This window comes from Panthera uncia (genome assembly GCF_023721935.1).
Source record: "Panthera uncia isolate 11264 chromosome C1 unlocalized genomic scaffold, Puncia_PCG_1.0 HiC_scaffold_4, whole genome shotgun sequence".
In the NCBI taxonomy this organism is placed as follows: domain Eukaryota; kingdom Metazoa; phylum Chordata; class Mammalia; order Carnivora; family Felidae; genus Panthera; species Panthera uncia.
This window is the reverse complement of record NW_026057585.1, coordinates 30,347,581-30,419,669: the sequence shown is the minus strand read 5'-3', so window position 1 is coordinate 30,419,669 and position 72,089 is coordinate 30,347,581. Positions and strand designations below refer to the sequence as shown.

The following is a 72,089-nucleotide window of genomic DNA, read 5'->3' as shown; positions in this document are numbered from 1 at the left end:
CAGATTTGCATGGGGTTCCTGAAAACATAGACATTAAGCAGTTTCAGATCAGGAATATGTTTAATGAAGTTCTTCAGCTAGGCAAATCTGAGGATAAAGGGAAAAAATATTTTTTAGAGTCAAGATTTATAGGCTTTAGAATTCATAAACGGGGAAAAGACAGTATCTTCTCTGACATAAAGCTGAAAACAATAGAATGAATGTTTTGGGTATTGCTGGCATGAATAACTATAGAAAAAAGGAACAGGAATTGATACTGTGAGTTACTGAAAGTCCGCTCTCAGTTTAGCAGTTATTATGCCTACGCCCTGGGGATCAGAATGGAAACAAGTTTAGGAGGACTTAATATTTTTAAGATCTACACTTGAAGGATACTGGATGCTAGCATTTTGTATTTACTAACTTAATAAAAGACAAGAGGGTCTCTCCCTGAGAAGCCTTGATGCTCCCTCTATTTTATGTCCTTTATTACAGGTTCAGCCAGTTGTGCCTTATACCTCCTTCTACCCCTAACTAAACATATTTGTTTTAGGCCACATCATTGATGGTTATCATAGGTATCTAAGGTATAGCCCAGACTCTTGCCCTCACCTTACCCTAACCCCATTCCCCAAAGAACCACATCATTGATGGTGATCATAGGTATCTAAGGTATAGCTCAGACTCTTGTCCTCACCTTGCCCTAACCCCATTCCCCAAAGAACAGATTTGGTGCCTTGCAAGTGAGACCAATTGGAATGAGCATCTTCACTCTTGATCCCGAGATCCAGTCTGTGAAATCAAAATAGTTTGCTAGTGGGGCACCTGGGTGGCTCAGTCAGTTGAGTGTCTGACTTCAGCTCCGGGCATGATCTCGCAGTTCGTGAGTTCGAGCCCTGCATCGGCCTCTGTGCTGACGGCTCAGAGCCTGGAACCTGCTTCAGATTCTGTGTCTCCCTCTCTCTCTGCCCCTCCCTGACACAAGCTCTGTCTTTCTCTGTCTTCAAAAATGAATAAATGTTAAAAAAAAATTTTTTTTAATCGTTTGCTAGTTTAGTTTCCTTCCAGTATGTATAATCTCATTGGTGGTGGTAAATATATATGTTAGTAGATTGTTGTTAATCTACACTGCTGGAAATGCCCCTTAATACATGTGTTTAAAACTTTTCAAGGATAGTTCATTTTAGGTGAAAGAATTGTTATAGATTGCTGGGAAGATGGTGGAGTAGGACCCTAAGCTCACTTCCTCTCATGGATAGAGCTAGATGAGATGGATACTCACATCAGTGTAAATAACCCAGAAAACAACCCAAAGGCTACCAGAACAAACTCCACAACGAAATATGGAGAAAAGGCCACATTGAAGATGGTAGGAAGGGTGGAAATGCTGTGGGGAGGTAAATGAATCTGCAGTACTGTCACAAACACAGAGAAGGGAGAGAAATAGACCTTCACACTGGGTAGCTGGCATGCTGAAGATGAATCCCCACAACATTTGCTTTGAAAACCAGAGGGTCCAAATTTTGTGGGTTCTTGCAACCAACAGAATTTTAAAAATCAGTGAACTCAGCTCTGTGAGAGTCAGGAGGGGGAGAGGAAACTGAATCCCCACCCTTAAAGAGACAGCACAATGAACAGCCCACAGAGATATAGCATACAACCAGCAGTTTGAAAAACACCTGGGGCACACAGGAAGGAGACTTATTTACTAATATCAGAGGATGTGTGGGACAGAGATCTGTGGGAGACTTCTCTGAGAAGAAAAGAGTTGACCAGCACCATTTCCCTCTCCCACCCCATAGCATAAACACATGGCCACCTGCATGAACCAGCGTGGCACCAACACTCACTACCTAACTGGCTAATACCATCACCCAGTCCATATTTATGTGATCTGCCTACTTCAGCCAGGCCTGCCTCAGTCCCAGCACTGCAGGTCCCCACCCCAAGGACCAAGGAAGCTTTGATAATTCCACATTTCCCTACCTACACGCATTGCTGATCCATGATTTCTAGCCTGCCGTCTTGGTCCTGGCATCAGTGGCATATCTCTCAGAGAACCAGCATGCAAACTTTGCTAAAATTACACATCATCCCCCCTTAAATCTTGTGGATCTGCCTCCTCCAATATTCTCTTGGCCAGAGCCCATCCAAACTGGGGCTACAAGCCTGGTGGTTTGCAAGCAGTTGCAACAGAGGCCAGCATTGCCCTGCAGGACTCCTAACCCAAGAAAAGAGAAAGATAATCACACACACACATCAATCAGACTGTAGCCCCAGCAGTGGGCTGGGGGAAGACAGCTGATCTGACTGCAGACTCTACCTACCACAGGAAGCTTCTCAGTGGACAACACAGGGAAAGCTCCTTGCAGTTTGGTACAACTGCATCACTGGCAAACTCCTGGTCTGACTCAACTCAAGCCCAAGGGAGCCTAAGATTGGTCCATTAACACCACAAGGACAAAAAACTGCCCCCAACAGGCAAAGAGAGTCACTGGAGACAACGGGACTGAAGGAAACAGTGGCTCAGCCACGATAGTAGGGCACCCAAAACACACATAGGAGATATCCCTGAAGTGCTAAATTCCAATAAATGAGGGACCTTGCATGGCATGGCACTACAGGACCTCCTCCTCATAAGGGCACTACTTTCAAGAACAGGAGACATAGCCAACTTCCTTAATACACAGAAACACACATAAAGAGTTACATAAAACGAGGAGACAGACTAATGTGTCCCAAATGAAAGAATAGGACAAAATCAGAGCAAGAGACCTAAGTCAAATGGAGATAAACAATATGCCTGATAGGAAATTTAAAGTAATCATCATAAAGATACCCACTGGACTTGAGAAAGTAGTGGAGGACATCAATGAGACCCTTAAAAAAGAGATTAAAAAGAATCAGAGATGAAGAACACAATGAATGAAATTAAAAATATGTTAGATGGAATAAATAACAGACTAGAGGAAGCAGAATAACAAATCAGCAACCTGGAGGACAAAGTAATGGAAAGTAGGCAAGCTGAGTAGGTGAGAGAAAAAAACTATGCAAAATGAGAACAGATTTAGGGAACTCAGCAACACTATTAGCCTAATAACATTTGCATTATAGGGATCCCAGAGGGAGAAGAGTGAGTAAAGGGACAGAATCTTTATTTGAAGAAATAGTAGCTGAAAACTTCCTGCATCTGGGGAAGGAAACAGATATCCATATCCAGAAGGCACAGAGACCCCTCAACAAAATTAACGAAAGGAAGTCCACACCAAACACAGAGTAATTAAAATGGTAAAAAGTAGTGATAAAGAATTTTAAAAGCAGCAAGAAAAGAAGAAAACAGTTACATACAAGGGACCTTGTAAGGCTATCAGCAGATTTTTCAGTAGAAACTTTTCAGGTAAGGGATGTCATGACATAGTCAAAGTGTTGACAAGAAAAAAATTCTGCATCCAAGAATACTCTATCTAGTAGGGTATCATTTCAGAATAGAAGGAGAAATAGATTTTTCCAGACCAAAAAAAGTCAAAGGAATTCATGACCACTAAACCAGCCCTACAAGAAATGTTAAAGGGACTCTTTGAGTGGAAAGGAAAGATCATAAGTAAGAGTAAGAAAAGTAGGAAGCACAAGAGCAGAAAAAATAAGTATATCTGTAAAAAATAAGTAAATCTGTAAAAAGGGACTCATAAAATAAAAGGATGTAAAGTTTGACACCATATACCTATAACATAGGTGGGGAGGGGAGAGAAGTAGCAAATGGGTCCAAGCTTAAGCAATTATCAACTTAATATAGAGCCTATGTGCAGAAGATGTTATATACAAACCTAATGGTAACCAAAAATGAAAAACCAGTAAAAGATGTGCAAAAATAAAGGGAAAGGAATCCAAATATCTCATTAAAGATAGCCAATCTATGAGAAAAGAAAGCAAGAAAAGAAAGGAACAGAGAAGAACTACAAAAACAACCATAAGACAAGTAACAACATGGCAATAATTATGTACCTATCAACAATTATTTTGACTATAAATGGTCTCAGCTCTCCAATCAAAAGATATAGGATGACAGAATGGATAAAAAAACAAGACCCATCTAAATACTGCCAACAAGAGACTCATTTCAGACCTAAAAACACATGCAGATTGAAAGGGAGGGGTTGGAGAAACATTTTTCATGCAAATGAATATAGGAAGAAAGCCAGGGTAGCAACACTGATAGACAAAATAGACTTTAAAATGAAGACTGTAACAAGAGACAGAGAAGGACACTATATAATCATAAAGGGGATACTCCAGTAAGAAGATATAGCAATTATAAGTATTTATGCACCCCAAATGGAAACACCCAAATACATAAAGCAGTTAATAACAAACATAAAAGAACTAATTAATAGTAATATAATAATAGTAGGGGACTTTAACACCCCACTTATATCAATGGACAGATCATCCAAACAGAAAATCAACAAGGAAATGGTAGCTTTGTATAATACATTGGATCAGGTGGGTTTAACAGGTATATTCAGAACATTCCATCCTAAAACAGCAGAATACATATTCTTTTCAAGTGCACATGGAACTTTCTCCAGAATAGATCACATATTAGTCCATAAAATAAATCTCAAAAAATTCAAAAAGATTGAAATCATATGATGCATCTTTTCTGACCACAAAACTAAGAAACTAGAAATTAACCACAAGAAAAAAAAATCTACAAAGAGCACAACTACATGGAGGTTAAATAACAAGCTACTTAACGATGACTGGGTCACCTACAACATACATGAAAGGGGAAATAAAAAATACATGGACAGAAGTGAAAGTGAAAACACAGTCCAAAATCTTTGGGATGCAGCAAAAGTGGTTCTAAAAGAGAAATTTACAGCAATACAGGCCTACCTCAAGAAGCAAGAAAAATCTCAAATAAACAACCTAATCTTATACCTAACAGAACTAGAAGAAGAATAAACAAAACCCAAAACCAATAGAAGGAAGGAAATAATAAAGATTAGAGCAGAGATAAAGAAAATAGAAACAAAGCAAAACAAAAAACAAACAAAAAAACCCAATAGAACTTATCAATGAAACTAGGAACTGGTGCTTGAAAAGATCAGCAAAATTGATAAGCCTATAGCCAAAATCATCAAAAAACAAAAGAGGACTCAAACAAAATCAGGAATGAAAGATCAGAAATAATAAATGACACCACAGAAATACAAAGGATTATGAGAAAATATTATGAAAAACTATATGCCAACAAATTGGACAACCTAGACAAAATGGCTACATTTCTGGAAACATGTAACATCCCACAACTAAATCTGAAAAAAATAGAAAATTTGAACAGACCAGTTATCTGCAATGAAATTGAATCCGTAATCAAAAAACTCCTGACAAAGTTTAGGACCACGTGGCTTCACAAGTGAATTCTACCAAACATTCAAAGAAGAGGTAATACCTATTCTTCTCAAACTATTCCAAAAAATAGAAAAGGAAGGAAAAACTTCCAAATTCATTCTATGAGGCCAGCATTATCCTGATACCAAATATATATATATACATATACACACACATACACATACACGTACATACACACACATATGGAAAGGTAAAGGGGAAAGGAAAGGAAAGGAAAGGAAAGGAAAGGAAAAGAAAAGAAAGGAAAAACTGTTGCCTCCTTTATGTCACAGTTAACAAATATAATTTGAACACTTTTGTGGTAAATATGAATGACTTAATGGCTCATCTAAAATTCAGATTCTTGAGATGATTAGGAAGATGGTGGCGCAGAAGGATGCTGGGCTCACCGCGTCCTACTGATCACTTAGATTCCACCTACACCTGCCTAAATAACCCAGAAAAATGCGAGAAGACAAGCAGAACGGAGTCTCCTGAGCCAAGCGCAGATGAGAGGCCCACAGAAGAGGGTAGGAAGGGTGGCGAGGCGGTGTGCACTCCACAGGACTGGCAGGAGGGAGCCGGGGCGGAGGGGGGGCCTGCCAGCCAAGCAGAGCCCCCGAGTCTGGCTGGCAAAAGCAGAGGGGCTGGACGGAGTGTGTTCTGACAGCAAGCGGGACTTGACATCTGGAAGGTTATAAGCTAACAGCTCTGCTCGGAGAATGGGAGGGCTGGAGGACAACGGGAGGGAGAGTTGTTGAGCCCCGGATGACAGGGCACAGCTTGGCGGGGAACAAAGGTGCTTGCCAGTGCCATCTCCCTCGCCCATCCCCCAGCCAAAATCCCAAAGGGAACCAGTTCCTGCCAGGGAACTTGCTTGCACCGTGCAAACACCCAACGCTGTGCTTCTGCGGATCCATCCCTCCTGCGGGTCTGACTCCCTCCCAGTGCCACAGGGCCCCTCCTGAAGCGGATCTCCGAAGGAAAAGCGAGCTGAGCCTGCCCCTCCCGCCCCCGTGTACCTTGCCGATCCACCCCAGATAATACGCCAGATCCCCAGCACCACAAGTCTGGCAGTGTGCAAGTAGCCCAGATGGGCCACGCCACACCACAGTGATTCCCGCCCCTAGGAGAGGGGAAGAGAAGGCGCACACCAGTCTGCCTGTGGCCCCAGCGGTGGGCTGGGGGCAGGCATCAGGTCTGACTGCGGCCCTGCCCACCAACGCAAGTTATTCAAGACAGCACAGGGGAAGTGCCCCGCAGTTCTGCACCACTCCAGGGACTATCCAAAATGACAAAACGGAAGAATTCCCCTCAAAAAAACGTCCAGGAAATAACGACAGCTAACGAACTGATCAAAAACGATTTAAACAATATAACAGAAAGTGAATTTAGAATAATAGTCATAAAATTAATCGCTGGGCTTGAAAACAGTATAAAGGACAGTAGAGAATCTGTTGCTACAGAGATCAAGGGACTAAGGAACAGCCAGGAGGAGCTAAAAAATACCATTAATGAGCTGCAAAATAAAATGGAGATGACCACGGCTCGGATTGAAGAGGCAGAGGAGAGAATAGGTGAACTGCAAGATAAAATTATGGAAAAAGAAGAAGCTGAGAAAAAGAGAGATAAAAAAATCCAGGAGTATGAGGGGAAAATTAGAGAACTAAGTGATGCACTAAAGAGAAATAATCTATGCATAATTCGTATTCCAGAGGAGGAAGAGAGAGGGAAAGGTGCTGAAGGTGTACTTGAAGAAATAATAGCTGAGAACTTCCCTGATCTGGGGAAGGAAAAAGGTATTGAAATCCAAGAGGCACAGAGAACTCCCTTCAGACATAACTTGAATCGATCTTCTGCACGACATATCATAGTGAAACTGGCAAAATACAAGGATAAAGAGAAAATTCTGAAAGCAGCGAGGGATAAATGTGCTCTAACATATAAAGGGAGACCTATAAGACTCATGACCGATCTCTCTACTGAAACTTGGCAGGCCAGAAAGGAATGGCAGGAGATCTTCAATGTGATGAACAGAAAAAAAAAAATATGCAGTCGAGAATCCTTTATCCAGCAAGTCTGTCATTTAGAATAGAAGGAGAGATAAAGGTCTTCCCAAACAAACAAAAACTGAAGGAATTTGTCACCACTAAACCAGCCCTACACGAGATCCTAAGGGGGATCCTGTGATATAAACTACCAGAGACATCACTACAAGCATGAAATCTACGGACATCACAATGACTCTAAACGCATATCTTTCTATAATAACACTGAATGTAAATGGACTAAATGTGCCAACCAAAAGACATAGGGTATCAGAATGGATAAAAAAACAAGACCCATCTATTTGCTGTCTACAAGAGACTCATTTTAGACCTGAGGACACCTTCAGATTGAGAGTGAGGGGATGGAGAACTATTTATCATGACTGGAAGTCAAAAGAAAGCTGGAGTAGCCATACTTATATCAGACAAACTAGACTTTAAATTAAAGGCTGTAACAAGAGATGAAGAAGGGCATTATATAATAATCACAGGGTCTATCCATCAGGAAGCGCTAACAATTATAAATGTCTATGTGCCAAATACAAGAGCCCCCAGATATATAAAACAATTACTCACAAACATAAGCAACCTTATTGATAAGAATGTGGTAATTGCAGGGGACTTTAACACTCCACTTACAGAAATGGATAGATCATCTAGGCACATAGTCAATAAAGAAACAAGGGCCCTGAATGATACATTGGATCAGATGGACTTGACAGATATCTTTAGAACTCTGCATCCCAAAGCAACAGAATATACTTTCTTCTCGAGTGCACATGGAACATTCTCCAAGATAGATCACATACTGGGTCACAAAACAGCCCTTCATAAGTATACAAGAATTGAAATCATACCATGCATACTTTCAGACCACAATGCTATGAAGCTTGAAATCAACCACAGGAAAACATCTAGAAAACCTCCAAAAGCATGGAGGTTAAAGAACACCCTACTAACGAATGAGTGGGTCAACCAGGCAATTAGAGAAGAAATTAAAAAATATATGGAAACAAACGAAAATGAAAATACAACAATCCAAATGCTTTGGGATGCAGCAAAGGCAGTCCTGAGAGGAAAATACATTGCAATCCAGGCCTATCTCAAGAAACAAGAAAAATCCCAGATACAAAATCTAACAGCACACCCAAAGGAAATAGAAGCAGAACAGCAAAGGCAGCCTAAACCCAGCAGAAGAAGAGAAATAATAAAGATCAGAGCAAAAATAAACAATATAGAATCTAAAAAAACTGTAGAGCAAATCAACGAAACCAAGAGTTGGTTTTTTGAAAAAATAAACAAAATTGACAAACCTCTAGCCAGGCTTCTCAAAAAGAAAAGGGAGATGACCCAAATAGATAAAATCATGAATGAAAATGGAATTATTACAACCAATCCCTCAGAGATACAAACAATTATCAGGGAATACTATGAAAAATTATATGCCAACAAACTGGACAACCTGGAAGTAATGGACAAATTCCTAAACACCCACACTCTTCCAAAACTCAATCAGGAGGAAATAGAAAACTTGAACAGACCCATAACCAGCGAAGAAATTGAATCGGTTATCAAAAATCTCCCAACAAATAAGAGTCCAGGACCAGATGGCTTCCTAGGGGAGTTCTACCAGACATTTAAAGCAGAGATAATACCTATCCTTCTCAAGCTATTCCAAAAAATAGAAAGGGAAGGAAAACTTCCAGACTCATTCTATGAAGCCAGTATTACTTTGATTCCTAAACCAGACAGAGACCCAGTAAAAAAAGAGAACTACAGGCCAATATCCCTGATGAATATGGATGCAAAAATTCTCAATAAGATACTAGCAAATCGAATTCAACAGCATATAAAAAGAATTATTCACCATGGTCAAGTGGGATTCATTTCTGGGATGCAGGGCTGGTTCAACATTCGCAAATCAATCAACGTGATACATCACATTAATAAAAGAAAAGATAAGAACCATATGATCCTGTCAATCGATGCAGAAAAGGCCTTTGACAAAATCCAGCACCCTTTCTTAATAAAAACCCTTGAGAAAGTCGGGATAGAAGGAACATACTTAAAGATCATAAAAGCCATTTATGAAAAGCCCACAGCTAACATCATCCTCAATGGGGAAAAACTGAGAGCTTTTTCCCTGAGATCAGGAACACGACAGGGATGTCCACTCTCACCACTGTTGTTTAACATAGTGTTGGAAGTTCTAGCATCAGCAATCAGACAACAAAAGGAAATCAAAGGCATCAAAATTGGCAAAGATGAAGTTAAGCTTTCACTTTATGCAGATGACATGATATTATACATGGAAAATCTGATAGACTCCACCAAAAGTCTGCTAGAACTGATACATGAATTCAGCAAAGTTGCAGGATACAAAATCAATGTACAGAAATCAGTTGCATTGTTATACACTAATAATGAAGCAACAGAAAGACAAATAAAGACACTGATCCCATTCACAATTGCACCAAGAAGTATAAAATACCTAGGGATAAATCTAACCAAAGATGTAAAAGATCTGTATGCTGAAAACTATAGAAAGTTTATGAAGGAAATTGAAGAAGATATAAAGAAATGGAAAAACATTCCGTGCTCATGGATTGGAAGAATAAATATTGTCAAAATGTCAATACTACCCAAAGCTATCTACACATTCGATGCAATCCCAATCAAAATTGCACGAGCATTCTTCTTGAAACTAGAAGAAGCAATGCTAAAATTCATATGGAACCACAAAAGGCCCCGAATAGCCAAAGTAATTTTGAAGAAGAAGACCAAAGCAGGAGGCATCACAATCCCAGACTTTAGGCTCTACTACAAAGCTGTCATCATCAAGACAGCATGGTATTGGCACAAAACAGACACATAGACCAATGGAATAGAATAGAAACCCCAGACCTAGACCCACAAACGTATGGCCAACTCATCTTTGACAAAGCAGGAAAGAACATCCAATGGAAAAAAGACAGTCTCTTTAACAAATGGTGCTGGGAGAACTGGACAGCAACATGCAGAAGATTGAAACTAGACCACTTTCTCACACCATTCACAAAAATAAACTCAAAATGGATAAAGGACCTGAATGTGAGACAGGAAACCATCAAAACCTTAGAGGAGAAAGCAGGAAAAGACCTCTCTGACCTCAGCCGTAGCAATCTCTTACTCGGCACATCCCCAAAGGCAAGGGAATTAAAAGCAAAAATGAACTACTGGGACCTTATGAAGATAAAAAGCTTCTACACAGCAAAGGAAACAACCAACAAAACTAAAAGGCAACCAACGGAATGGGAAAAGATATTTGCAAATGACATATCGGACAAAGGGCTAGTATCCAAAATCTATAAAGAGCTCACCAAACTCCACACCCGAAAAACAGATAACCCAGTGAAGAAATGGGCAGAAAACATGAATAGACACTTCTCTAAAGAAGACATCCAGATGGCCAACAGGCACATGAAAAGATGCTCAACGTGGCTCCTCACCAGGGAAATACAAATCAAAACCACACTCAGATATCACCCCACGCCAGTCAGAGTTGCCAAAATGAACAAATCAGGAGACTATAGATGCTGGAGAGGATGTGGAGAAACGGGAACCCTCTTGCACTGTTGGTGGGAATGCAAATTGGTGCAGCCACTCTGGAAAACAGTGTGGAGGTTCCTCAAAAAATTAAAAATAGACCTACCCTATGACCCAGCAATAGCACTGCTAGGAATTTACCCAAGGGATACAGGATTACTGATGCATAGGGGCACTTGTACCCCAATGTTTATAGCAGCACTCTCAACAATAGCCAAATTATGGAAAGAGCCTAAATGTCCATCAACTGATGAATGGATAAAGAAATTGTGGTTTATATACACAATGGAGTACTACGTGGCAATGAGAAAGAATGAAATATGACCCTTTGTAGCAACGTGGATGGAAATGGACAGTGTTATGCTAAGTGAAATAAGCCATACAGAGAGGGACAGATACCATATGTTTTCACTCTTATGTGAATCCTGAGAAACTTGGCGGAAACCCATGAGGGAGGGGAAGGAAAAAAAAAAGGAGGTTAGAGTGGAAGAGAGCCAAAGCATAAGAGACTGTTAAAAACTGAGAACAAACTGAGGGTTGATGGGGGGTGGGAGGGAGAGGAGGGTTGGTGATGGGTATTGAGGAGGGCACCTTTTCGGATGAGCACTTGGTGTTGTATGGAAACCAATTTGACAATAAATTTGATATATTGAAAAAAAATTCAGATTCTTATCCAAACTATCAGGAATACGGGCTAAGAAAATGACCAGCCTGTCAATAGAGTTTGAGGCTCAATGGAACTTTCAGAGAAACTGTGTGAGAACTCACCAATTCCCCCTGTCTCCTGACTTCCTGTTGGCCTGATTCATATTTAGTAAGTGATAAGGTCTAAAGTTTATCCTTCCCTTCTTTATGGATGTAAAATTCTGGTTCTGGTGTCAATTTCAGGACAAAATCTAATAGTTTATTTTCTATTAATATAAGTGACCTAAAAGGCAGTGTAGGGCAGGATTACTTTGAAATCAGACTAATGCAGAGAAATGAGCTGCTTTTTCTGGTGACCAATAAAGTCTATGTTGTCCCGAAACCAAAAGAGTTCTAGGAACAACTGAATGTTTTTGTGAACTTTGCAAACTGAATTTCTTGCCCATCCTGTAAACCCCTTTCCAGATAAATTAAAATTATTCATTGCATGCAGATGAACTTGGAAAAGTTGGTTAGAATAATTTAATTTGTAGTATGTACTTTTTGATTTTATTTTTTAAATATACTTAAAAAGCAATAAAGATAGATAAAACCCTAGAAGAATATGTATGCTAAAATTAACATGATTTCTAGGACATTGAAGAGATTGAAGTTTATTTTCATAGTTTTGTGTGCTTTATAAATTTATCTTGAATGAATGTCAATTATTTTTATCACAGAAGTACCTACGTATAATAATAAAATATCTTCCATTTTGAAAAATTATGTCATTGCAAGTATTATTTTCTGAGTAATTTCCATGTATCATGTATTACAAATCAATCAGTCATATATTTTTTAGAGAAGTATCTAATAAACACTGACTACATCCCAAATCTCACACATTAGCACTCAACTGGGCACATTGAAGTTATTTATATTAAACTGGGTCAGACAGGAAAAGTCACCTGGAGCAAGAGATTGTAGTGGCCTCCATGGTTTAGATAGAACCTGGGTATTTGATACACTTGCAGAGACAAAAGAAAAGATACTTTATCCTTGCAAGCCAAGAAGGAGGCAAAACTTCATAACAATAGCAGTTCCGGACTGGAACAAATTATTCTTTTATCCATGTGATAAGTGAAATCGCACAGTTTCTGTATCATTCTTTTTTTAACTTTATGATAAATCTTGGATATTATCTCACAATCATTAAATAGTGTTTCTCTTTTTATTTTAGCGACTGAGGAGTGTTCTGTTCTACCCATGTCCCATAATTTACATCACCAGTACCTGATAGACGGATTTCAGAGTTCTTTTAGTCTTCTGCCATTACAATAGTGCTGCCACAAATATCCTAGTACATCTGTCATTTTCCACCAGGGCAGATTGTCTATGAGATAGAGTCCTTAAAAATGAATGGGTAAGAGGCACTAAGGAATCTACTCCTGAAATCAGTGTTGCACTATATGCTAACTAATTTGACTGTAAATTAAAATAAATAAATAAAAAACACTGAATTACACATTTTAAAAAAAGGAACTCTCTGCGTCAGAGGTTTTGTGCATTTAAAATTTTGATATGTGCTTGTACCAGCTTACACCATTGCTAACAAATATGAGAGATTGCCTGTTTCCCCAAACCCTTGACAACCTGATGTCCCAACGAATGTGTTATTTATTGCTGCTTTTAGAAGTAAAACAGATAACTCATAGTTTTAATTTGCACATCTCCTTATGACCCTTACATCTTTATTTTCTTCTACTATTTTTGCCCAGTTTTTCATGGGGTTGTTCTTTTTCTCACTGTTATCTGAAGGGCTCCCTTATAGCATGAAGAAATTATTTCCTTGTCTGATATAAATTGCGATTTTTTTTCCATCTTGCCGTTTGTCTTTTTGTTTGGCTTATATATTTTAATAAATAATTTCATTATTTTTATGTAGGTGGATTTATTAATTTTTTATTTTATGTCTTTCATGTGACATTTTAAAAGGGACTCCTTATTATAGTACTATTTTTTTTAAGTTCAGATATATTATCTAAGTTTTTAGTTGAATTTTTCATGTTTCACTTTGATCCTTCTGAAATATATTTTGTAAAAGGAATATGGAAAGCTCTAACTTTATATTTTTTCATATTTTTTTCATAGTCCAAATACCATTTACTGAAAAATCCATATTCTTTCACTAATGTAAAACACCAAATTCATCATATACTGAATTTCAGTATGAATTTGAGTCTATTTTTAAGCTTTCAAGTCTGTTCTATTGATGCTTAATGTTTATTTATTTTTGAGAGAGACAGAGAGAGAGACAGAGTGTGAGCAGGGGAGGGACACAGAATCTGAAGCAGACCCCAGGCTCCAAGCTGTCAGCACAGAGCCCAACACAGGGCTCAGTATCACAAACTGTGAGATCATGAACCTGAGCTTAACTGACTGAGCCACTCAGGCGCCCCTATTGATGTTTAAAATTAAATACCAATGTGGTAATGGTTGGGATGTTTTACTGTATGATTACAGTGAGTGCTCCCCACCCCCATTTTTTCCCCAGAATTTCATTGGATATTCTTGCTTTAAGTTTTTTTTTTCTTTGTGTGTGTGTGTGTGTGTGTGTGTGTGTGTGTGTGTGTGTGTTTAAGTGTGGTTAAGTAGGCTTCACACTCAGCACTAAGCCCAATGTGGGGCTAGAACTCACGACCATGAGATCAAGACCTGAGCTGAGATCAAGAGTCAGACACTTAACCCACTGAGCCGCTCAGGCACACCGCTTGCTTTTAGTTTTTATATGTCTGCCTTAAAACAAGTTTTTCTTCTTCCCAAAGTATCTTTCTGCCAGATTTATCTGAATCATATTAAATATATACATTGACTGTAAGGATTGACATTTTAATTTCTAACCCTCTTTTACAAATTTTTGTCTCTTTCAGTAACATTTTAATACTTCTTTATATGAACGCCTTATACTTGTTGATTTTATTCTACAGCACTTTGTTTTGATGATATTGCAAACTAGGCCTTTCTTTCATTACATCTTATAACTTGTTTCCCATTTATGTAAGTTAATTTTTTCAAAAAACATGCATTTTGTTTTCTGTATTACAGGTTCTGATATTCTTTAGAAATTACTTTTTATTTTTAAAACTTGTATTGAATGAAAGAGGCATAATATATGGTGTCAAAAGTGAGTCACAGCATTATGCTGGGAAAGCAAAAAGAAGACTCATTTTATAATTTCCTTAACAGGAATTCCAAGCCTCTTTCGTTTATGGCCTGAGAATTCCCTTCCCTATTCCAAATAGCCTCCTGCTCCCACAGTGCCAGCTGCACCATGAACTGTGTAACTCTGGGCTTCCATTGCCTTGAATTGTTTCAGTGTCTTCTCTTTTAGTTGATTTATTTCCTTATTTACTCCTCAGATTTCATTTTAAATCCTACATTAAGCAGTTCTTCTTGGACTTATCAAAGAAGAAAAAGAATTCACTTCTGAAAACCCCTAATTATCAGGAGCATGGGTTTTGTATTTACCAGAGTCAACAACTAAGTATGTATGTCTATTTCTCTACACCTCAGAGTATTCTTTGATGAGTTTGTCTAATGTTTCCATACATTTGGACCTAGATAGTTAGAGTATCTGTGGTGTGACCCTTCCGAAGTTACCCTCAGCACCATCTCACAGCAGGTAGGGAGAGGTTGACCCAAGGCCAGTCCTGAGAACTAGCCTTATAAAGTGTTCCAGTCCAAATGATGCCCTTTGAGAGGTAATGTAGATTCAGTGCTAATTAATTCTCAGTTCCGACTGAGGTACATCTCACATCTGAAAAATAATGGAATGCTGACCCTGTATGAAAAACCGGTTATCAAGCTTCCTGTTGAGCCAAAAAAGGATTTTTCCCTCCGTGCTATAATAGGAGACCCAGGCAAAAATCTAGAAACAAATGCAGTAAATTTTAGAGCTGTCAGCATCTCAAATTTCATATCAGGTGAAATTTGATTCTTTCAATATTGGATGGATCTATTTTAGATCTCTTTGATGATTGTTAGCAAGAATGATATTCATGGTTTTCTAAAGATTATAGATAGAGAAAGCTAAGGCTCTATTTAACTGGGACAAAATGAGACCATCTTATAATACACCCCTACTCATTCTTCCTTTTTCCAAACCATGCTTTTTCTATGTTTCAGTGAGTCAGGATCATTCTAGAAAATCCCAGTTTGAAGATCAATTGGGCACAGGAGTCCCCAGTGCCATTCCTTTATTTTTTTTTATTTTTTTTTATTTTTGGGACAGAGAGAGACAGAGCATGAACGGGGGAGGGGCAGAGAGAGAGGGAGACACAGAATCGGAAACAGGCTCCAGGCTCCAAGCCATCAGCCCAGAGCCTGACGCGGGGCTCGAACTCACGGACCGCGAGATCGTGACCTGGCTGAAATCGGACGCTTAACCGACTGCGCCACCCAGGCGCCCCCCCCCCAGTGCCATTCCTTAAGTTCAAAGATTCACTAGAAGGGCAGGGAACTCAGAAAAGTTACATGCTCAAAGTGACAGTTTATTACAGCAAAAGGCTATGAATTGAAACCAGCAAAAGCAAAAAGTGCATAGACTAGAGTCCAAGACAGAAACAGGCACAGATTTCTAATTGTCGTCTCACAGTAGCATTGTATAGACAGTATGCAATTCTCCCAGAAACATGCGAAAACCCAAGCCTTGGTGTTTAGTATTTTTGTTGTTGTGAGGGACAGTCATGTGTAGACGTGGGGAGCTCATGTAGCTGCTCTCAGTTACTCAGACTGAGGCCCCTTCAGAAGTCAAACTGATTCAGTGTAGCCTAGGACCCTTATCATAAATCACATTGTCAGCATAAGTTATCTGGTGGTTTATATGGGAGCCCAACATATATACAAAACATTTTAATCAGGCAGAATATTCCAAGGGCTTTCATTTATTTTCTTCCAGGAGCCAGATAATGGCTACACCTTTCTTTGGAATGTGAGGGTCTCCCAGACCTACTGAGTTAACCTTCACTAGACAGGCTATAAGAATGAAGGCAATGTCGGGGCACCTGGGTAGCTCAGTCGGTTAGGTGTCCAACTTCAGCTCAGGTCGTGATCTCACAGTTAGTGGGTTTGAGCCCTGCGTTGGGCTCTGTGCAGACATCTCAGAGCCTGGAGTCTGCTTCAGATTCTGTGTCTCCCTCTGTCTCTACCCTATCCCACTCATTCTCTCTCTCAAAAATAAAGAAACATTAAAAAAAATTTTTTTAATGAAAGCAATGTCATGAGAAAGGTAAAATGAAGAATTTGATCATCTTATTGGAAGGACATGTCAATGTTTTATTATTGGCTTTTTAAAGTATAAATATTATTCTTTCTCTGAAATACCTATCTAGGTATTAGTAAAATATGTAGTATATGTTTTTAAAATTAGGTCATTTGGGGTGCCTGGGTGGCTCAGTCAGTTAGGCGACTGACTTCAGCCCAGGTCATGATCTCACAGTTCATGAGTTCGAGCCCCGCATCCGCCTCTGTGCTGACAGCTTGGACCCTGGAGCCTGCTTCCGGTTCTGTGTCTCCCTCTCTCTGCACCTCCCCTGCTCATGCTCTGTCTCTCTCTGTCTCTCAAAAAATAAATAAATGTTAAAAAAATTTTTAAAAATAAATAATAAAATTAGGTCATTTTAGGGGCACCTGGGGTGCTCACTCACTTGAGCATCCAACTCTTGATTTCAGCTCAGGTCATGATCCCAGGGTTGTGGGATCAAGCCCTGTATCACACTCCGTGCTGAGCATGGAGCCTGCTTAAGCTTCTCTCTTTCTCTCCCTCTGCCTCTCCCCTGCTGTGTGTTCTCTCTCTCTCTCTCTCTCTCTCTCTCTCTCTCAAATTAACAAAATTAAAATTAAATTAGGTCATTTTATTTCATTGTGATGTTGTAGTTAATAACTTCCAATCTGATTAGCTATTTTTCTTGACATATAACAGGGGGAACATTTGATAGGGAAAAGAAATAGTAAACCTTGGGAAGTTATAGCACTGATTGTAATCTGGACTTTTTTTTCATGGCATAAATTGGTCCAAAATCATTTGGTCCAATGTTGGGTGTACTGAGATCATTATTAAAAATGTTTAAACTTTTGGATGTAATGGAAGCCAAAAATATACTTTTGCTAATTTCAGTTTATTTAGAGTAATGTAAAATAAGGAGAAATGACTCATCTCACCTAATACTATAAAAACAAAAGACCAAAAATGACCTCATTTACAGTGTTTTCCATGAGTCAATTTCATGCTTTATAGAAGTCAGTGACAGGTTAATCTCAAAAGCCCAGAGATTTGGACTAAAATTTTTGTGAATGTTCCTGGCGTAACTGAAGTTTTTCTGTAGATTATTTAAATAGGTTACTTCACTGAGACCCTATACTTAGGATTCCTACTTCCAACCCTACCACTCTTGTATGCTCCAACAGGCAGTTCTCATTGATCCCAAGGTTACAGTTTAGATGCCTTTTCCTCTAGGATGCTCATTCTAGCCTGGACCCTAGTGGGACAGGAGTATGGGGAGAAGTGAATGGGTTTTTTTAAATTATAGGTTTTGTTGGTTGGTTTTATTTTAGAGAGAGAGAGAGAGCACACATATGCATGAGCAGGGAAGGGGCAGAAGGAGAGAGAGAGAGAGATTGAGATCTCAGGCAGGCTCCAAGCTCAGCATGGATCCTGACACAAGGCTCGATCCCACAACCCTGGGATCATGACCTGAGCCCAAAATCAAGAGCTGGACACTCAACTGACTGAATCACCCAGGCCCTCCTAAATGATAGTTTTATGAGCCTCATAAAAAGGCCATGGCTCTTGCACCTGACTTCTTATTTCTTCTGAAGATGCTTAAATCACAACTAATTCAAGTAATTTCAACAGCAGTTAAATATGTTCTAAGAGGAACATTAACTTTACAATTTGTCAATCTCGTCTATATTGAGGTAAAACCGTTTGAGAACCCTGCCTTAGGATCAACATAGGAAGAGTGTTCTTAGGTGTTGATGCCACTTCTATATTCACATTTTCTGCCCATCAGACCCAGTAAACTGTTTCTATTTTTCTTAATTTTTTAAAAAGTTTATTTATTTATTTTGAGAGAGAGAGAGAGAAAGTTGGGGAGGGGCAGAGAGAGAGAATCCCAAGCAATCTCCACACTGTCAGTGCGAAACCTGTTGCAGGGCTCAAACCCATGAACCATGAGATCATGACCTGAGCCAAAATCAAGAGTTGGACACTGAACCAACTGAGCCACCCAACACACTCCTCTTAATATGTTTTTTTTAACGTTTATTTATTTTTAAGAGAGAGAGAGAAACAGAGTACAAGTGGGGGAGGGGCAGAGAGAGAGGAAGACACAGAATCCGAAGCAGGCTTCAGGCTCTGAGCTGTCAGCACAGAGCCCAAAGCGAGGTTCCAACTCATGAACCGTGAGATCATGACCTGAGCCGAAGTTGGAAGTTTAACCGACTGAGCCACCCAGGTGCCCCTCTCAATATGTTTTATATGCATGGTGGCACCCTTTTTATCCCAAATTTTACTCATGGGCTTGGTAATATTCAGATATGCCAACCTGCAACACAAGCAGCAACACCAAGGCACAGTGCCCTAATCAGAATTTTCATGAAGGTTAGCTAACACCACATTTTGATAACAGTGGGCCGAGATATAAGCATCATGGTTATTTTTTTTCTGTTAATGAAGTTGAGAAGAATTTATTGAGTGCCTACTATGTTTCACATCTGTTCTTGTTGGTAGAAATCTAGCAGATGAAAAGCCAGATAAGCATTCTTATCCTACAGGTTTATATCTTAATATAAGAAGACAATAAATAAGTAAAGATATAGATGAACAAAATATTTAATATTGTGTTCAGGAATGAAAAAAAAGGCGGGATAAAAAGAGGAGGAACAAGATAAAAAAGTGAGATAAAAAGAGGAATACAGTATTTAATATTGCATTCAGGAATGAAACAAAAAAGGTGAGATTAAAAAGAGATAGGATAGTCAAGGAAGACCTCTTGGAGAACTACATTTGTGCAGAGCTTTGAAGAGAAGAAGCAGCAGGAAGCATTGCAGTCATAGGAGCAGGATTTATCAGTTCTTTTATTGAGAACCTGATAACTCTCAAAAGAAAAATTCAGGTGTTGTATGATTTATGAGCCTGAATTTCAGAAGAGTATTAAGGCAGGAAATATCAATGTTGAGAGGTATCACAATAAAACTGGCATTAAAAGTCCTAGGATTAGGAGCGCCTGGGTGGCTCAGTCAGTTAAGCATCTGACTTTTGATCTGAGCTCAGGTCATGATCTCTAGGTTTATGAGTTCAAGCCTCACATCGAGCTCTGTGCTGGTGTGGAGCCTGCTTTGGATTCTGTCTCTCCTCCTCTCTAACCCTCCCTAACTTGTGTGTGCATTCCCTCTGTCTCTCAAACTAAATAAATAAACTAAAAAAATGTTTTTTAAAAAGTCCTAGGATTAGATGAGATCACTTCAAAGAGGATATAAACAGAGGAGAATAAAGATCCTGGGGCCAAGTCCCAGAAGAGTTTATAATTTAGATGCCTAGAAGAAAATTTAGAGCCTGGTAAAGAGACTGAAAAGAATATGGGAAGAAACCCTGAAGAATGTGGTACCACAGAAGCCAAGAAAGGAAAAGTAGTTGAGAGTAGCAGGGGTAAGTCACCTATGAAATATGATGCCAAGCAGGGGACCGAGATGGATGCAAAGAAACATCCATTTAATCAAAATGGAGGTTGTCGGTAAATATAACAAGAGCAGTATCATAGAGTGTTGGGGTTTAAAACCAGAGACCAGCCAACTAAAATAACTAGTGGGGGAAAAAAGTGAAAAGAGGAAATTGAGACAATATACTTTTGCCTCAAAGAGGAGTAAAAAGAAAAAAAAAGGATGGTAGTCATTCTGTCTGGGGACAGAAGAAGCTAAGGTTGCAATTTTGCTGGTGAGAATTAGAATGAAAAGATTTGTTAAATAAGAAATTTAGAGTCTCTTACCTTAGGATTTCACCATCAAGGATTTTCCAAGAAGTTCATCAAGCAGGATTATCCAATATGATACAGTCTTACAATAAACACAGCCACCACAGGCTGAGAAATCTTGTAAAGAATCTTTTCGGCTTTCTAGTTCACAACAAACAGGTACTCAGTCTTCTTTTCCATCAGACACAGGGAGTCCAAATAGTGGATTTAGATATCACGGTAACCTGCACACTCAGAACAACCTCTCAGGAGAAATAAAATCACACATCCATTTTATGTCTCAAGGTTATGTACACCAAAGCATATTTTATGTATTCAAAGCAGATGTACACCAGCTGAGGTCTGGTGGAACTTCTCTACTTTTCTATGGCACAAAACGTAGGCTAGTTGGTAAACAGCAGACCACTTCCCCTATTTTTCACCAATTCTCTGATGATGTCAGTGTTGAAATGCAGGGTATTATCAGTCTCCATTGATTGTTTTCCATAATAAAAATAAAATTGAAGCCATACTTATTATGTATTGAGTATCTACTCTGTGCTAAGGTCTACGATGTATTCCTTCCATACCTGACCTCACTGATATTTACAAGAACTTTGCAACTTAGGACATATTATACTCACTTTGCAAATGTAGATGAAGTTCAGGAAAGGCTGAGTGCCTTCCCCAAAGGTAGAGTGAATAAGTGGTAAACCCAGAATTTGAAAACTGGATTATCTCTTTCACTATGTCATGCTTTGCAGCCATTTCACTGGCAGAATAATCCTTTAAAACATTAATTACCCCATGTACTCTTTGATCCGTAAACTACAAGGACTTTCTGTTGATTCTTCTATACCAACAGCATGCTCTCTAGTCAATAGTGTGACTATAAGGGCTCTATTTATTTCTGCAGAGTCAGCTCTCGTCCCACAAATTCAGTAGTTCCAGATTGGGTTCTTGCCTTGCATGGCTAGTCCCTCATCAGGAGCCCCAGTTCACTTCATGTTTTGTAAAAGTATTGTTTTCATTGTTTTATATATGATACTAGACTTTAAACTTGGTAAGTATATTCACTTTTGCCTTCTAAATTTTATTCTAGGTGTAATGATATTCTATTTAAAAAAATTAATTTAGAAATTACATATATAAAGAACAGTAACTGAATTACATTCTTACAGTAGATAGTTTTCAAAAAGTAGGCATGCCCTTCTACCATAACCAAAGTCAAGCAATGGATTATTACCAAAAACTCCAAAAAGCCTAGTCATGGCACCTCCCAAATTTCAACTCCTTCCCTTCTCCCACAAGGAAACTGGTAGGCAGAGTTTGATAATGATCTCTGCCTTCTAGTATTCAGACGCTTGCATAATCCTTTCCTGAGTGTGGGCTTAACTTAGTTACCTTTAATTCTATCCTAACAAACAGAATATAACAAAAGTGATGGAGTGTAACTTCCATGATTAGGTTACAAAGAACTGATTCCCGTATCACTAGTACTCTGTGTCTCATCTTTTTGACTTGCTCATTTTGATGAAGCAGATTGCCCAGGTGGAGAGGCGCAAATGTCAAGGAATTGAGACTAGTGTCCAAGCATCAGCCAGTGTGGATCTGAGGCCTTCAGTCCAACAACACACGGTGAGATGAGTTTTACCAACAACCACATGAAATGAGCTTGGGATGGTAATCCTTCCCCATATGAGCCTTGAAATGGCTACAGTTCCAGTCACACCCTGACTGCAGCTTGTTCTCACCTTGAAGCAGAGGACCAGACTAAACCATGCCTAGATTCCTGGCCTATAGAAACTCTGAAATGACAAATGATGTTTTGGGAGTGTGTAATGTGTAGTCATAGATAACTAATACAGAAACTGATCTGACTTCTATCACCATAGATTACTATTGTCCGTTTTTATTTTTACATCAATGGAATTTTACAGGATGATTTGTTTTATGTTGGCTTCTTCACCATTATGATTTATAATTTGTTCAAGTTGTTAGTTTTTTGTCATAATTTATTCATGTGTTTTGCTGTATAGTATTCCATTTGATGAGTATACTGCAGTTGTGTATCCATTCTATTGATGATGAGAACTTGGGGTGGTGTTTATGGCACTCAGCACATGCATGAGGATTTTAGTTGGGCATATGTCTAAGACTGAAATTAGTTGATCCTGTGGTGTTCATTTCATGGTAGATAAAATCCAACAGTTTTTAAATATGAATGTCCCAATTTATACTCTCACCAGCAATGTATATAATTTCCGGTACTCCATATTCTCACCATTATGTAGAAATGCCAGGGTTTAGGGGCACCTGGGTGGCCTAGTCTGTTAAGCATCCAACTCTTAATTCGGCTCAGGTCATAATCTCATGGTTCATGACATTGAGCACCATGTTCAGCTCCGTGCTGGCAGTGCAGAGCCTGCTTGGGATTCTTTCTCTCACTCTCTTTCTGCCCCTCCTCTGCTTGTGTGCTTTCTGTCTCTCAAAGTAAGTAAATGAACTTAAAAAAAAAATTTTAATTGAATCATAAACTATGTACTTTCTAGTATCTAGTGTATTTTTTCAGTATTGTGTTTGTGAGGTTAGTCTATCTTTTGTGTGTAACTGTAGATCATTTGTTCTCATTGCCATATAGTATGACATTCTATGAACCACCATATGTATTGATACAAGTGTTCATGGACATTTGAGCATCGTCTAGTTTTTTGACTATTATAAACAAAACTTTGTGAACATTCTTTACATATCTTCTCATTCATTTATGTGCACATCCTCTTGGGTATATACAAAAAGGATTGCTGTAAAGACGTACCTACCGCATTAGCAGATACTGTCAAACATTTTCATAGTTGTGTTAATTCCTGTTTGCACTGGCAGTGAAGAGCATTGTGTGTGCTCTGTAGCCTTATCCATCCTTCTCTTTCATTTGGCAGATGTGTATTGGTAACACACTGTGATTTTAATGCCTCTTATAATTTGAGCATCTTTTCATATGTTTATTGGCTGACTGATATCCTTGTTATTTCATTATAAAAATGATATCATTTAGTATGTACCTGTTTTTAATATTTCTTTTTTCACACAATAATTGTTTTGAGACCTGGTGTGTTAGTAAATGTATTCTTGAACAGTTGCTTAAATAGATATGCATATAACTTTTGGATTTGATTGAAATCCACTTGAAGACTTTTAGGTTGTTTTCATTTTTTTAACATTTCTTTTTTACTTTATTTTTTAAATGTTTATTTATTTGTGAGAGAGAGAACATAGGGGAGGGGCAGAGAGAGAGAGGGATACAGACGATCCAAAGCAGGCTCTGCACAAGAGCCCAGTGCAGGGCTCAAACCCACCAACCATGAGATCATGACCGGAGCCTAAGTCCCATGCTTAAACCAACTGACCCCCCCCCACCAGGCGCCCCATTTTTTTAACATTTCTTAGAACATCCCTACTTTGGGGCAGCACTCAATCTGTAGCTTATCCTCCAGTGCTAAGAGCCAATCTCATGCATGGTAGCCAGTCTCTAGGTCATTCTGTCTTGACATATGAGACATAGTAAAGAACTTAGAAGAGTCCAATAGTATGTGGCATAGACTTCCATTCCCTTCCCTAGGAATTCACTTTCAGAGCTGTTTTTTTGTTTGCTAGTTCATGGTGGACTTCTTCACTCTACTAAGATCATTTATTGGAATAAAAACCCATTTATGTAATTCAAACATTCTGCCTTTAATTACACAGACTCCCAAAAGGGAAGGCATATCAAAGAGTCATTCCCTTTATTTTCCTGTAATGTTCATGTGGTTTCAAGGGCTAGCTAGCTAAGACCATGCTGGGTCATTGTCTGATTCTTTTCAGTATATTTTTTTGTGATACTGGGGGGAGCCGACTTCTTACCTTTTAGATGGTAATTCAATCAGAGATTAGAGCTGTTTATAGCACATCCTATAACCCCGCTGCTAAATGCAAGACTATCCATAAAGCTCATGTGAATGTAGTAGATGCTACTGAAAATGAGGAAGGACATCTTTTTCCCTAAGATTGTTTGCTCATCACATCTTTGAAGGGAACCGTGCCATGTGCATTTTACTCACTGAAGCCCAGCCCCTTTCTATCTTGCTGGCTCTGTTTTCCTCTGCCTATTCTATTCTTTTGTTTACTCTCTATCTTGCTTTTAGGAACAATTAAAATTTAACACCATTTTGTATTCCTTAGATTTCACATTCTTGTATTCTCCCCCTTTGCTCCAGTAGGCGTGTCTATGAATTTTTACAAATACGCACATTTGCCTATCAAGGGGGTCGGGTGTTAAAATAATAACTCTTTGTGTTATCTTTTTATGTTACCCCAGGATCTACTCTGCTATAAGAAAGAAGGAGGCTGTGTGTGGAAAACTCAGAGTTCAAACAGTGCCCAGATACCATTGCTTTGGAAACTCTGTAGCAAAATATATCACAGGAACAGAGAGCCGTGCAGCTTCAATTGAATATGCATTTTGAATTGCAGCACTCTGGGGTTTTAGTGGAGTTCTGAGCCAAGCAGCAGTTGCATAGTCCATGATTTTTTTCTGGCCAGTGATATGCAGGTGGGGCCTAGTGGAAGAATGTGGTGTCTTAAGAGGGTTCAAAAACATATTAGGGATGGTGGTTTAACTGAACATTTCTAATACATTTTACTGTGGATTTAGATTATCATAAATAGGCTCTTGTTTTGCTCATACAGGAAGGCACCTGATTTCCTGGAAATAAGTCTGTTATAAAAGTAGCTCTTCATTACTTTCGATTGCAATCTAAACTCTGTTCATAGGAAATGCCATTGTACATGAGAAAGAATGAAACCTAGCCATTTGTAGCAACGTGGATGGAACTGGCGGGTATTATGCTAAGTGAAATAAGTCAGGCAGAGAAAGACAGATACCATATGTTTTCACTCATGTGTGGATCCTGAGAAACTTAACAGAAGACCAGGGGGGAGGGGAAGGGGGAAAAAAAACGTTACAGAGAGGGAAGGAGGCAAACCATAAGAGACTCTTAAACACTGAGAACAAACTGAGGGTTGATGGTGGGTGGGGGAGGGGAAAGTGGGTGATGGGCATTGAGGAGGGCACCTGCTGGGATGAGCACTGGCTGTTGTATGGAAACCAATTTGACAATAAATTATATATATGTATATGTATGTGTGTGTGTGTATACACACACACATACATATACATTTATTTATTTATTTATTTATTTATTTATTTATTTCAATTCCATTGCAAAGGGCCTTGAATGACCAGAGATTATTTTTGCGGGTAGAAAACCTTTATATTAGATCATTTAAAAACCCAATTACTGCACCTTAAACGTACACAATGTTTTATGTCCATTATATCTTACTAAGGCTGAGAAACAAATTAATGATTGGAATTGTGCCCAGTTTGGAGGGAGCAAGGGGGAAAATGTTACATTTTAAGAGTTCCAACACCTCTTGTTGCTTTTAAAGCAAGTGTATGGCACTTAGCATTTTAAATCTTTTATAAACAGGCTAGCAATTTTACAAAGCCTATTTTTAGGGGTGGTAGCATGGCCAGGAATCACCATTTTGGGCAGTCTCCAGTTCACTTTCACCCAGTCATTACAGTGAGTTTTGTAAAAGAGATAAGTCATGTCACTTTTCTGCACGATCATAAAAGCTTGCGGTCGCCATACTGGGACTACAAGATCCTATAATCTGGCTGCTGCTGTCTCTTCTTCCCATTACATATTATCTGAGCTTCGGCGCGTGGACCTCATTTAGGTACTGAATACACCCAACGCTTCTGCAATTAGGAATTTTGCACACAAACCTTCCTTCTGCCCGGAAATAACTCCCCTCATTTCTTCCCTAATTGCACTCTTATTAAAAATTCATCTTAACTCTCATTTCATCAGGGTAAGATGGCTGACTGACTAATCTAAATTAGCTCTCCTTTCCACACTTACTTGTGGCGCCCTGTATTATTCCTTTACAGTGCTTCTCAGAAATTCGATTATGTTTGTTTGCATAACTTGTTTTAATGTCTTATTTCTGAACTAAAACATGCATGAGCACAGGAACCACCACTATTATGCTAACCACAGAATCCTCAGTGCCTTCCACAGCGCCCAGCACAAGGTCCGCGGTCAGTGCATTTTTGTCAGTGGGGACTATGCAATGAGCTTTGCTGTCTGAATTGTAACCTTGTAAAAAAATATGAGAAATCCACGGGCAATACACAAAACATGAATTGATGAAGGTGAGCTCTAGTTAGTGTTGGATGTGTTGCTCTCATCATCACGATCACTATAATCAGGCTTGCGTTTGATGGTCCTGTGACTCAAAAAACAAACAAACAAAACAAAAAGACACTCTCTCCCAAAGACAAGTGTACAAAACTCAGGCAGTTTAGGGTTTTTGCTTAGCTTTCTTTTGCATTAATACTGTGAGTTCGGCATTTTATTCCGAGTTCAATGATTTGCTTAACATCGTTCTGAATAAAAATAAAAGGACAAAAAACTGAAAAATGTTAATAAAGTAGGGCACACTTCCTTACCCACTGATAAAGCAACAAAAACAAAGACCTGAGGAAGTACAGCAGGAGTCCGGTTGGATCATGTCACTTTTATTTTCTCCATAGAGAGTCAGGCAATTTAAACATATTTTAAGGCAAAGAAGACCTTTCCTCAGACATCGTCAAGTGGCCCCTCCCTCCATGTTTTTCTCCAGCCCTATCGCTGCTTAGACCTTTGAACACCTGTTACGAGATGGGACTGTGATTGAATAGAAATGGTTTTAATTATTCCAATTCAGTAGCTCCCAACAGTGGTGATTTTGTCCCCAGGTGACATTTCGCAATGTCTGGAGAAACATTTCATTGTCACACTGGGTTGAGTTAGCCTCCTTCTCAGGAGAATTTTGCTTGACTAAATGGGAGCTACTCTGCCCACAGTAGATGGCTCACAGATGTCTGACCCTTTGCTTCAGGGAAGGACCAACTCTGGTGCTATTTGTCTGAGATCCTACGGGGCCAGACTGAAGCCAGCTTCCACCTGACACTGCACCCTCTTTTAGTTTTTATTTTCTTGTCCTCTCCTTCCCTGAGGCCACTTCTGAAAGCATTCCTCTCAATAAGTCACCTGTACAAGAATCTGTCGCTGAGGCTCTGCTTTTAGGGAATCTGACCTAAGGCATTAAAATCCTACTTTGTGGTTTATTATATGCAAACTTCGTGGAGGTTCCTAGTGTTCCTCAAAAGAATGAGTATTCTGTTGTTGGATGCAGGTTTCTAAGTTAATTTATTAGGCCAAATTTGTTCACCGTGTTTTAAAAACATTCTCTAACTTTACTGATGTTTTTGGTCTGTTATTTTTTTTCCCCTGAATTACTCAGATGCATTAACATTGTTTTTGCATTTCCTAGTATGGAAATTTAAAACTTTCTCTGTTCTTTGATTGATTACATTATAAATGACATATTCATACTTAAATTAACGAACTCAAAATTTTCTCCTTTACTTCCCTCCAAAGCAATTCAGAGATTTTAGAACACTTGATTTATATCCCCGCACTTCCTGAGTTATTTTGTTAATTCCATCTTCTCTTTTGTAATCCCAGAGTACGTTATTATAGATGCTTCATGCAGTCAGTGTTAATTGATTGCTTCATGTATCTACTTCTGTCTTGGATCTTCCTTTGCTGTTGCATTTCAGACTTTCTGTTTGGGATCTCTTCACTTCTGCCTAAAGTAAAATATTTAGAACTTCCTTCAGAATCCATCTGCTAATAGTAAACTCTCCCCCAAATATGAATTTTGCACACAGTTTTGAAAATTATTTTTTCCTCATACATTTATGTTAACAATTATTTTTTGTCTACCTTGCACTTTCTCTCTTGCACTGTTGTTTGGATTCCACTCATGCTACTGAGAAGTAAACTTTCATTCTGTCTTGCTTTGAAGTAAATATGCATTTCCTCTGTAGATATTTTAAAGACATTCTTATTTGGATACTATAATTTTCCTCTGATTGCCCAGGTCTAGATTTACTACTTTTTTCTATTTTGATTCAATCTTTCATTTCCACATGGATGATTTTTAAAGTTCTGGAAAATTCTCTAACATTGTATTTTCAAATATTTCCTCTATGCCATTTCTCTTTCCTGAGATGCGACTTCTGACTACATGTTGGTTGGACCCCCTTGCTCTATCCTATTACCAGCCGGTCTTTCACCCTAAATTGCTTTTTCTTTTTTAAAAATTTTTTTTTCAACGTTTTTTATTTATTTTTGGGACAGAGAGAGACAGAGCATGAACGGGGGAGGGGCAGAGAGAGAGGGAGACACAGAATCGGAAACATGCTCCAGGCTCCGAGCCATCAGCCCAGAGCCTGACGCGGGGCTGAACTCACGGACCGCGAGATTGTGACCTGGCTGAAGTCGGACGCTTAACCGACTGCGCCACCCAGGCGCCCCCTAAATTGCTTTTTCTGATATATATTTCAGGTCAATCAATTTCTCTTCATTTGGGTCTAATCTACTTCTAAGCCCATGTTTTGAGTTTTTCAGAAAGAATTATCCTAATTTTTGTTTTGGAATTTCTATAAGCTCATTTCCAAATATATTGTGTAATCTTGTAGTTCATCATTTCCTGCAGATATTTTAAAGTTTGTCTTCTATTTCTTTAAGCATAGGGAACTTAAAGGTTTTTTTAATACACTTTTGATGATTCTGTGTCTAAAGGCTATGAGGGTGTCTATTTGCTCTCTTTTGTTTTTGCTTCTTCTTATTCATGGTGCATCTTTGTATTGTGTACTTAGTTATGTTAACTCTGAGCTGCTTTCTTTTTTCCCCATATCAATATTTTATGGGATTCTTTGAGTCTTAATGAGGATTTTACCAGGTTCTTCCAGGAACATATTGGTTCTCTTGTCCAGTCCTACTTTAAAACAAGTTATTTCGTCGTAATTTTTATATGAATGTATGTTTTTATTTCTCTTGAGTAAATATCTATGAATTGAATTGCTGGGTGATAGGGTAAGTATATGTTCAGTTTAATAAAAACTGTCATAAAGTTTTCCAAGTAGTGTAACATATTATACTCCCACCAACAATATATGATAGTCCTATAACTGTCACCAAATACTCACTAACATTTGGTAGTCTTTTCGTTTTAGCCATTTTGATGGGTACATAGTGCTGGCTCATTGCCATTTAACTTACATAAATATGTTAAACATTTTTTCATGTTCTTATTGGCGATTCATTTATCTTCTTTTGTGGAGTATCTGTTCAAGAATTTTGCCCATGATTTTTAATTTTTAAAAAAATTTAGTTGCCCATGATTTTATTTTTTAGAGAAATTTTAGGTTCACAGAAATGTTGAGTGGAAAGTACATATACTTTGTACCCAAGGACAAAGACTCCTTCCTTCACCAATCTTTAGTGAGGGTCCCTCTGAGCTCTTCTCTCTCCTCAACGAAGCCTTGACCTTGGTCCCTGTCTTTGGCTTGCCTAGCCCAACTTTAATAAGAATGCTTCCAGGTTAGTTTATTAAGATTCCCCCCTTCCTTGCTATCTGATCAGATTCTTCATCACCTGTTCTCCTTGGCATAGATTGAATACTTGTGTTCTCCTAAGAAAGAACTGGGTATCAAGAAAGGAGGTGCTGCTTTAAAAAATACCTAAAAATTTGGCAGCAGGTTTGGAACTGGTTAATGGATAGAGGCTGGAAGAATTTTGAAGTATATGCTAGAAGATGCCAATATTGCCATGAAGAGAACTGGAAAGGTGATTCTGGTGAGAACCCAGATAGAAATGAGGAGCATGCTATCGGAAGCTGGAGGAAGGATGATCTTTTCCATAAAGTGATAAACTCACTGAGTTAAGTTCATGTTCTGCCATTTTGTAGAAGCTAATTGGATGTTTAACTGAAGAGATTTCTAAGAAAAATATTGAAGGATTGCCTTGGTTCCTTCTGACTGCCTATAGTAAAATATAGAAGAGAAAAAGTAGTTGCAGACATAATTGTTAAGCAAAACGAACCAGAACTTAAAGATTTGGAAAATTCTCAGGCTTTTCATATTACAAAAAATAAGAAAGTGTGCTCAGAAGAGAACAGAAAGGGTGTGGTAGCAGATGGACCATTTGATAAGGAGATCACTGTGGGTATGAATCACAGATTTAATCAGCCATCTCAACAAAAGGCGAGAATGGAAATGGGATTATACCAGCAGGAACACTGCTAGCTGGAACTAAAGGAAACGGAAAACAGTATGAAATTAAGAAGACCGTCAGACCTCTTAGACCCAACAGAATGACCACAGAGCTCTTCTGCTAATGTGTGCTATTCTTTCAGGTAAGAGAAGAACGACCCTGAATGCAATTCAGAGATTAGCAGTATTGCCACTCTCACCACAGCCCCAGAGCACATGACCCTGGGGGGGGGGGGGGATGGGGAGCAGAGCTGCCTCCACCCCGATTTCAAAGGGTGGTAACAATACCTAGTGGAGGATCTGTAGAGGTATCACCCTCTCTCCATAGAAATACAGGCACATGACCCCTGCCAGGCTGAGATGCAGCCATGCAATCCCCACCATGCCGAGTTGTGGAGGCAGGACCACCGTCCCAATGGATCCAGAAGCAGAGTATCAAGAAAGAGCATTATTCTTGAGTCTTAAGATGTCATAGAGTTTCCCATAGACTTGCTTGGGCTCCTCACACCTTTCTACTTTCCTAATTTTCCCTTTTGGAACAGAATGTGTATTTTTACCCTGTCCCACCATTGTATTTTGGAAGCTTATAACTTGTCTGGTCCCACAGGTTCATACCTGGAGATTTTTTGCCTCAGAATGAATCTCAACTTCAAATTTCACTCATATCTGGCTTAGATGATACTTAGACAAGACTTTGGACTTTAGAGTTTATGCTAGAATGAGTTAAGACTTTTGAGACTATTGGGATGAAATGAATGTATTTTGCACATGAGAAGGACATAAGTTTGGGGTAGCCAGGGGTAAAATGCTATGGACTGGGGGCACCTGGGTGGCTCAGTTGACTGAGTGGCCAACTCTGGATTTCCGCTCAGGTTATGATCCCAGGGTTGTGAAATCAAGGCCCAAGCTGGGATCTGTCACTGAGCATGGACCCTGCTTGGGATTCTCTATCACCCTCTCCTTCTGCCCCTCCCCACTCCAAAAACCCCCAAAACATAAAATAAGGCTACGGACTGAATGTGTTTCCCCAAAATTCATATGTTGAAGCCTAAATCTCCAATGTGATAGTATTTGGAGGCAGGGCCTTTTGGAGGTAATTAGGTCATGAAGGTAGAGCCTTCATGAATGGAATTAATGCACGTACAAAAACTAGATGAAACATAATCTCTCTCTGCTCTCTGCCATGTGAACATAGAATGAAAAAACAGCTATCTTCAAACTAGGCACTGGGCTCTCACCAGACACAGGATCTGGTGGCACCTTGATTGAACTTCCCAGCCTTCACAACTATGAGAAATAAATTTCTGTTGTTTAAGCTTCATCTATGGTATTTTTGTTATAGCAGCCTGAAGTGGCTAAGACTCTTAACATCTAAGTCTTTGCTGTCTTTAGCAAGAATTCTATTAAGCCAGTTTAGCAAGAATCTCCCCACCCTCATCACTTAGTACTTTTTCATGCACAGGACCTGTCACTCTGTCAGCTATATATTCCTAGCTGGCTTTGCTATATTTGGAATTGGGCTCAGTATTTCTCCTCTGATCCAACAGCCTTGACCCCTATTGCAATAGTCTTGAATAAAGCCCTCCTTACCATTATAACAAGTGTCAGAATAATGTTTCTTTTACATTCTGTTGCTGCAACTCAGATAAAATCAACTTCATTATAGCCCCAAAACTCTCACCTGAGACTCCAAGTACACACCTGTTAGACCTTTGTCTTCATTCCTGACTGATTGATCAGGGACCCTTTGGTGAGTCTGACTCCTGATCCAGTGCTCTAGATGATAGTCCATTAAAGCACAGTGAGGACAGATTTTGATTCTTAAGAGTCTGAGTGTACTCTTGAACCTGGGTTAGAATCCCAGCCTTCTTTTTTACCATGGATTTTGAAAATGGTAGCTTTGCAGTTGACTGAAAACCCCCCTTCTTGAATCTCTGCTGATTACTTGCATCATAGAGGAGCCCTGGAACAAAAAGTTCCAAGATCACTGATTTGGACCTTGAGGTCCTCCCCAAATACAGTCCCCTAGATCCCATCCTCCAATGTGTCCATATCCTCACTCCCCCTTTTCCTTACCCTCTCAGAATGCTCTCCTGCCCTTCAGTTTCCTTTGACAACTTAATTTGCTGGATCTCCACCTTCTGTACATGATGCTCAAACCACTCTCACAACCTACTCCCAACAAAGACCAAACTGAAGAAATAACTTTTAAACCTTGGTCTTGGTTAAAGATCTTCCTAGTTCCCAAAAAGAGAGAGAAATCTATTGAACAATTGAGGGGCTCTTGTGTGCTTACTAAGATTCTCCAACTTTTATCAACTTACCCACTTTTTTATGGGACCTAGAGATGCCACTCCTTGGTTTAAGAAAGCTAAATGAAAGACCTTCAAAGATCTTAAGGGATCTCAAACTACTACTGAGTCCAGACAGAGAGTAAAAAATCAAGGAAAAAGTATTTGAAGCCCATTCTGAGTTTTATCTTATTAAAAATGATTGGTCATGTATTCAAAATTATAAACAACTAAAGAATGAAATTGTGACAAATTACCACCACCAATTAGAAACTACTTGGAAAAAGCACTCAGGGCTTGAACTTAATTACCAAACAGGCTTTGCTCTACCACGGGCTTTTGGAATGACTTAAGATGTGTGCTTCATAACACTACCAAAAAAAAAAATTCTCCTGATATAATGCTGAGATATCTGAATTTCAGACATTAGCCCAGCACTGTGAGAATATCATTTTTAAGAAAATATGAAATACACAATCCAAGCTCATGGATTTACAATGAAAACAGCTAGAAAAAAAGACAAGACCCAAAAATATAGGCCTCTGTTGACCAGGATATTTGCTGGTATTGTAAAGAAAAAGGCCATTGGGTTTGGAAAGGAGGGAAAAGACCCAAATTCTTTTTTTCACAAGAGGAATACAAACTCAGCTCTGAAAAAGCAGACATTCCATACTCTTAATTGCCACTAAATCCACGAGATTATGTTTCCATCATGAATTGAAGGGCACCTATCACACTTCTCATTATTACTGGGGTAATGCATTCCCCCTTAGCACTGCCTCATTTCCCTCCCTCTTCCTGAAAGTCACCAAACATTGCCATCTTTGAAAATTTGCCTCACAATTTGCCCCTTAGTCCCTCACTATCTCTATAGGATCTCTTAAGGCTCAACACAACTTTCTTCTTAGCCTAACTATCCCAATAGCTTCATGAAATTGAATTCATTGTAACCTTGAAAGACCCCCTGTTCATCTCCCTCACACCTGTGTCCCCTGATGGCTTTGTCTGACTCCTCTTTATCCATCTTATTGAAGATTTAAATCAGTTAGTGGGCAGGGTTTCTCCTTTTTGTAGGCAAGGAATTCTGATATCAGGCATTCATGGGTTATGGAACCCCACAATAGAACACTATAATAGTTAGATCCATTCGTGCTGCTCCCCAAGATTCCCCTATATAATTTATAACAGAGGGGCTTGAGGGACTTGGCCAATAATTCAGGGATTACTAAATAACAGACTTCTCGTTCCTACTTCTAGACCGTGCAACACTTCCATTTTGGCTGTTAAAAGATCTGGACTCGATTTTTCTTTTAACGTTTTATTTTATTTTTTGAGAGAGCACGAGCACAGTAGGGGCAGAGAAGGAGACACAGCATCTAAAGCAGGCTCCAGGCTCTGAGCTGTCAGCACAGAGCCCGATGTAGGGGCTTGAACCCATGAACGTGAGATCATGACCTGAGCCGAAGTTGGACACTCAACCAACTGAGTCACCCAGGTGCCCCTGAACTCTATTAATATGTCACTCCAAAACTCCTACGTACTCCCTCCTTCAATCCACCCTTGTTAGACTTTTCCCTTCACACTCCAGCCCCTCTGCTCTCTACAGTCACTCAAGATTTAGGCACCCTCTTTCCACTGAGGGCTCTTGAAGGACCCCAAAAACAACTATCTGAGGCTGAGAAAACTAACAGCAAACAATGGATATTTTAACCAATTAGATGAATTCTAGATACACCCAGCTGCTTAGTGTCTCCTTAGTCCCTCTCCTAAAATTTAGTTCACAGTCTCTGTAAGATTACATATCAAGGTAAAGCTTGCAATTCTCCTTCACCAACTTGCACCTCATTTCATAAATTTTGACGTTATATTTTTATTTTCTTTTTTTTAACTTTTTATTTTAATCACCCGGTGCTCATCACCACAACTGCACTCCTTAATCCCATCACCTATTTCACCCAAGCCCCACACACTTCGCCTCTGGTAACCATCAGTTCTCTATAGTTAAGAGACTTTTTCTTGGTTTGTCTCTTTTTCTTTTTCCCTTGGCTTATTTTTTCTTCTTGAATTCCACATATGAGTGAAATCATATGGTATTTGTCCTTCTCTGACTGACATATTTCACTTAGTATAATACTCTCTAACTTCATCCATGTTATTGCAAATGGCAAAATTTCATTCTTTTTTATGGCTGAATAATATTTGTGTGTGTGTGTGTGTGTGTGTGTGTGTGTCACATCTTTTTTTATCCATTAATCAACTGATGTACATGTGAGCTGCTTTCATGTCTTGGCTATTGTAAATAATGCTCCTGTAAACATAGAAGTGCATGTATCCTTTTGAATTAGTGTTTTTGTTTTTTTTTGGGGGGGGGGAGTAAACAACCAGTAGTGTGATTTCTGGATCATAGGCTGGTTTCATTTTTAACTTTTTCAGGAGCCTCCATACTGTTTTCCACAAGGGCTGCACTAGTTTTCATTCCCACCAACAGTGCATAAGTTTGCTTTTTCTCCACATCCTTGCCAACACCTGTTGTTTCTGGTATTGTTGATTTTAGTCATTCTGACTAGGTAGGTATAAGGTGATATCTCCTTATAGTTTTGATTTGCATTTCCTTGATGATAAGTGATGATGAGCATCTTTTCATGTGTCTGTTGGCTATCTGTATGTCTTCTCTGGAGAAATGTCTGTTCATGTCTTCTGCCCATTTTTTAACTGGATTATTATTTTTTGGGTATTGAGTTTCATAAGTTCTTTATATATTTTGGAGACTAACCCTTTATCAGATATGTCATTTGCAAATATCTACTCCCATTTCATTGGTTGTCTTTCAGTTATATTGATCATTTCCTTTGCTGTGCAGAGGCTTTTTATTTTGATGTAGTGCCAATAGTGTCTGGTTTTGTCTCCTGTGCCTCAGGGGACCCCTCTAGAAAAAAAGTTGCTATGGCCAATATCAGAGAAATTGTTTTATTTCCTGGTTGACCCATTCATTGTTTAGTAGCATGTTATTTAACATTCATGTATTTGTGCTATTTTCATATTTTTTCTTGTGGTTGACTTCTAGTTTCACAATGTTGTGGCCAGAAAAGATACATAACATGACTTTGCTCTTCTTGAATTTGTTGAGGCTTGTGTTGTTGTTTAATATGTGATCCTATTCTGGAGAATGTTCCATGTGCTCTTGCAAAAATGTGTATGCTGCTATTTTAGGATGGGATGTCTTGAATTTATCTGTTAAATACATCTGGACCCGTGTGTCATTCAACGCCATTGTTTCCTTGTTGATTTTCTGTGTAGATGATCTGTCCATTGATGTAAGTGGGGTGTTAAAGTCCCCTACTGTTATGGTATTGTTATCAATTTCTTTATGTTTATTAGTTGGTTTTTTGGGTGCATAAATATTTATAATTGTTATATCCTCTTGTTGGATTGTCCCCTTTACGATTATTTAGCATCCTTCTTTGTCTCTTATTACAATCTTTGTTTTAAAGTCTGTTTTGTCTGATACAAGTATTACTACCCTGGCTTTCTTTTCACATTCATTTGTATGGTAAATGTTTCTCCATCTCTTCACTTTCAATCTGCAGGTGTTTTTAGACCTAAAAGGAATCTCTTGTAGGTAGCATATAGATGAGTCTTGTTTTTTATCCATTCTTTCACCCTATGTCTTTTTATTGGAGCAGTTAGTGCATTTATATTCGAAGTAATTATTGATATATATTTATTGCTATTTTATTACTTGCTTTGTACTTGTTTTCTGAAGATTTTCTCTAATCCTTTTTCGTCTTTCCCTCTTCCATGGTTTACTGGTGTTCTTTAGTGATATATTTGGATTTATGTCTCTTTATTCTTTGCATTTTTGTTAGAATTGTGGTTACCATTAGGTTTGTGTATAACATCTACATACAGCAGTATATATTAAGTTGATGGTTGTTTAAGTTTCAACCCATTCTTTACTCCTCTCCTCCCCATGTTTTAGGTATATTGTGTCATATTTTATATTCTTTTATTTTTAGTTTTTTGATTTTTTATAGAAATATTCATTTTTACTGCTTTTGTGTTTCCTACTTTCATACTATCACTTTTGGTCTTTCCTCTCCACTCAAATAGTCTCCTTTAATATTTCTTGCAGGGTTGATTTAATAGTCATATACTCCTTTAGCTTTTGTTTGGGAAATGCTTTATCTCTCCTTCTGTTCCGAATGATAGCCTTGCTGGATAGAATATTCTTGGCTGCAGGTTTTTCCCATTCAGCGCTTTGTATGTATCATGCCACTCCTTTCTGACTTGGAAAGTTTCTGCTGAAAAATTCACTGATAGCCTTATGGGGGAGGGGGAGGGCGTTCCTTTTTATGTAATTGTCTTCTTTTGTCTTGCTGATTTTAATATTTTTTCTTTATCCCCCGTATTTTGCCATTTTAATTATGATATGTTTTGCTATGGATTTGCTTTTGTTGATTTTATTGGGGGTTATCTTTGTCTCGTGTGTGGATATGTTCCCTTCTCCAGATTAGGGAAGTTTTCAGCTATTATTTATTCAAATAAATTCTCTGCCCCCTTTTCTCTCTCTTCTTCTGGGAGTTGTATAATACGAACATTAATACATTGGATGGAATCACTGAGTTTCTTAAGTCTGTACTCATTTTGCATAATTCTCTTTTCTCTCCTTTGTTCAGCTTGGTTACTTTGCATTACTGTCCTCTAGGTCATCAATTCATCCTTTGCTTCTTCCAGGCTGCTGTTCATCCTATGAAGTGTGTTTCTCATTTTGTTTATTAAACCCGTTATCTCTGCTGTATTATTCCTTATCTCTGTGTTAGTAGTCTCGCTGGTGTCCTCTTTTCTCAAGCCCAGTGAGTGTCCTTATGATCATTGCTTTAAATTCTCCATCAGGCATGTTACTTGTATCTATTTTGCTTAGATCTCTGGTTGTGGCCTTGTCCTGTTCTTTCATCTGGGACAAATTCCTCTGCCTAAATCTCTGTATCTGTTTCTGTGTAGGAAACTCAGCTACATCCCCTATTCTTGAGGGTGATAGCTCTATAAAGAAGAGGTTCTGTAGTGCCCCACAGTGTAGTGTCTCCTGTTCCTCTGGGCCTGGCAGTCTGGGAGTGTCTCTAATGTGTGCTACGTGCACTCTACTGTTGTGTTCTGGCTGATTTATCCTTCAGGTCAGTCATCTGTAGGCTGACTGACCAAATAGGCTCTCTTTGCCTATTATGGGTAGTGTTTAGTCCCTGGCCTGAATGTGATGCAATTTAACTAGGTGTGCTCTGGTCTGCTTGTGAAACAAGACTTACCATGGCCACTGAGACCAAATGGTGTTGACATGGGTTTCAGCCAGTCTTCTGGGGAAGGGGGCCTGCCTCACTGGGACTGAAGCAAGCATGGCTGGGAAGGACAGCTTTTTTGGAGCATGGGGGGTCGGGACTTGGTGTAAGCAAGTTAGGTAAGAGTGTTGGTGCTATGCTGGTTCCCTCAGGTGGCTCTGTGTCTGTGCTGAGGGGCAGGGGAGAGAAATGGCACCTGCCAGTTCTTTGGTTCCCTGAGGGGTATCTTTGTGAATACTGCCTCTCTGGGATATGCTCTGAGATGAGTAACTAACCTCCCCACCATATGTCCCAGGCTCTCTTCAGATCACTGTTTTCACAATATATGTTTATGGGATGTTTGCCCTGCTTTTTCTCCAAGAGTAGCCCCAATGTCCTCCAAGGTCTCCCAGAGTCAAGCACGCCAACATTTAAAACTCCAGGCTTTGAGCCCCTACTCATTGCAATAATTCATAAAATTTGGGCCCTCTTACTTTCCAAGCCAATTGCCTTGGGAATTTGTTTTCTTGTTTACTCCCCTGTGTGCTAGTCTGTCTCTTACCTGTCTCCAAGATCGCAGCTCCCTCCTTACCGCAGTGGCCATGAGCCAGTTCTCTCCCAGGCTCCATCTCCATACTTACTACCTTCTTCACTGTGACCTCTTCTCTACCTTTAGTATGAGACTTTCTTCTGCCAGTCTTCAGGTCTACTTCAGGTTATTTAGGATGATGTGATAGTTATCTAGAATTCATGGAACAAGGCGAGCCCCAGGTCCTCCTACTCTACCACCATCTTCCCCACACTCTCTTTGTTTTCATTTTGTTTAGAACATTTTTAAATTTCTTTTGAGACTTGTTTGACCTGTGTATGATATAGAAATGTGTTGTTTAACATCCAGGAATTTTAGGATTTTCCAGCTATCTTTATGTTATTGGTTTCTAGTCTAATTCCATTGTGATCTGAGACATACATGGTAATGTTTCTATTCCTTTAAATTTGTTAAGGTGTGCTTTATGGCCCATCATGTGGTCTACTGTGATGAATGTTGCGTGTGAGCTTGAGAAAAATGTTTATTCTGCTGTTTTTGATGAAATATTCTATTAATGTAGATTACATCACGTTAGCTCAAAATTTTAAAAATTATCATAATATACCCCTGTAAACAGAACAAAGGAGCAAAATGATTGTCCAAATGATGCACAAAAAGCCTTTTACAAGATTAAATACCCAAACTATTTTTAAAAAAACATGTAAATGAGGAATAGAAGAAAAAAGGGGTGCCTGGGTGGCTTTAATTGGTTAGCCGTCTGACTTCAGCTCAGGTCATGATCTCACAGCTCATGAAGCTGAGCCCCATATCAGGCTCTGTGCTGACAGGTGGGAGGCATGATCTCACAGCTCAGGAGTTTGAGCCCCAGATTGGGCTCTGTGCTGACAGGTGGGAGGCTGGAGCCTGCTTCAGATTCTGTGTCTCCCTCTCTCTCTCTCTGCCCCTCCCCTGCTCATGCTCCGTCTCTCTCTGTCTCTCAAAAATGAATAAACCTTAAAAAAAATTATAAAATGGCGATTCAAGATTTCTGTATAAAAGTCAAAAAATAGAGTATATAATGAAAAGCCTCTGTCTCTTCCACCCTGATGCCACTCAGTTCTCCTTAGAAGGAACGAACGACACGGGTTTCTAAAAAATTTCCCAGAGCTATTCTATGTGTACATAGGTATGACTACACATAATACATTTTTTATGGTGAACACATTATATGCATTCTCTCATACCTTACTTCTTTACAATATATTTTCAAGATTTTTCTATGTTTGTACAAATAGAGCTCCACTATCAATTTATTTATTGACTACATAGTATCTAGTATCCCAGGGTATACACATGTTAAGTTTATACTACCACTTTGTATAGATAGATATTTAATCTAATTTAGCAATCTTTTGCCATTTAAGATGATGCCTCAGTGGATTTTGCACATGTAGATTTCCTAAATCTATAAATCCTAAATCTGGTGTCCTCCATTCTTTTCCTAAGTCCAGTGAGTATCCTTATTATCATTGCTTTAAATTCTCCATCAACAATGACCATTGCTTTAATTCTCAATGATATAGCTATATCAAAATGTACATGCATTTATTCTGTCTAATGCAGGCCAGTCATCACCATCCTCTCGTGGGTACTTTTTATATTTGAAACTTTGCTGAATAAAAGTGAAAAGCATACACACTAAAAATAGGCCAGAGTATATAGCCACATTCTTTAATTTCTTTAAGAGGAGAGCTAATTCTTTTTAAAAATTGAGCTCACTGTTCTCACAACAGTATCAAGAACTCTAACAGGAGAAGCAAATATTGAAATAATCTCACTGCCAAATCTGTCTAAGGCTTGTGTAAACCAGGAAGCTTCATTATTTTTAGTCGTGTCAATCATATGTTTCAACTGCCTTATCTCCTCATCCATCTCTTCAGATTTCTTTCTAAATCCTTCTTTGAGCAGATCTTCTTGGACCTAAATAAAAGGCGAGAAGGAAAACTTTTAAAATTATCATTTTTTTTTAAGATTTGCACTTGGTATTTGAAAATTTGGTCAAACTATGTTTTACTCATAAAATTCTTCTTTCTTACTCAAGCATGAAAGGAGAATTTTGCAATGAGGAATATCTCCCTGGCTTGGACCTGAGCATTGAGAGGAAGCATAGTTTAAAGCCTTTCTAAAATTCACATACCACTAAGGTTTTGCTAGGATGCTAAACCTGACACAAAGACAAATGTAACATTTTTCAGCCAAAAAATGCCAATTGATAGGTGGCCTTGGTCTGATTGCACTAGTTCTCAGTCCCACTTGGGTTGGTATGGTCACCCAAATAGTAGAAATGAAGGGAACTTACAAGCTGTTCTAGAAATCTGTTATAAATATGTTCTGATGGACAATAAGTGATTTCCTCCCTATGCCATTTGATAAATTGGGTAGACTATCCACACTTGGAGACAATAGAGTAATTTTAGAAGCTGTCACTTCCCTACATTTTTAAGTCTTTACATTTCTGATAGTTTTATGTCAGCATATATCTACCTCAGGGTCTTTGGGTAGCAGTAGGGTTTTCGATAATTGTCAGTGATCTTGGTAAAGCAGTTGCTACTCATATTAAATCATATGGTTGAATATATGTTTAATCAAGCCTCATGAGATCATTTTAAAACCCCCAAATGCTATTTGTAGAGTTTGGAGGGGCCATACTCATCCTGAACTCTCTAGAGTCTATATATAGAGTGGAATTTAAAGGCTTCTATAGAAAAGGAGGGGGAAGAGGAGGGGAGGAGATGGAAGAGGGGAAGGAGAGGGAGAGGGAGAAGAAGAAGAATTCAAAGGTTTCAGGATTTTAATAAGTCACAAGCAATTAATGGCAATGATGCTTCCTTCCATAAGCTCACTGTAACCTTCACCCATCCTTTCCTGAGGTACCAGGAGGACCATCAAGCAGCACCAAGGCCATGGGCAGACGTACCTTCAGCTTATGCTCCAACATCATGTTCTGTTCTTTTATTATGTTTTCTGTCTCTCTCTCCATCTTCTCTTTCAGTTGAGCTATGTTCTCCTGGAGACTCCTCTGTTGTGCTTCAATCTGCTGTTCCTGCTCCAGTAGTTTCTGTCTTAGCACCTCCTGTTCCTTCTCAGCTGCTTCCTTGCTGGCCCTCTCCGCTGCCCCAGGAAAGTTCCAAGAGGGAAGAAAATTAGGTGAAGACTGATCTCTACCCTCTTGAACTCAGAGACAAAACAAAGTTGGAAGGGAAGACAGAAAATCTCTGCGTTCCTCGTGTCCACACCATCGGGAGCACATTTCAGAATATTAGGGTAAAGGCCCTACTGGCTGACATACAAACACAACTCTCCTTGTTGTTTATAGATTTAGCAGAGTTGTTCCACAGAAGGAGAGGAAGCTCCTTGTTTCAGGAAGGCTTTGCACTCACACCTGACAGAGGGACCTACCCAAGCCATTGTGAGCCAAGCCCGGCCCTGTACCTGCTATGGCCTTCTCCCCATCGGTAAGGGCTTTATCTGCCTGCCAGATGGATTTCTCTATCGAAGCCTGTGATTGTAGAAAATTCTGGAGGACCTCATTTGCCTGAGGAACCAAGAAGGAGGCAAGAACTTAGATTTCCACTACAGAGATAAGTGCTGCAAAAACAAGTACGTATGTCCATGTCATTTTTGCTTCATGCTTAAAATTCTATGGTGGCTCCCTACAGTGTTCAAGCTCCATAGTGTGACCAGAGACTCTCCGTATCTCCTGCTTCCTGTCTCCTTCCAGTGTCTACCCCCCGTGCTGCTCCCTTCTACCCACTCTAGGTTCCAGCCAGTCAGAACTATGTTCAGTTCTGTAAATCCATAATCTCTGCTGCTTTTATAGGTTTGCCTTCTCACTGGGAAATGTTGCCTCTAATTTGTACTGTTGATCTCCTCTGTTGTTTGCTGGCTTTAACTTTAGGCAAGTTATTTTAACCTGCCTGTGCCTCTCAGTTCAGATCTGTAGAATATTGACAATAAATGCAGATGTTTCTTTAGGTTGTTTGAAGGATTAAGCTAAAGAGTCTAGGAAAACAGTTTTACATGATTGCTATGAGAAATAATAGTCTAGGAGCACCTGGGTGGCCCAGTCAGTTAAGCATCTGACTTTGGCTCAAGTCATGATTTAATGGTTTGTGGGTTTGAGCTCAACATTGGGCTCTGTGCTGATGGTACAGAGCCTGCTTGGGATTCTCTCTGTCTCCTTCTGTCTCTCTGCCCTTCCTTTTTCTCTGTCTGTCTCTCAAAATAAATAAATAAGCTTTAAAAAAAAGAAATAACAGTCTAATATATATTAGTTGCATTATTATTATCATTATTTTTAAATTATTATTGTTTGTTACCACAACGTATGTAGCCCATTTGCACTTATTTATTTGTTTGTTTGTTTATTACTCTTTTTTTTAATTTGAGTGTGGTTGACACGCAATGTTACCTTAGTTCCCAGTGTAGAGCATAGTGATTTGACAGGTTTATCCTTATGCTGTGTTCACCAAAAGTGTAGCTACCTTCAGCCTTGCTACATCGTTGTTACAATATCTACAATATCATTGACTGTACTCCTTATTCTGTGCCTTTCATCCTCATGACTGATTCACTCCATAACTGGAAGCCTGGACCTCCCACTCCCCTTTGCCCATTTTGCTTATCCCTTTATCCCCCTCCCATCTGGCAACCATCAGTTTGTTGTATGTGTTTACAGATGTGATTCTGCTTTTTAATAGTTAGCCACCTTTTTTTTTTTAATTTTTTTTTTAACGTTTATTTATTTTTGAGACAGAGAGAGACAGAGCATGAACAGGGGAGGGTCAGAGAGAGGGAGACACAGAATCTGAAACAGGCTCCAGGCTCTGAGCTGTCAGCACAGAGCCCGACGCGGGGCTTGAACTCACGGACCGCAAGATCATGACCTGAGCCGAAGTCGGCCGCTCAACCGACTGAGCCACCCAGGCGCCCCTGATTCTGCTTTTTGTTTGTTTATTCATTTGTGGGCTTTTTTTTAAGATTCCACTTATGAGCAAAATCATATGGTATTTGTCTTTCTCAGTCTGACTTATTTCACCTAGCATAATATCCCTTAGGTCCATCTATGTTGTCTCAAATGGCATGATCTCATACTTTTTATGGCTGTATAAGATTAAGTTGCATGTAGCCCATTTCCATAGGTTCATATGGGTTATAACTTTGTATGCAATTATCTGTGTATTTGACTTTCTCTCTTACTTTTGATCATACTTAAGTACAAAGAGTCTGACTTTACCTTGTAAATTGTCAGCACTTAGCATATTCAATGTCATGTTGTTAAATGAAGAAATGAGTAATTTCTATCTCGTGTGGATTCCAGAAATCCATACTCATTTATTGGGAATGGGCATTTCCACTCTCTTCAGGAGTATGTAACACATAGTGGACCTTAAAAGCTAAATCTGTCATGATATCCCCATGCTGTCTTATCACCCACAACTGGTGCTATCCTTTCAGATTTTCAGGAGACCCCTGTGACTCTATTCTGTAGGCTCCCCCATGTTCCCCTTATTCCTCACCTTCACTCCTTTCCTGGGAACTTGTGAATAATTCCATTCAATACTTTCCTTTGCTTGCCTGTAGAGCTTGTACCCTCCAGGAACAGAAAAAGTTCCTATGGAAATATTTTCCATTAGGGCCTTTGAAAGCTGATCAAGCATAGACTGGCAGTATTTAACCGATGCTTCTTCATTCTGCTGCAAGAAATGTTGCTTCTTATCCTTTATGATTTCCTACAAGGGAAATGTAGAGAGATGTCACCAGAAGAAAGGAATGGAAAAGATAAGATTCCAAAGAATCTGGTAGAAGGATTGATCTAACTGTGGTCCGTGAGAAAAGCATTCTGTTGGCGAAGGACATGGAATAAAACAGGAATCACAAGACTTGATTTACTGACAACCTTGAATACTCCCTGCAAGACTATGGGAAAGTTTCTTAACCTCCATGGTTCTTCTGAAATGTTGGAGTTGTGTTACCTAATCTCTATGGTTCCTTGCAGCTGTAACATTCAATGATTTTATCTTCAATGATACAGTGATACAACAAGGAGCAATGTAAGTTGAAAATGGCCTGGAATGAGGATCTGATAAGAGAAAGTTTGCTTCCTGACAAGGGGATTGTGTTCACAGAAAGCATCCATGCCCAGGAATGACTTTTGGGTCTTCTGGGCAGGCTTGGAATCCATAGAAGTATTCAGATCAGGAGGATATGTGTACTGATAATTGCTTCAGAAATCAGAGAGATTTCTAGATGAAGTACCTCAGGTTTCAGAGAAAAAAGAAAGAAGAAAATGTAGTCCTTTGAAACTCTCTTTCTCATGAGAATCCAGATTTTTTTTATCCTTGAGTAAGAGATGAGCCATGGGGTCAGTAAAGGTATTTCTAGACTTCATTCTTCAAAGGGAAAGGACCCACAGAGTAAAAACTAAGACAAATTACCACAAGAGTCTTCTGGAACTCCTGATTTTCATCCTTGAAGGAACGCTCCATGAACACCCTAATGGCTTCCCTCTCACAGTCTGCATGCACATCCAGCAGCTCCTGGAGCGTGTCTGTGGGGAACCTCACTCGCTGGGCCATCTGTTCGCTGTAGTGGTCGGCTGCCTTCTGCACGGCCACTGAGTTCTCAAGCTGGGCTAGAGTTGTCACTGCATTCTCCAAACAAGGCACCGCCCCAGTATTGATGGTATCCACATAGGTCACCACCAGAGTTCTCAACCCTGAATGAGCCAGGATATTGAAGGGATAAATATCAAATTATCACTGCACAGGATCCCAGATTCTGAGACTACATTTCTGAAGTCATGCACATGCACACACATCCCCCCACCTTCCCCCACAGGAGCCCTGCCTCCTTCTATCTTCACCTTTGTTTTCCTATTGACTCTTAATTTTTATGGTTTTCCAGGCCACACAGCCAAAAAAATTTAAAAATATACCTTCATCTAACATATTAAAAGGGTATCTGGAAAACATACTTTACCATTAAAAATTAAAAACAAAATAAATTATATAGGTAGATAGATGAGGCAAGGTAAGTCAGATTATATTTATTCCTAATTCTGAAGCTTCCAATGGATTTTCACTGATTTGTGGTGATGCTCTAAGTAACAAATAACACGTATCAGATTGGACTTCCCTTGAGGAAAAAAAAAAAACCCATACAGTATATTCTGTTTGTTTTTTGTTTTTGTTTTGTTTTTAACTAGGCTTCATGACCACATGGAGCCCAACGTGGGGCTTGAACTCACAACCCTGAGATCAAGACCTGAGCTGGGATCAAGAGTTAGACATTTAGTTGACTGAGGCACCCAGGTGCCCAATACATCCTGTTTTTATACCTAGTTATTGATTTTTTTTTATCAGTGAAGGATTCTTTCAAATAAGTGGATGCCATAGATATCAGTGACAAAGTGTGCAATTTTGGAGAGGGGTTTATAGTGCCCCAAAAGTGAGATAATGATAAGATACACACATCTCTTCATAGAGTGTGAATGTGTGTATATCCAGAATTCCATAAAGAATCAAACAAAAATGCCGAAAAACACATTATATAATATATTCAACATATATTAAGCCCCATAGAAATGGTGGAAAAGGAGACTCACGATTCCCGGTGATCATGACTCCCTCTCTGAGAATCTTGGTCCTTGCCCGGGTGAAGATGTAAGAACAAAAATTGTTTGCTTGTTTCTGGAATTTAGGATCCAGTTGATTCTCAGGTATATTCTCAATATTGGCTAGGAGTTTTGTGTCATTTGTTGGCCGGTCAAAGACAAAACATTTCCGTTTTGGAAAGAAATGCCTGATGCACTCTCTGGGTAGATTGGATGCTTGGATTCTGGGATTCTTGCCTGAGGGATAAGAACAACAGAGATTACTGTGGGAACAGTCTTGATGCAAGGGAGCTAAAGGGGTTTTTTTTGTTGTTTTTTTGGGTTGAGAGAGAGAGAGAGAGAGAGTACGTGCGTGCAAGTGGAAGAGGGGAAGAGAGAGAGAGAATAATAAGCAGGCCCCAGTTCAGCACGGAGCCTGATGCAGGGCTCAATCCCACAACCCTGGGATCATGATCTGAGCTGAAATCAAGAGTTGGATGCTCAACCAACTGAGCCACCCGGGTGCCTCAAGGGAGCTGAAGGTTTTTATGACAAGGATTTCAATTCTTTGCTTACAACAAAGAATTGTTTATGTCTTCTATGCTTACAACACCTTTAACATAGACATTCAATACTTCCTTGTACAGCAAACTCACACTAATGATATAATGCTGGAGAGAAATCTGGGGAGACATCTGATCCAGGTGAAAGAAGCCCATTGCTGGTAACTCCAGACCTGAAAATGGTAGTGCAGTTGTTTATTAGGTGTTTACTGAATGAGTGGTTAAAAGAATGAAAGGTCAAGTGGAACTTTTTGGTCTAATGTAGAAATTGAGCTGTGGGACCAAGAGCCACGTACAAGGGATAATGGAGCAATGTTAGGAACAAAAGTATTGGGCATATTAGGACACTCTGGTTATTTAAGGAAAACTCATTTGATGCTAAAAATAATTCGTACAATGTTAGCTTTTTTTTTTTTAAAGCAAAAACTTCTGAAGAATACATGTAACTAAAATGCAATTTTAGGATGTCAACACTACTCTACAAACTTCTTGAGGTAAAGGACCACACTCGATTTAACAGCCTGGCTCTTCTGCCTAGGCAATCTCTCATTAAATGTTTTGGGAAAGTATAAGTAGAAAAATGAAAGGGGCACCTGGGTGGCTCAGTCAGTTGGGGGATCCGACTTCGGCTCAGGTCATGATCTCGTGGTTTGTGAGTTCCAGCCCTACATCGGGCTCTGTGCTGACAGCTCAGAGCCTGGATCTTCCTTCAGATTCTGTGTCTCCCTCTCTCTGCCCCTCCCCCACTCATGCTCTGTCTGTGTCTCTCAAAAATGAATAAACATTTAAAAAAATTAAAAAGAAAAGAAAAACAAAAGCAAGAATGGATATCAGAATTGATATTTTTCTCAAGATTTAATGAGATATATACATCATTATAAATGTAACCTATTCAAGTAATTTATCATTTCAAAATTAAAGCATGGATAAATATGTGGGAATTAAGAGAAAACTATGACATAGAAAGTAAGATGAATGTTCTGATAATTATCAGAAATATTGAAAAGGCATAGACTGAAAAGACAAACTTCTTCAGGTTTGTTTAGAACACATAGTCATTTTTATATGTGATATATTCATACAGACATTAGAAAATTATATCCTTCTTTGAGAAGATTAATATCTGTGTGAAGTATATTTTTTATGGAAATATGTTGTGTATATGGTGACACATTGATTTTCCTTGTAATTTCACACATAGAAACTATCTAGTCAGTTGTATTCTTCAACACAGAAAAACAGAAGCCAAAATAAGGTACATGTATCTGGTCTTTGGAAAGTTTAAGCACCCGTTGTAATCTGGTAGCTAAATTAGCAAGTGATTAAAGAACAAATCAGTGTTGAATAATCTCACCCTAGCCTAGGCTCTGCTTTTCTTAAGTGAACTTAAACTCCAGTCCCTGGAGCTTTTCGACCCATCTTCAAGTCACCATTTCTATAGACTCCATTCTGGTCTTGAACACAAGTGCAACCCCAAAGATAATGGTCTGTGTTTAAGAACTCCCACCCTCTGTTGGACTACCCACTACCCAGGCCATGCTCTGATACCTGGAATCAGCTTCAAGGCATTCTCCAGGTACTCATCTTCTGTGATAGGATCATCATTTAACTTCAGCTCCAGGGTGAAATCCCGCACAGTCCAGATGAAGTCTGGAAAGAAACTCACAAACTCTGTGGAATCTTCTGTTCCATCCTCTTTTGGAGAGGACTTTGTCCTGATTAGTTCTGTAAGCTCTGTCACATAACTAGGGCTCAGTTAAGGAAGAAGAAGTTCGTACCCCAAATTCCCACATTTCTCTAACAAAAAATTATTATGAACACTTCCTTTTGCCCTGGGTCCCCTCGGGTCCACCAGAGGCAACGAAGTGGCAGGGAAGGAGAAACTAACTTGATCTCCTTTCCCATAAACCTAATGAAACATGGCGCTTTGTTTCATTAAAGGATACTGCAGCTGCTCCAGGGCCTGGTGATTGATGGTGCCCAAGCTGTTGTAGACAAAAGTGCTGCACAGAAGCACAGCCAGGGCAAAGATCCAGGAATCATTCTTAGGGTCACCCTGCAAAGCACATTCGAGCAAGAGTTTTAGGACTTTGCTTATTAGAAATTCATTCAGACACTTATTTTGTCAGTCTCTCATTTATTATTTCAGCTAACATACTTGTCATTCAAAGAAATAACTTTGAAAACAGACATAAATACAGATATCAACTTTGACAATTATAGAGACATTCCTTGTGATTGTGACCTTTTTCATATATACAAAGATTCTAATCTTCACAGAGCTTTCTTTTCCCTCAATTGGAGAAAATAAAGGAACATATATAGAAAAACTAGCACGTTACCTGGTATGCAATTAAGTATTCAATTCATTTATTCATTTTATATATAGCTATATAAAATACACCATAATTGCCATAACTGGGGATTCAAATTATATTCGGTTAAATTCAACAAATGTTTATCGGGAGCTACTGAATGTTTCCCATTGTTATTATATTTAAAAGCAAACTTGAAAATGGCAACGGTTACTTTCAAGATGACTATTTCAAAGTGGTGACAAACAGCCGTAACAATGAATGTAACAAAGATGACAATATAAAAAGTTTTAGTAACCTTACATCTTAGTAAGGTATGTAAGTGGTAGAACCTATAGCTGCAATATTAAATGAAAATTTAGAATTTTATCAAGGAAGAGCAGAGCTATGAAAGTTGGAGAAAGAGTATACATTATGAAGGCTCACCGGAAGTCTTGAGCTGAGTGTTCAAGAATTGGTAGAATACAGACACGAAGAAACACAGAATCAGTTTGTTCTCAGCAGGTCTGATTCTGCTTTTTGTTTGGTAATTTGTGTGTGTGTGTGTGTGTGTGTGTGTGTGTGTGTGTGTGGTTTGGTTTCCATATATGAGTGAAATCATATGGTATTTGTCTTTCTCAGCCTTATTTCACTTAGCATTATTCTCTCTAGGTCGATCCATTTTGTTGCAAATGGCACAATCTTATCCTTTTATGTCTATGTAATATTCCATTGTGTATATATATCACATCTTCCTTATCTCTCTGTCTATTAATGGGTTCTTACATCGTTCTGTATCTTGGCTATTGTAAATAATGCTATAATAAACACTGTTTTCATCTTTTTGGGGGGGTAAATACATGGTAGTAGAATTATTGAAACGTATTTCTACTTTTAACTTTTTGAGAAACCTCCATACTGTTTTCCACAAATAAAATAACTAATAAAAAATAAATAAACACAGAATTTCTAAGTCTACTTTGGGCAGAAATGGAGGGCTACAGAAATTTAGATACCATTTCCAAGTAAGTCTCAAAGTAAGGCACAAAAGGAGAAATTATTCATTCCACCCTTTGGTGGAAAACTAAAATACCAAAAATCCCTCTGACAAATGTCTGTTATAGAGCAAACACATGCTTCTATAGAACCAGCATATTCAGAGGTATCTCAAAGAATTCTAGAATGCTCTTTGGGCAGTTCACAACAGGAAATGTAAACCTGACTCTTAACTCCAGGCCTCAAATACACATTTCATCTGGCAGATACATCAGAAATATTTCCTGGGGCGCCTGGGTGGCTCAGCAGGTTCAGTGTCCGACTTGGGCTCAGGGCATGATCTCATGGTTCATGAGTTCCAACACTAGGTCAGGTTCTGTGCTGACAGCTCAGAGCCTGGAGCCTGCTTCAGGTTCTGTGTCTCCCTCTCTCTGTGTTATCTCTCTCAAAAATAAATAAACATTTAAAAAAAGAAAGAAAGAAAGAAATATTTCATCTCTTGGGAGGGAACTGATGTTTCTTCCTCTTTCCTGCCAAGGCACCCTTATGCTTAATAGTCTTTGGTGCAAACTATGGTGTGCTGCCCGGATCACCTTATAACATCGAAGGACTTGTTCTCCCAGCTAGTGGGAGTGCTGATGGAAGACAACTCCCAAATGCCACTCCTTTTAATTAGAAAGGCTTCTAGAACACTCTTTTAGTGATTTATCAGCACCCTTGTCCTAACTCGAGATAACTCAAAAGAGCCATCGCAGCCACATAACTCCCATGGAACTGACAGAAGTTAGTAATTGCGTTACTGTGCAACTTTTTCCTGTCTCCAACTTGCTTCTTTTTCAATCATATTTTATTAAATCTGACGGCGTATTTGGGGTCTTCTCAACTGGACTGAAGATGCTTTGAGAGCAGGACCTTTACTGTGGTGACAAATATCTATAGTTCTAAGCCAAGAGGCTGCCATTCAGCTATTCAATAATTATTCCTTAAATGTAATCAAATAATTCACCCAGTGCCAAGAAATAAAATATTTTATCTAATATACCATAATATCTTACCTAGAAGTGAGATTCTAACAAAACAGCATGCTTCATTTACTATACTTGGATTTCTAGATTTTGCAAATAGATCACAGCAGTTAAATTACAAAATATCATGAAGGGGTCAAGAGCAAATCCAGAATAAAAAAGATTTATGTATGACACTCTGCCTTACCTTTTCCACATCACCCAGGCCCTCAGTATCCAGAAGGACCAGGGTGTGGTTTGGCTTGGAGGGGTGAGGCACACACCACATCCAGATGCCCTTGGTTTTAGACTGCACTGTAGAGCCCAGAGGGAAACCTGCAAGGGGAGGGCAGAAGGCAACATACAGTGACAGGAGAGGATCTAAACAGCCAAAGGGTCACAAAGTCAGACTTTCTGTAATGTAAGTGCCCCAGCATATAAGATGGCTCTTTCTTGAGTTCCTCAAGAATGTCCTACTTTGTGTGACATTCTGTTTCAAGGAGGAGGGGATGTTAACTATGAGAATGATGCCAGTCAAGTGCTCACAACGGAGACAGAGGCATTCATGAATCAGCAAAGAGTGGAGATCATTGATAACCATAACAGGAGCATTTTGAAAGAATGGTGAGATGCAAAGCCAGAGAGCAGTGGATTAAAGAGAAACATGGGAGAATAAAAAGTGGAAAAAGGAAATTGAGATCATATTTTTTGCCAGAGTGATTAAAAAAGAGGTGAGGGGAGGAGGTTTGGTAGCTACAATGGGGTGTGAAATCTAGGAAAGATTTTTAAGATGATGGATGTTGCAGTATCATGGAGCACAACAGTCAAGAAAGAATTCTTGAGAAGTTTTATGGTGCATCTTAGTAAGTTCATTCACGTAGCATGGGGACAGGACCCAGGGACAGAAAGAGCCACATTTTTGCGGTGTGAACTTGGTGGTTATATGCTCAGTGTTCACAAGGGAAGGGACATGCAGGGAGTATTAGATCATAAATGTTTCTTTGAATTTCTACTCATAAAACTACTTTCACAAGATTTTCTGGGGCTTGTCATTCCGTTCAATATTAACTATGGGTGAGATGAACAGGCAGTCATGAAACCCTTTAAGAATGTAGCAGCCAGTAAATATTTGATACTTATTGAAACTAGGTAGGCTGTAGGTCAGCCTTCTGAGCTAACCATGAACATTTTTCTGATTCCACCTCTCCTCAATAGATATTCAAACATGTTTATATGTTGATGGGAATATCCCATAAAAAAGCAAATATGTTTCAAGAGAGAAAGGAGATACAATCATAAGAGCCCAGTATTTGGTCAGGTAAAAGAAGGTAGGATCCTGAGCATTACCAGGAGAGATTTTCCTTAACAGCAGTAAAACAGTATAATAACAGATTATTATAAGAGTAATTATAATAAGAGTAATTTAGTGGTGAGAATTAGAATTGGAAGTTTGGTTTATTGAGAGGAGTTTGCTTCTCCTTTCTTGTGACCGGGGAAGAAAAATAAGGATCTGAGATATAGCTAGAGTTAATCAATTTGCCCCAGACTCAATACAACACTCACCTCTGTTCTGTCCTGCAAGACGATTCATCAAGTAGGATTTGCCTGTACGATACAGTCCTACAATGGCCACCACCACTACTGGTTGAGAAATCTGTTCAAGAATCTGTGTAGCTCTCTGGTTCACTGACAGCTGCATATTGTTGTTTTCTACCAGACAAATGGGGGCCATCATATTGGGTCCAGATGCCATGGCAACCTGCCTACCTGGAAAAGTCTCCTAGTAGAAATAAGATTTCAGAGTCATTTTCTGACTTTGAGTTACCAAAAGCATCCATCAATATAGGAGTAGGTGAAACTTCTGTACTTTCTATGGGACAAAATGTAACCTACAATTAGCATTAGTGATGAAACATAGGGTATACTCCAAAGTTTTGCTTCAATAGTAATAATAGAATTCAAGCCATTGTTACTATGCACTGAAGGCCTACAATATACCAACCCCTGTGACACATACCCAGCCTCATTGATACTTCCGAGAACCTACAAGTTAGCAATTATTGTGCCCACTTTGCAAATAAGATAAATATATCTCACAAAAGCTGAGTAGGTCATACAGCCAGGATCAAGCCTAGACAATTGAGCAAAATGGCAAGCTAGGAAGCTCTAAGTTCTTATTTCCCTAAGGAGATATCAAAAATAATCAAAATATTGGCTAGAATAACTTTATAGTAGTTCTGTGAAAACAGTGAAAGACCTAAAGCAACCAAGCAAACACCCAATCAAGAAAATGCCACATTAAAAATGGTAGGAAATTCTGTGGTGTTTTTGCTTGCCCTTGGCCCACACTGTCCCCGGTGTGGTATAGTCTTGGTCTGGAAGGGGTGGTAACCCAGTTCCCAATTTTCTCCCTTGACCCAGAGAGAACAGAGCAGACTTTGTTCACAGTGTTCTAATCTGTCTGGGGGCTACCTCCTCAGGTCTCTGGTTCATCTCACATGGATCTCAGGCAGGGGCAGAGGATGGGGATGTAGTGGTATAACTTGGATGTCAGATGGAAAGAAGCATTGGCATTGATTTCATGGGCATTGCTCATGAAAGCTGCAGAGAGATGGATCTGCAGTTGCCTGGGGCAAGAGATCACCCGGGAAGACATAAAACAGACCATCTTAGGCAACAGTTCAGTTCATATCTCCCTCCTTTAGACTGGATGGAACAGAACACACTGAGTTTATAATGTTCTAATCTGTTCCAAGCTGCCTGAAGGACTGGTCTTTGTTTCACCTAATTGGGATCTCTGGCAAGGAGAAGCAATGGGCATTGCTAGGGAAAGCTGCTGGAGATTCACCTGCGGACCCCTCTGGCAAGATATTATGAGTGTGTGATATTGCGATGTATAATAAGAAGTATATATTTGGTCTTTGTCCCTGCTCTTGACACACAACTTCCAAAACACTTTTAATTTCCCAAGTGATGAAGTATCTTTTGTTATAATATTTGGTCTTTTGTCTTTGGTTCCTAAAATAGTCCCAGAGTAAAGAAGGTGAAAGAAGTTGTCTTTTGTCATACATAACAAGCACCTTTCAACCACACCCAAGGTTATGTTAATGAGGTAACTTTGGAGATACCCTGGAAAACCACAAAGGCTGGTTGCTCGGGTAACAAAGCATGTGACTAGAAAGTTAGAAATTTCAGCCTCACCTCCCAGGGGAGGGGAAAGGAGGCCTGAAGGTTGAGCTAATCACGGGAGGCTGATGATTTAATCAATTGTGGCTATTTAGTGAAGACTCCATTAAAAAACCCTAGCTGAAGGTGTTTAAGGGCTTCTAGGTTGGTGAACATGTGCAGATGCTCAGAGAGTGGTGTTCCCAGAGGGAGCATGGATGTTTCACACCCTTGATACCTTGCCCTATGCAGCTTTTTTGTCTTGTTCTTCCTGGGTTGTATCTTTTTTCTTTTTCCTTCTTTCCTTCCTTTCTTCCTTCCGTCTTTTTTTCTTTTCTTTCATTTTTCCTTCCTTCCTTCCTTCCTTCCTTCCTTTCTCTCTCTCTCTCTCTCTCTCTCTCTCTCTCTCTCTCTCTCTTTCTAAACCAGTAAACTATTGAGTAAACTCTTTTTCCTGGGCTCTATAAGCTATTTTACCAAATTATTGAGCCTGGGGTAGGGATGGCAAACATAGCCAGTCAGAGCACATGTTACACCCTGGACTTGCGATTGTCATCTGAAGTAGGGCCAGTCTTGAGACCTTAACCTGTAGGGCATGCACTGACCTCAGTTTGTATCACAGTTGCTTGGTGTGGAAAATTGCCCATACATGTGGTGACCAGAAGTGAAGTAGTGAGAATAGAGTGTTGAGAGGAGAAGTAGAATTGTTTCCTTTTCAGAGTGGAGACAAACAATAGACCATAAAAGGCCCCAAGGGGAGATTCTGAGGGAAATTGAGACATTTAAAAGCAGCATGTATCTGAGAAAATTGAAAAAAGCCACACTAAAGCTCAGGGAAGATGCACGCTCAGAAAAGACCTAAAAAGACTTTAAGATTTCTCCCTAGGTTATTCCTAAGGCTCAAGACCAAGACCCCGCTAATTAGCAAAAGATTTCCTTGGCACAAAACCAATATGCAAAAAATGGAGAAGGTAGCTTCTTCTAGAAATGACCAGTTTTCAACAGCAACAACAAAAATCACAAGGCATATGGAGAAACAGGAAAATATGGCCCATTCGAAGAAAGTGATTTAAATAAATGTGGCAGAAAACATCCCTGAAGAAACACAAGCATTGCATGTGTTCTAGGCAAAGACTAAAGTAATTTTCTTAAATATGCTCAAAAGGCTAAAGGAAACCACAAAGAACTAAGGTAAATCAGGAAAATGAGATGTAAACAAAATTGGTCCAGTCACAGTGGCATAAAGATAGACACACAGACCAATAGAATAGAACAAAGAGACCAGAAGTAAACTCTCCCATATATGGTCAAATGATTTTTGACAAGCATGCTGAGATCATCCAGTGGGGAAAGCACAGTCTTTTCAACAAATGGTGCTGGGTAAATGTGATATTCACACACAAAAGAATGAAGTTGGATCATTTCTTTAACACCAAATATAAAATTTAACTCAAAATATATCAAAGACTTAAACATAAGAGCTAAGATTATAAAAACTCTTAGAAGAAAACACAGGAGAAAACCTTCATGACACTGGATTTGACAATGATTTTTGGATATGACACCAAAGGGATGATCAAAATATGAAAACATGGTAAATAGGACTTTATCAAAATTAATAACTTTTGTGCATCAAAGGACGCCATCAACAGAGTAACAAGGCAACCACAGAGTAAGAGAGAATAACCACATGTCACATATCTGATAAAGGATTAATATCCAGAATCTGTAGGAACTGTTACAACTCAATAATAACAACAAAAATAATGCAGTTCAAAAATGGGCAAAGGACTCAGACATTTCTGCAGAGAAGATATACAAATAGCCAATAGATACATGAAAAGATCTCAACATCACTAATCATGGGAATGCAAATCATACCACAATAAAGGACAATTTCACACCCATTAAGGTGGCTGTTATTTAACAAAATGAGAACAAAAACAAACAAACAACCAAAAACCCATCAAACAACAAGTGCTGGCCAGGATACAGAGAAATTGGAACACTTGTGCATTCCTGGTAGGAATGTAAAATGGTTACAACCACTGTGGAAAACCCTTTGGTGGTTCCCCTAAAAGTTGAACATAGAATTACCATCTGAACTGGCAATTCCACTTCAGAGTGTATGGACAAAGGTATTAAAAGCAGGGACTTAAGCAGATATTTGTACACCAATGTTCATAGCAGCAGTATTCACAATAACCAAAAGGTGAAAATGTCCATCAAGGGATGGATGGATGAACAAAATGTGGCATATACATACAATGGAATATTTTTCAGCTGTAAAAAGAATGAAATTCTGATACATGTAGCAACACTGATGAACCTTGAAAACGTTATTCTAGGTGAAATAAGCCAGACACAAAGGACAAGTACTATATGATCCCACTAACAAGAGGTACCTAAAATAGTCAAATGCATAAAGACAGAAAGTAGAATAGTGTTTACCATGAGCCTAAGGGAGAGGGTATGGGAAGTTACTGCTTAAAGGGTACTGAGTTTCCATTTGAGGTGATAAAAATATCTGGAAATGGGTAGTGGTAACAGTTGCACAACAATGAGAATGTATTTATTGTCACTGAACAATACTCTTAAAATGGTAAAATTGGGAAATTTTATGTTAAATATGTTTGTATCACAATTTTAAAGTTTTTAAAAAGCAACACTGGACAGTCTATTTTTCTGTCCATGCTACTGCAGCCACTTACTGGACAGAATATTCTTCCTCAAAGACATTGATTATCCTGTAAAGTCCTTTATCTGTAACCTATGGTAGCTTTCTCATCATCATCACATAACAAAATGTGCTCTCCAATGCTTTCGTGTGACCCATGTGCTCATCTTTTGTCTACAGATTGACAAGTGTTGGGAGTGGAATGAGGTCAGTCTAGAGAGTGTAGCCTCCCTTTCAATAAGGGAAGGCAGGAGAATGTCCTGAATCTTAAGAGATACAGGCCGAAGTCCTTAGCTGAGAGGGTCAGGTTTTCTGCAAATTACTCCTATGAATAAGCATAAAAATAAAAATGTAAATGTAATTTTATATTATATAGGGAGACATACATGTATATGAGAGATAAAGCAAATCTAGCAAAATGTCACCAGTGGATAAATCTAGGTGAAAGATATATGGGATTCTCTTGTAATTGTTTTTCAAGGTAAAGTTTAATATAAAAAATTAAATATTAAAAGTACAATTTAATCTCCTGGCATATTTTTGATTGCATTATAGTCAATTTTTTTAATGACATTGTAGAATTGTATAAAATGTCTGGACATAAGAGGCTCCATTTTGAAGCTCCATTTTCTTTTCCAAATAATGAACTCTCTAATTGGGCCAGAGTGGCAATAGTTTTCAAGCAATTGCTCATAAAATTTCAATAGAGCAACTGGCATTTAGATCATATGAGGATAGTAAAGTTAATACATACCAGGGACAGTTTCATGTGATAGCACCAATAACCTTATGAACAAGATAGTAATCAGAAGCAGCTTAACCAGTCAGCATCAAATTAGGGTTTTTTTTTTTTCCCTCTTCTCTTCTTTATCTAAATCGTATAATTACCCCTTCCTCCTTTCCTGTAAAAACCCCTTGCTTTTCCCACATGAGCAGGACACCTTTCTGGTCAGTTTAGAATCTGTGCTCCCCAAAAATGAACTATTGGGACCTCATCAAGATAAAAAGCTTCTGTGCTACAAGGGAAACAATCAACAAAACTAAGAGGCAACCAACGGAAGGGGAGAAGATAGTTGCAAATGACATGTTGGATAAAGGGTTAGTATCCAAAATCTATAAAGAACTTACCAAACTCAACACTGGAAAAACAAATAATCCAGTGAAGAAATGGGCAGAAGACATGAACAGACACTTTTCCAAAGACATCCAGATGGCTAACAGACACATGAAAAGATGCTCAACATCACTCATCATCAGAGAAATACAAATCAAAACCACATTGAGATACCACCTCACACCTGTCAGAATGGCTAAAATTAACAACTCAGGAAACAACAGATGCTGGTGAGGATGTGGAGAAATGGGAACCCTCTTGCACTGTTGTTGGGAATGCAAAAAAAAAACAGTGTGGAGGTTCCTCAAAAAATTAAAAATAGAACTACCCTACGACCCAGCAATAGCACTACTAGGAATTTATCCAAAGGATATAGGAGTATTGATTCATAGGGGCGCATGTACCCCAATGTTTATAGCAGTGCTTTCAACAATAGCCAAATCATGGAAAGAGTCTAAATGTCCATCAACTGATGAATGGATAAAGAAGATGTGGTTTATATATACAATGGAATACTACTTGGCAATGAGAAAGAATGAAATCCTGCCATTTGCAGCAACATGGATGGAACTGGAGGGTATTATGTTAAGTGAAATAAGTCAGTCAGAGAAAGAGATATCATAATTTTCACTCATATGTGGAACTTGAGAAACTTAACAGAAGACCATGGGGGAGGGGAACGGGAAAAGTAGTTACAAACAGAGAGAGAAACAAACCATAAGAGACTCTTAAATATAGAGAACAAACTGAGGATTGATGGGGGGGGTGTAGGGCAGGAGAGAGGGGAAAATGGGTGATACGTATTAAGGAGGACACCTGTTGGGGTGAGCACTGGGTGTTGTATGTAAGCAATGAATCACGGGAATCTACTTCCAAAACCAAGAGCACAATCTACTCCCAAAACCAAATACACACTCAATGTTAGCTAACTTGACAATAAATTATATTAAAAAAAAAAAAAGAAAAGAAACTGTGCTCCCTAAATTGCAATTCTGAGACTGCAAATAAAGGCCTTTGTTCTTTTTCAATTTTACCTCCTTTTCTCAGTTGATAATATCTAGATATTTTTCATAATCAGAATGTGTAAGCATGCTATGATGAATATTCAAATGTCTCAAATATTCAGTTTTATATTAATATGTCACATATTCAAAATGCATCTAACACCAACTCTGTCATATACTACTTATGGGCCCTTAAACAAGGAGCCTCACCTAGCTATACCTAAGTTTTTAAAGACAATTATAGGGGTAATGGGAATACAATTATAGGTCCAACCTAGAGGATATTTTGATAATTAAACTAGATGCCATAAGCCTTTATCTTAGCATAGCATGCAGCACAAAATAGGACTTCAGTGTACATTTGCTGAATAAATGGAGATTATAACAATTGCATTGAGCAATTTGGTCCATTGGGCTATGCATTTCGACATGCTCTGTAAACTATAGATTACTAAGAAACAAGGCCACCATATAAATTTTTTGTCGGATCAAAACAGTAAGCAAGTTCAAACAGGCTGCCCTGTACCACTTCCTTTTGTCTGCTTCTTCAGTGTGGGGAGCAGAGAATGTGGAAGTAAAATGCCCGCCTCAAATAGCTCCATTCTAACGACTGAAACTTACAGTCCCCTCTTTCGAGTGAAGATTAGAGGAAGCTGAGGAAGATGTGATGGGAACTATTGAACAACATTATGAAAACAGGTTTGTGGGTTCTTGGCTGTGAATGAGCCACAGAACTTGTAATTTCAAATGAACAGCCATTGGATCCTGTTCAGGACTGGTTTTCAAAATTCGATGTACATGAAGAATCATCTGAAGAAATTGTTAAACCCAGATTCTAGGGGAACCTGAGTGGCTCAATTGGTTAAGCATCTGACTCTTGATTTTGGCTCAGGTCATGATCTCACAATTCATGGATTGGAGCCCCAAATCAGGCTCTGCGCTGACAGCACAGAGCCTGCTTGAGATTCTCAGTCTCCCTTTCTCTCTACCCTTCTCCCCCCACCCCACCTGCCCCTCAAAATAAATCATTAAAAAAATACCATTACACCCAGATTCTACACATTTACCAAACGGTACAGGTGACTCTGATGTTCCTGTGAAAAATAAGCCAACAAACATCAGAGGGCAACAGAGACAGACAGACTTGACAGGATAGTTATTTTTAACTAATAAAGACCAGTGATGTAGGAACTGAATTTATTTCTACATGGAGACTAAACAGAACTCTCAATCTCAAGCTTTTTTACGTATGACTAATAGAAAGATTAAAGAGAAACTATCTCTTTTAGATTATCATTGCCTAGAAGCTCCTTGATGGGCACTGTCTTGTCCTATGGATTCTAATGCCTGTTACAGAGCCTGATAAAAGTAAACTAGGGAGGGGCGCCTGGGTGGCGCAGTCGGTTAAGCGTCCGACTTCAGCCAGGTCACGATCTCGCGGTCCGTGAGTTCGAGCCCCGCGTCAGGCTCTGGGCTGATGGCTCGGAGCCTGGAGCCTGTTTCCGATTCTGTGTCTCCCTCTCTCTCTGCCCCTCCCCCGTTCATGCTCTGTCTCTCTCTGTCCCAAAAATAAATAAAAAACGTTGAAAAAAAAATTAAAAAAAAAAAAAAAAGTAAACTAGGGAGGCTCCCATGGGGGCTTGGCCCACTCTACTTGCAGCTGCCCTGGCTGACATTGTTCTGGAAGCAGCACATCCAGGGAGACACGGTGTGCCTGGCTGTCACTTTGCAGCTGCTACTGTTTCAAACGGAGAAGCTAAGCTACCCCAACCCTAAAGCCAGCCACAGACCCCTATGGGCCAGACAAAAGGCAACCTGCCCTTCCTGCTCATTCCTCCCTTATCACTTTGAACCAGAAATCAGATCCTGAGTTCAAGACAACGTTGCATGTGAAAGAAGATGTGCATACCTGCTCTTCAGCACTACGGTCCAAGAAGAGTTCTCAGCTGCTCGTTGCTTGCTCACTTGATCCTTCACCTTTCTGTCCCTCCTTTATAAAAGCTTGAAAAAACTGAGGAAGTTAGACATTGCTACTGTTTTAATCATGTGTTAAAACTGAAATTGAAAGTAAAAGCGATTCAGGCACCCTGAATTAGTAGCCTCGGGCGTGAATATGGATGTTTGGTGCATGATGTGATGGGGTTAGGGAAAACCCCACAGTTACTCAACAGTCAGGCTTTTTAGTAAACACACTGCATCAACTTCCTTTTGTCTTCCCCATCTTGGAGTGTTTTCCTGGCCTCTGTTCTCCATATGTCTCTCTCTTTTGGCTTAAGTTTCCTTAGCACACAGGAAAAACAGAAAATTCATGACACAAATGTCAGCAAAGCTGTATAAAACAAGAATATTTCAACTGTTTTTCTCTTAGTGGGAATTCCTGGGTTCTTTTGTTAGTGGAGAGCTTTTAACATTTTAAATATGTTCCCCAAGATATAGTGTCCATGCAAAATGAACAAACCTTTTAGAATTTCTTTTATTTTCTTGACTAATATATTTTTAATTTTACTTATTTTTTTAAATTTTAGTGCCAGTGTAGTAAACATACAGTGTTATGTTAGTTTTGATGTAGTGATTCGTCAGTTCCATATGTTACTCAGTGGTCGTCCCAATAAGTGTATTCTTTATCCCCATCACCTATTTTACACAATCCCCACCCACCTCCCCTCTGGTAACCATCAGTTCGGTCTCTATAGTTAAGAGTCTGTTTTTTGGTTTGTCTCTTTTTTTCTTTTTTTGTTCCTTTTCTTTCTTAAATTCCACATATGAGTGAAATCATGTGGTATTTGTCATTTTCTGGCTTATTTCACTTAGCATTATAACCTCTGGGTGCTTACATGTTGTTGAAAATGGCAAGGGTTCGGGGCGCCTGGGTGGCTCAGTCGGTTGAGCGACCGACTTCGGCTCAGGTCATGATCTCGCGGTCCGTGAGTTCAAGCCCCGCGTCGGGCTCTGTGCTGACAGCTCAGAGCCTGGAGCCTGTTTCAGATTCTGTGTCTCCCTCTCTCTCTGACCCTCCCCCGTTCATGCTCTGTCTCTCTCTGTCTCCAAAATAAATAAACGTTAAAAAAAAAATTAAAAAAAAAAAAAAGAAAATGGCAAGGTTTCATTTTTAATGGCCAAAGAATATTCCATTATATATATATCACATCTTCTTTATCCATTCATCTATCCATGGACACTTGGGATGCTTCCATAGTATGGCTACTGCAAATAATACTGCAATAAACATAGGGGTGCGCATATCCTTTTGAATTAGTATTCTCGTATTCTTTGGGTAAATACCCACTGGTGTAATTATTGGATCATATGGTAATTCTAGTTTTAACCTTTTAAAAAAATTTTTTTAAGTTTTTGTAGTGTTTATTTTTGAGAGAGAGACAGAGTGCAAACGGGGAAGGGGCAGAGAGAGAGAGGGAGACACAGAATCTGAAGCAGGCTCCAGGCTCTGAGCTGTCAGCACAGAGCTGGACACAGAGCTCGAACTCACAAACCATGAGATCATGACCTGAGCTGAAGTTAGACACTCAAGTGAACCACCCAGGCACCCCTTTTTCAAAATTTTTTTAATGTTTATTTTTGAGAGAGAAGACAGAGCATGAGTGGGGGAGGAGCAGAGAGAGAGGGAGACACAGAATCCAAAGCAGGCTCTAGACTCCAAGCTGTCAGCGCAGAGCCCGAGGTGGGATTCAAACTCACAAACTGTGAGATCATGACCTGAGGCAAAGTTGGACATTTAACCAACTGAGCCACCCAGGCACCCCTCTAGTTTTAACTTTTTAAGGAATGTCCATACTTTTTTCCAGAGTGGACGCACCAGTTTGCATTCCCACCAACAGTGCACGAGGGTTCCTTTTTCTCCATGTCCTTGCTGATAGTTGCTTCTTTTTTTTTTTTTTTTTTTTTTTTTTTTTTAGCTATTCTGACAGGTGTGAGGTGATAACTCATGTGGTTTGATTTGCATTTCCCTGATGATGAGTGATGTTGAGCATCTTTCCATGTGTCTATTGGCCATCTGTGTATCTTCTTTGGAGAAATGTCTGGCCATGTCATCTGCCTATTTTTTAATTGGATTATGTTTTTGGGGTGTTGAGTTGTATAAGTTATATATTTTGGATACTCTTTAGAGTATTTGCAATATTTTCTCCCATTCAGTAGTTGTCTTTTAGTTATGTTTTTTGTTTCTTTTTTTGTGCAGAAGCTTTTTATTTTGATATACTCCCAATACTGTCTTTTTGCTTTTGTTTCCCTTGCATTAGGAGAGACATATAGAAACTGATACAGCCAATGTCAGAGATATTACTGACTGTGCTCTCTTCTAGGATTTTTATGCTTTCAGGTCTCACATTTAGGTCCTTAAATACATTTTGAGTTTATTTTTGTGTATGGTATAAGAAAGTAGTCCAGTTTCATTCTTTTGCATGTTGCTGTCCAGTTTTCCCAGCACCATTTGTTGAAGGGACTGCCTTTTTCCCATTGCATTTTCTTACCTCTGTTGAAGATCAATTGACCATATAATAGTGGGTTTATTTCTGGGCTCTCTATTCTGTTCTATTGATGTAAGTGTCTTCCTTTTTTGTGCCAGTACCATACTGTTTTGATTACTACAGTTTTGAAATATAACTTGAAATCTAGAATTGTGATACCTCCAGTTTTTTTTTTTTTTTTCAAGGTTGCCTTGGCTATTCAGGGTCTTTTGTGGTTCCATAAAAATTTTAGGATCGTTTGTTCTAGGACTGTGAAAAATGCTGTTGGTATTTTGATAGAGATTGCATTAAATATGTAGATTGCTTTGGGTGGTATGACATTTTAACAACAATTTGTTTTCCAATCCATAAGCATGGAATTTTTTCCCATTTTTTTTGGTCTTCAATTTCTTTCATCTATGTTTTATAGTTTTCAGAGCACAGATCTTTCACCTCCTTCGTTAAGTGTATTCCTAGGTATTTTATTCTTTTTGGTGCAATTGTAAGTGGGATTGTTTTTTTTTTTTTTTTAATTTTTCTTTTTGCTGCTTCATTATTTTTTTTTTAATTTTTTTTTTAACGTGTATTTATTTTTGAGACAGATACAGACAGAGCATGAACGGGGGAGGGTCAGAGAGAAGGAGACACAGAATCTGAAACAGGCTCCAGGCTCTGAGCTGTCAGCACAGAGCCCGATGCGGGGCTCGAACTCACGGACCGTGAAATCATGACCTGAGCCGAAGTCGGCTGCTTAACCGACTGAGCCACCCAGGCGCCCCTTTGCTGCTTCATTATAAGTCTATAGAAATGCAACGGATTACAGATTTATTTCATATCCTGTGATATGACTGAATTTATTTATCAGTTGTAGTAGTTTTTGGGTGAAGTCTTTTGGGTTTTCTATATATAATATCATATCATCTGTAAAAAGTTAAAGCTTTACTTCTTCCTTAGCAGTCTGGATGCCTTTTATTTCTTTCTCTTGTCTGATTGCTGTGGCTAGGACTTCCAGTACTGTGTTAAGTAAGAAGTCAACATCCTTGCCTTGTTCCTGACTTTGGGAAGAAATCTCTCAAGTTTTACCATGGAGTGTGATGGTAGCTGTGGATTTTTCATACAAGGCCCTTATTATGTTGAGGTATGCTCCCTCTAAACCTACTTTGTTGAGAGTTTTATCATGAACAGATGTACTCTATCAAACACTTTTTCTGCATCTACTGAAATGATTATATGATTCTTATCCTTTCTCTTATTGATATCATGTATCACATTGATTGATTTGCAAATATTCAACCATCCTTGAAACCCAGGAACAAATCCCACTTGATCGTGATGAATGATTTTTTTTAAGGTATTATAGGCTGTGGTTTGATAATATTTTATTCAGGATTTTTGCATCTATCTTCATCAGAGATATTGGCCTGTAGTTCTCTTTTTTTGTGGTGTCTTTATCTGGATTTGGTATCAGGGTAATGCTGGCCACATGGAATGAATGTGAAAGTTTTCCTTCCTCTTCTATTTTTTGGAATAGTTTGGGAAGAATTGCTATTAACTCTTCTTTCAGTGTTTGGTAGATTTCACCTGTGAAGCCATTTGGTCCTGGACTTTTGTTTGTTGGGAGTTTTTTGATTATTGATTCAATTTCATTGCGGACAATCTGTTCATATCTTCTATTTCTTCCTAATTTGGTTGTGGGACATTATGTATTGCTAGGAATTTATCCATTTCTTCTAGATTGTCCAATTTTTAGCATATAATTTTTCATAATATTCTGTTGCAATTGTTTGTATTTCTGTGGTTTCAGTTGTTGTTTGTCCTTTTATTTCAGATTTTGCTTATTTGAGTCAAAAATTTGATGAGTCTGGCTATTTATCAATCTTGTTGATCTTTTCAAAGAAAAAGCTCCTGGTTTCATTGATATATTCTCTCTCTCTTTTTTTTGTCTCTATTTCATTTATTTCTGCTCTAATCTTTATCATTTCCTTCCTTCTACTGGTTTTGGATTTCATTTGTTGTTCTTTTTCCATCTCCCTTAGGTGTAAGATTAGATTGTTTATTTGAGATTTTTCTTCCTTCTTGAGGTAGGCCTCTATTGCTATAAATTTCTCTCTTAGAACAAATTTTGCTGCATCCTAAAGATTTTGGACTGTTGTGTTTTTGTTTTCATTTCTCTCCATGCATCCTGTCTCTTCTTTGATTTCTTGGTATAGTAGCATGTTAGTTAACCTCCATGTGTTTGTGCTGTCTCCAGACTTTTTCTTGTCATTGATTTCTAATTTCATATTGTTGTGGTCAGAAAAGATGCATGGTCTGACTTTGATCTTTTTGAGTGTTGAGATTTGCTTTATAGCCTATTATGTGTCCTATTCTGGAGAATATTATGTGTGCACTGGAAAAGAATGTGTATTATGCTGTTTTAAGATGGAATGTTCTGAATATATCTGTTAAATCCATCTGGTCCAATGTGTTATTAAACTATTTCCTTGTTGATTTTGTTTGGATGATCTGTCCATTGATGTAAGTGGTGTATTAAAGTCCCCTACTATTATTATATTACTATTAATTAGTTCCTTTATGTTTGTTATTAACTGCTTTATGTACTTGGGTGCTGCTCCCATTTAGGGTGCATAAATACTTATAATTGCTATATCTTCTTATTGGAGTGTCCCCTTTATGATTGTATAGTGTCTTTCTCTGTCTCTTGTTACAGTCTTCATTTTAAAGTCTATTTTGTCTGCTATCAGTATTGCTATCCTGACTTTCTTCTTACATTTATTTGCATGAAAAATGTTTCTCCATCCCCTCCCTTTCAATCTGCATGTGTTTTAGGTCTGAAATGAATCTCTTGTTGGCAGCATTTAGATGGGTCTTGTTTTTTGATCCATTCTGTCATCCTGTATCTTTTGATTGGAGAGTTGAGTCCATTTATATTTAAAATAACTATTGATAGGTATGTAATTATTGTCATTTTGTTATTTATCTTATGGTTGTTTTTGTAGTTCCTCTCTGTTTCTTTCTTCCCTTGCTCTCTTTTCTCATGATAAGTTAGCGTTCTTTAATGAGATACTTTATCTTTATTTTTTTCATATCTGGTTTTTCATTTTCAGTTACCATTAGGTTTGCATATAACAACTTCAGCACATAGAGTCTATCTATATTAAGTTGGTAATTGCTTAAGGTTGGACCCATTCACTACTCCTCTCCCCTCCTCACCCATGTTTTAGGTGTATGGTATCATACTTTATATCCTTTTATTTTCTGAGTCCCTTGACTGATTTTTACAGATATACTTATTTTTGCTGCTTTTGTGCTTCCTACTTTTCTTACTCTTACTTATGATCTTTCATCTCCACTCAAAGAGTCCTTTTGACATTCTTGTAGGGTTGGTTTAGTGGTCATGAATTCCTTTAACTTTTGTTTGTCTGGAAAACTCTTTGTTTCTTCTTCTATTCTGAATGATACCTTTCTAGATAGAGTATTCTTGGTTGTAGATTTTTCCCTTTTCACCACATTGAATATATCATACCACTTCCTTCTGGCCTGCAAAGTTTCTACTGAAAAATCTGCTGGTAGCCTTATGAGATTTCTTGTATGTAACTGTTTTCTTCTTTTCTTGCTGCTCTTAAAATTCTTTCTTTATCACTACTTTGTGCCATCTTAATTACTATGCGTCTTGGTGTGGACCTCCTTTGGTTGATTTTGTTGGGGGATCTCTGTGGATCCTGGATCTGGATTTCCGTTTTCTTCCCTAGATTTGGGAAGTTTTCCGCTATTATCTTTTTAAATAGAGTTTCTGCCCCCCATTTTGTCTCTTCTGCTTCTGGGATCCCTATAATGTAAATATTATTACATTTGATGGAATTTCTGAGTTCCCTAAGTCTATTCTTATTTTGCGTATTTTTTTTTCCCACTCAACTGCTCAGGGATTCAATTACTTTCCATTGCTCTGTCTTCCAGGTCACTGATTGGTCCTTCTGCTTCCTCTAGTCCACTATTTATTCCATCTAGTATATTTTTAATTTCATTTATTGTATTCTTCATCTCTGATTTGTTCTTTTTTATCTCTATGTTAAAGGTCTCACTCATTCTTTTCTTAAGTCCAGTGAGTTTCTTTATGATCATTACTTTAAATTCTCCATCAGGCATATTACTTATCTGTTTCATTTAGGTATCTTGCTGTGATTCTGTCCTGTTCTTTTGTTTGGGACATATTCCTCTGTCTCCCCATCCTGTGTAACTCTCTGTGTCTGTTTCTGTGTGTTAGGAAAGTCAGCTATATCTCCTATTCTTGCAAGTAGTGGTCTTACGAAGAAAGGGCCACTACTGCAGGGCAACATCCCCTGTTTATCAGAGCCTGGCACTTCAGGGGTGTCTCTTATGTGTATTGCATGTGTCATGCTGTTGTGGCTGAGCCACTTTGTTGTTTGGTCCAGTCATCTGCACTGGGTCTCTTTGCCTGTTGTGGGCACTGTTGGTCCCTGTGGTGTTAGTGGGCCAGTCTGAGGACACTCTGGGCTTGAGTTGAGTCAGACCAGGTGTCTGCCAGAGATGCCGTAGCACCAAACTGCAAGGTGCTTTCCTTATGTTATACCCTGAGAAATTTTCATTGGTGGGTGGGGCCTGCAATCAGATCACCTGTTTACCCACAGCCCACCGCTGAGGCCTCAGTCTGACTGCTGTGTGTGATTATCTTTCCCTTTCTCCAGGGCAGAAGTCACTTTGGAGTGGTGCTGGCTCCTATTGGGGTAGCATGCACACTGCCAGGCTATGGCTCTGGTTTGGATGGGCTTTGGCCAAGAGCATATTAGAGGGGCAAGTTCACAAAGTGCGGGGGCTGGGAATACAGTTTTAACAAGATTTGCGTGCTTGTTCTCCACTAGAGGGGATCTGCCACCACTAGGATCAAGACCTAGCACAGCACTTGGGTGGGTAGATGCAGTGTTGTCAAGATTTGCACAGTCTTCTGGGGAAGGGGACCTGCGTCTCCGGGACTGAGGCGGGCCTGTCAGGAAGGGGCAGATCCACCAAAATGCAGGGTGGGGGAAGGGAGGGGAGGACACCTGGGTGCACTGTTACCAAGTTAGGTGGGAGTATGAGCTCTGCCTGGTTCCCACAGGTGGCCATGTTTTATGCTGAGTGGCAGGGGAGGGAAATTGTGCCTGCCTGCTCTTTTGTTCCTGGAGGAGTCTGCCAGTGATCTCTGTCCCTCTAGGACATGCTCTGAGATTAGTAAACACCCCTCCCTCCTGTAGACCTCAAGCACTTTCAAGCTGCTGTTTCTATGCTGTACCTCAGTGGGGTTGTTTAGTGTGCTGTCTCTTCAAGGGCCAGGACTTAGCTCCCTCTGGCCCTCTTGGCTCCCAGAGCTGAGTCTGCTGATTTTTAAAAGTCCTACTGGTTGTTAAGAACTCAGGAAATTCAGCCCCTCTGGTTTTCAAAGCCAAACAGTATGGGGATTTGTCTTCCCCATGTGGGCTTCCCAGTGTGATAATCTGTTTCTCTCTCCTACCCATTGCCTGCCAGCCTTCAGGTCATTTTCAGGGTTATTTACCCATGTAGTGGCTGTTATCTAACTGTATCCATTGGACAAGGTGAGCTTAGGGTCCTCCTACCTGGCTATCTTCCCAGAAATCCCTAGAATTGCTATAAAGAAGGAGGAAAGTTTACTCAACCCCAATTAGGACAGTTGCCTGGGATACACAATCTTTTTTTTTTCCTTTGATTTGTTTAATGTTTATTTATTTTTTTAAAGAGGGCACGAGCTATGGGGGAGGGGCAGAGAGAGAGAGAGAGAGAGAGGGAGACAGAGAATCCGAAGCAGGCTTTGTGCTCTCAGTGCAAAGCCCGATGTGGGGCTTGAACTCAGGAACCGGTGAGATCATGACCTGAGCCAAAGTCAGATGCTCAGCCGACTAAGCCACCCAGGCGCCCCTGGGATACACAGTCTCCATAAAGAACAAGGTATGCTTGTAGAGGAACATTTGGTGCAGGGTTGTATATACATTTATACATATATATAAATATTTATACATTTTTTACATAAGATGTTACAAATGTTACAAACTAGTACACATTTCAGGAAGTTGCAGACCTTGAGTTTCTGGTATATGCAGGACCGTATGACTTAATCTAATGGGAACTAGGGAAGTTTTTCTCATCTTTTGTGTTCAGAATGCTCCTTTCTGGTTATTTTCTTTAATGAAGCAAATGTATAATGTGTGCGTGGAGCAGAAATAGAGCCCATGTTTTGAGGTTTTGCTGAGTCATTTGGGCCTTGGTAGATGTTAAAGTATAGCTTCCCTAGGAAGCCAAGGAGCAGGGCCTGTGAACATTGAAAGTTGAAAATTACTTTTTCAGTAGATAAGGAAAGAAATGGAACAAGTGCATAGCAGGAAAGAGAGAGGTGCAGGGGGAAGTTCCTGCGGAAGCCAGGCTGTGTAAGGATAGGGGAGTCTTGTCCTTCTCCTCCACTTAACTCACCATCCTCCTCGTCTATGAAACTTTTCCGTAAGAGACCAGACAGTAAATATTTTAGGATTTGCCAGACATTGGGTCTTTGTCACAAAGATTCAGTGAGAGCATCCATAGACAGTAGGTAAACCAATGGGTGTGGCTATATTCCACTCAGCCTTTATTTACCAAGGTAGGCAATGGGACAGTTTTGGCCTGTGGGCCATGGTCTGTTCACCCTTGGTTTAGACAAATGTGGTGTACTACATGCTAGAGGTTGGCATGGAGTGATCACTCCACATATCATTGTCTTATAAACAAGTTCCAGTTCCAGAATCTCAATCTAAGTGTCTCATCCTATGGATATTTGGGTCAAGTGGTATATAATAATTCTTATTGTTTTGGAGCAGAGATCTAGAAAAGGAGTTTATTAACTCTATCTGTGTGAGCACCATCCAAGTGAGCGCCTGCCTGGATCCTAGGCCATGCATTTACATGTCTACACAACTAATTGCCTAACTCCCAAAAAATAGCATTGCCAGTAGCTCCTAGATAGGCCGAAGAGAAAAAAGTGGTGCTGGAACATAGTCAGTGGTAATAAGGAAGAGGCTGGTTTGGTTGGGGAGGTGGGGACAACCACCCAGGTCTATAGGCTTCTGTGAGTGAGTGAGGAAGCCTAACACTTGGGTATATATCAAGGTAACTTCAGCCATCCCGAGGGGGCTGGGCATTGGTGAAGGTTATGCAGACATTTCAGGGGTTTTTCTGCCCACATTTGCTAGGCATGCCCTTTTCCCAAGCACCGATTAAGAGACAGATTTTCATGGGTACAGTACAAGGTCATACTTAAGATAGAAAGGCTTGTAGGCACTGCCATCATGTGGTTACTCAAAATCGTAATTTATCCAGTAACGCATGAATGAGTGAACTTTCCTGTCAAAAGTGCTTTATGGATATCAATATAGAATTTATAGAAATTTGATTATAACAAAGTAGACATCCACATATACAAACACATCCTACATATGCAGTGATAATATTGCCTGTAAATGCTTCCTAACATAAATATTGGCTATAATGTAGGTTCTTTTAATGTTAATTGAAATGAGCAAAGTAGTAAGGTCCTAAGTGCCTGTGGAAAGAATGTGTTTCTACTTGGGTTCTCCCTTCTGGAAATGCATGTAGTTTATTTGGGAAGTGGTGACACGAAGCCAGAGGAAGGGAGAAGGAGAAAAGGGAGAGTAAGACTGGAATTGGGAAAGTCAGAAAGATAAATTATTGAGCGGATTACCGTTGTGGGAAACTAGAGATCAGTCCCAATGTGGATATTCTGAAGAACCACATAGAATGCATCTCAGAATTGTCCCCTTGAAGGGCACTGTGGGGATTTATCCAACAGCCTATGTATCCCATTTGACTGAGAGCTGCCATAGGGGTCTTAAACACCTGCTAAACTTACAGGCCATGATTATGCAAAATGGGCTGCCTTTCACAGCTTGAAGAAAAAGCCTGAAGAGGAGAAATATGCTTGAGTTGGGACAGAGCAGTGTGCTGACACGAACCATGACTGCACTGCTCCCTGGAGTCTGAGAATAGAGGCAAGAGACAGGAAGAACAGACAATAAACATTAGAAATAACTGAAGCCCAGGAATTGGGAAATATGGTGATCTAGCCTGTATAATGTTTCAGACAAAGCCTAGTGCCAAATGCAATTTAAAATTCTGGAC

The 72,089-nt window shown here is 39.2% G+C and overlaps 1 protein-coding gene across 2 annotated transcripts; it reads right to left on the bottom strand.

The window, feature by feature from the left end:
• Window positions 1–36,652: 36,652 nt before the first annotated feature.
• LOC125912425 (guanylate-binding protein 6-like) lies at window positions 36,653–61,515 on the bottom strand. 2 transcript variants are annotated; one of them, XM_049616826.1, is made up of 11 exons: window positions 61,358–61,515; window positions 53,052–53,198; window positions 51,697–51,824; window positions 49,141–49,250; window positions 48,743–48,939; window positions 46,644–46,889; window positions 45,475–45,755; window positions 44,557–44,769; window positions 42,470–42,572; window positions 41,955–42,148; window positions 36,653–40,957 (listed from the first exon to the last, which is right to left on the bottom strand). In XM_049616826.1, the coding sequence occupies exons 2-11, from the start codon at window positions 53,185–53,187 to the stop codon at window positions 40,730–40,732; spliced, it is 1,836 nt and encodes a 611-aa protein (XP_049472783.1). In that variant the 5' UTR covers window positions 53,188–53,198; window positions 61,358–61,515; the 3' UTR covers window positions 36,653–40,729. The 2 variants fall into 2 exon arrangements, with proteins under 2 accessions (XP_049472783.1, XP_049472781.1); XM_049616824.1 differs by having other exon boundaries at window positions 36,655–40,957; window positions 53,052–53,268.
• Window positions 61,516–72,089: the final 10,574 nt, after the last annotated feature.

Coding starts and splice junctions, on each gene's coding strand:
- LOC125912425 (XM_049616824.1), bottom strand. CDS start 53,241: ATGGCATCTGGACCCAATATGATGGCCCCCATTTGTCTGGTAGAAAAC. Junction 51,825..53,051: donor TCTTGCAGGACAGAACAGAG/GTGAGTGTTGTA, acceptor CTCCCCTTGCAG/GTTTCCCTCTGGGCTCTACA. Junction 48,940..49,140: donor CAGGCCCTGGAGCAGCTGCA/GTATCCTTTAAT, acceptor ACTGAGCCCTAG/TTATGTGACAGAGCTTACAG.